This window comes from Brachyistius frenatus, unplaced genomic scaffold (genome assembly GCF_029030835.1).
Source record: "Brachyistius frenatus isolate BFR_SWC_R1_liver_20210118 unplaced genomic scaffold, ASM2903083v1 Contig_112, whole genome shotgun sequence".
Lineage (NCBI taxonomy): Eukaryota > Metazoa > Chordata > Actinopteri > Embiotocidae > Brachyistius > Brachyistius frenatus.
Genome location: NW_027210711.1, coordinates 873,050 through 943,450, shown reverse-complemented (window position 1 = coordinate 943,450; position 70,401 = coordinate 873,050). Strand labels below are relative to the sequence as shown.

At 44.1% G+C, this 70,401-nt stretch overlaps 4 protein-coding genes across 8 annotated transcripts; 2 read left to right on the top strand and 2 right to left on the bottom strand.

The window, feature by feature from the left end:
• Nucleotides 1–2,666: 2,666 nt before the first annotated feature.
• Nucleotides 2,667–13,998, top strand: ptger2a (prostaglandin E receptor 2a (subtype EP2)). Of its 3 annotated transcripts, none has more exons than XM_069712741.1 (3): nucleotides 2,667–2,772; nucleotides 4,532–5,392; nucleotides 12,634–13,998. In XM_069712741.1, exons 2-3 carry the CDS (start codon nucleotides 4,547–4,549, stop codon nucleotides 12,913–12,915), a joined length of 1,128 nt encoding a protein of 375 aa, XP_069568842.1. In that variant the 5' UTR covers nucleotides 2,667–2,772; nucleotides 4,532–4,546; the 3' UTR covers nucleotides 12,916–13,998. The 3 variants fall into 3 exon arrangements, with proteins under 3 accessions (XP_069568842.1, XP_069568843.1, XP_069568841.1); XM_069712742.1 differs by having other exon boundaries at nucleotides 4,529–5,392; XM_069712740.1 differs by having other exon boundaries at nucleotides 4,472–5,392.
• Nucleotides 13,999–39,013: 25,015 nt separating this feature from the next.
• On the bottom strand, nucleotides 39,014–47,639 carry txndc16 (thioredoxin domain containing 16). Of its 3 annotated transcripts, XM_069712737.1 has the most exons (19): nucleotides 47,459–47,639; nucleotides 47,088–47,170; nucleotides 46,882–46,955; nucleotides 46,710–46,784; nucleotides 46,458–46,579; nucleotides 46,180–46,270; nucleotides 45,527–45,695; nucleotides 44,829–44,998; nucleotides 44,632–44,692; nucleotides 44,381–44,522; nucleotides 44,120–44,266; nucleotides 43,920–43,979; nucleotides 43,007–43,205; nucleotides 41,883–42,019; nucleotides 41,448–41,532; nucleotides 41,160–41,301; nucleotides 39,994–40,181; nucleotides 39,642–39,832; nucleotides 39,014–39,399 (listed from the first exon to the last, which is right to left on the bottom strand). In XM_069712737.1, the coding sequence occupies exons 1-19, from the start codon at nucleotides 47,610–47,612 to the stop codon at nucleotides 39,197–39,199; spliced, it is 2,493 nt and encodes an 830-aa protein (XP_069568838.1). In that variant the 5' UTR covers nucleotides 47,613–47,639; the 3' UTR covers nucleotides 39,014–39,196. The 3 variants fall into 3 exon arrangements, with proteins under 3 accessions (XP_069568838.1, XP_069568839.1, XP_069568840.1); XM_069712738.1 differs by lacking the exons at nucleotides 46,882–46,955; nucleotides 47,459–47,639 and adding an exon at nucleotides 47,347–47,428 and having other exon boundaries at nucleotides 47,012–47,170; XM_069712739.1 differs by lacking the exons at nucleotides 46,882–46,955; nucleotides 47,088–47,170 and having other exon boundaries at nucleotides 47,459–47,527.
• A 683-nt stretch (nucleotides 47,640–48,322) lies between these two features.
• Nucleotides 48,323–58,335, top strand: gpr137c (G protein-coupled receptor 137c). Its single transcript, XM_069712863.1, has 8 exons — nucleotides 48,323–49,195; nucleotides 53,892–53,941; nucleotides 54,220–54,327; nucleotides 54,461–54,599; nucleotides 55,324–55,473; nucleotides 56,360–56,485; nucleotides 56,605–56,729; nucleotides 56,832–58,335. Exons 1-8 carry the CDS (start codon nucleotides 48,821–48,823, stop codon nucleotides 57,112–57,114), a joined length of 1,356 nt encoding a protein of 451 aa, XP_069568964.1. The 5' UTR covers nucleotides 48,323–48,820; the 3' UTR covers nucleotides 57,115–58,335.
• Nucleotides 58,336–60,610: 2,275 nt separating this feature from the next.
• Nucleotides 60,611–67,579, bottom strand: acp2 (acid phosphatase 2, lysosomal). The gene is made up of 13 exons (XM_069712865.1): nucleotides 67,469–67,579; nucleotides 65,902–65,997; nucleotides 65,413–65,499; nucleotides 65,200–65,260; nucleotides 64,999–65,090; nucleotides 64,804–64,902; nucleotides 64,442–64,531; nucleotides 63,654–63,737; nucleotides 63,488–63,536; nucleotides 62,813–62,901; nucleotides 62,469–62,575; nucleotides 62,061–62,236; nucleotides 60,611–61,959 (listed from the first exon to the last, which is right to left on the bottom strand). Exons 1-13 carry the CDS (start codon nucleotides 67,556–67,558, stop codon nucleotides 61,814–61,816), a joined length of 1,266 nt encoding a protein of 421 aa, XP_069568966.1. The 5' UTR covers nucleotides 67,559–67,579; the 3' UTR covers nucleotides 60,611–61,813.
• Nucleotides 67,580–70,401: the final 2,822 nt, after the last annotated feature.

Here is a 70,401-nt window from a genome sequence, read left to right as displayed (position 1 = left end):
TTTCATGGCTTCTAACGGCTCCCGACAGAAATTGAGAAAAAAAACAAAAAACACGTCCTGGAGAACAACCTCATATACAACAGAAATACGATCTAGATGTAAATACACAACAAACTTTTGTTGTCACCTCCATCTAATCTGCTGACAGGGCCTTCAGCTGTGACATCCCACACCCACCATAATCAATGAAGTCATCAATAATTCAGACGGGGACCATTAGGAGGCTGCATCTCACGCACACACACATCCAGTCCCACAACTGTCAACAGAACACTGTGTGTGTGTGTGTGTGTGAAAGGGAGAGAGACTAACAATACATACAGCACACGTTAGCAGTTCAACTCATTCCAAACAACCCTGGACAAAGGCAGTTTACCAGCACAGCAGAACCACTGAACTGAGGTATGGACCAGGAGGCTTTTAATAAACCCGCTGGGCAAACTGCACCTGCAAAGAAGGCCAGAAGGTTGCGGTCGTTAGCGACCTCTAGTGGCCGCAGCAATTGTGACAGGAGCAAAGGAGGAAGTCAGGTCACCAGAGTCTAAGGAGTGGCAAAACCTGACTGCACCACAGGCCTGTCAATCAAACAGACCCGCCCCGGTCCCCCACACACACCCAAATTGCAGCTTTTAAAATCGTATTTTCTAATTAACGACAGATTATTTTCAGATGGAACGCCAGAAAACTAACAAGAAGGAACGACTTTAGCAAACGACACAGAAATAACTGGTGGAAAAAATGTATTGGCCTGGAATTTCCTGAGACCAGTTGAGTGGGAGTCTATGGAGGCTTTTTGAACCTCTAGTGGCCCTCGGTGGTACTGCAGCTTAAGGCGCTTCCCCGTCGGCCTCATTTTCTACGACCACTTTCATATACGGTCTACGGTCCCAACATTAGTTCATTATTGTTACCATGACAACGAAGGGTAACTACAGCTGGTACTGTCCCACAATGCCGTCGATAAAAACCTCCTTAAACTACCTGCGTTTATTACGATAACCGTCCATTCGACAGTCTGATAAAAGTCAAACAGAATTAAGACCATCGAGGCAATCGATCAATAAAACTGCTTCTAAATAAAGGGCACAGACGGACGGTGAGGATCTCCCCGCTCTGTCCATCACCTGGCTCGCTATCAGCTCCAGAGGGGATCAGTAATCTCAAAATCGATACCGGGCTCTCAGGCTTTTGTGTTTGATAAAAGTGAAACTCGAGAGACCGACCTCCCAAAAGAACAGACGGAGAGAGGGAGAGGAGGAAATACAAAGTTAGAAACAGGTAGAGGCACGAAGGCGTGATTCCTGCGAGTGCTGTCGACACAATAAATAACGCTCAGAGGTCAGAGAATGGAAACTGATGCCGTATACTTGATTGAGCTGGAGATATTTATGCAACATTAAAGTGTCTTAAACAGAAGTGAAGAGGCTCTAAAGGAGAGGGCGGACGAAGCGATACCATAATGGCAATATGTCACGATTAAGGAGTCGTTAATAGGCCTGAATAAAAGCACCAAAGTGCTCTCGTCATTTCAAGGCTTTCAGCACACATCACGGGCCTATTTTAGGATCATTATTGGTATTCTAGTCTTAAAAAGGGTGAAAAGGCGTCATTGGAATAACATTTGAATGCATTATGGAGCTTTTAAATCAATTTAGCTAAATATAGACTGATGACTTCATCTCAGATGAAGAAAGAAGTAAAAACCAAACTAATTTTTGAATCACTTATTAGTGGCCATAGTGGCGCCGCTGATTCACCCCGATGGGAAATCACAGCCTCAACCTTCATGAGCTTGTGGCCGGAAACCCAACAACAACAACATGTAATCTCCACATGTAAGACACGTGAAGGCGGCCAAACACACATCTTTCATGCTGCGGTCAAAAACACATGCTTTGGATGTTTCGGTGTCACGTACGTGGCAGATGAAAGCAGGGCACGCGGACACCCACAGACACAGAGGGCTGCGTAACGTTCCCAAAATATGATGTGATATTATGTCTTTTCTTTCAACCCCTTTTTATTTTTGAAGACTCGGTGTCTCGGTGTCAATGTGCATTTATCTCACTTGCTATTCGAGAAATATTCCTTCAGGGACTTTAAAAGCATTTTACTATCCAAGACACACACACTGAAAGTAACAGGTCCGATATTCATGTCCGTTGGGTGTGAGAACGTCACACAAAAGACATTATGCAATGACGGCAGAATTTTTCTTTGAGACTTTAACTGCATAACATTTCATTATTTAAAAACATATTTTGAAGTGCAGAAAGATTTTGCTCCTACAAAATAAAAGGACTTACTTAAAAAAAAAAAAAATTGAAAAAAAAAAATTAATTGGAATAATTAAAAGGTATAAATTATGAATATATCATTCGCTATATTTGACACCAGGAAGCTGTTTTCAGCGGGGAGGTATTTTCTATTATTGCGAGGCGAGGCTTGCAGCTGACTCGCTCCAGCTTGTGGACAAATGCGGTGGGTGTACCCGTGACGTCACCGCATCGTTCCCTGTACCCGGGGCCCATTCATGCCGCCTCATCAGAGTGGCGCGCGGCTCGCTCACAGCACCTTCAGCCTTAAACCGGAGCGGCTCCACCAAGTGACTCAAACTATATAAAAAAAAAAAAAAAAAAAAAATTAATTAATTAATTTAAAAAAAAAATATTTAAAAACCCGGGAGATATTTCTAAAGTGGTGGGACTCGACCCTGGACTCTGAAAGGCGGAAACAAACGTCCACACTGCGGGGAGCGTGCCACGGGAGGAGGTGAGAGCTTTTATCATGTGTTTGCGTTTCATCGCTGTGAGGTGCAGGCGGATGTTGAGTCCGCGCTGCGCTCCCGTTCTCGATGCAAAACTCCATTTAGAAAATACGCCGGTGTTGGATTTCCTTGCGTACTTGGAAAAAAAAAAAAAAAAAAAAAAAAACAACTCCCCCACAAAACAGTAAAAACTGTCCGAGCTGGACTGGAGCAATTTTATAAGTTTCATTCGGCGCACATTGTATGCATTCATTTCCCCAATCGATTTCAAACTCAGAAACTTCACTCTGCAGATTGCGTTGTCGGCAACCTGGTGCGGTTGCGCTCCCGACAGCGCACATTATGTAAACAAACGAACGCAAAATGTATTTGAAGTTATTTTGCATATGCCTTATACAATTCAAGACAACCGAGATTTGTCAATATGAAAAAGTAATTTGCCCTAATTTTACGAAAAGATATAAATAAAACGTGTCAATAAATCAAATTGACATGTCTGTAAAGTTTTACGGATTTATCCGACGTTTCAAAGTGGCAGACAGATTTCCAAAAACTTCCCCCGACCGGCCACAGCACCTGGACGCATCTGTCACAGCAGTAAACCACGTTTTTGGAGCAGAAAACTAACGTATTCCGTCTGGAGACCTCTACTGCGGCGGGCATCGGTTACGGTGAACGTCTAAGTGAAAGCGAAGGCACGAGTCGTGCAAGCGGAACGGATGTGTAATGATACGCACGCCTGGCTTTAGTGGAAAGAAATATTTCCTCTGCGTAATCCAACATCTGCTCAGACGGGCAGATGAATGGTGTGAAACGAGAGGAACTTGTCAAACAGCAACAACAACAACAACAACAAAAAAAAGTGTGTGTGTGTGTGTGTTTGCTTGTGATATGTGTGAGAACTTGGGCAGCTGTTTTGTAAAACCTGCGGCCGGTCAGCTGATATCTGTGAAGAGGAACAACGTTTGGGATTTCACAAATCCAACACTTGCAACAGAGCAGGCGCTGCAGCGTTGTTGTTGTTGTTGTTTTTTTTTTTAAAGAATATGCTGAATGTTCCCTTTTGTTTGGTTCCCTTCTCCTCTATGTGGGTGCAGTGAGGAAGAGGTCAGCGGGCGCGTCTCCTCAGTGGCGTTGACGTCGAGTCAAAACAGTCCGAAAGTCAGAGAGGTCCGTCGCCACTGCGTCTCCCGGAGCCGACGAGTGGAAGCTAAACAAATTAAAAAAAAGCCGTTTCGGAAATGTTGAAGTGTTGCGCTTGAACGCATCATTCTGTAAAGTTTAGTAAAGAGTAAGCTCAGTAGTGAAACTCCTCGTGTCTGTGGAGGATCCCTGATGTCAAAATGGACATTAGAGTCAACAAAGCAGCTGGAAGAAGGATTGCTTCAACTTCTTATGTTATTTTGAAAAACATCTTGTTTGGCAATTTTTTTTTTTTGCGAGGTGTAAAGTATTTGTTTATTTTAGAATCACTGCTATTGTTATCTGACCTGTTTTGTGGTTGTGATAATATCATATCTTCATGTTTTTGCATGTTTGATCTTTGCCTGTGGACATTTTGAAGCACGTGGAGTCTGTTGCCGTCACATAAAGCGTGCTAAATAAATGACCCGACGACGCGGCAACATGGTGCATTTTCTGTTAACGGGTCGACTGTTGAACCGACTAACCCTCCCGTGTCTTTTCCTCCTCTGGGTTTACCAGGATGGCTGCGGACAACAGCTTCAGGACACGTTTCTGACACTTTTTCTTTTGGTAAAGCAGCGGCGACGTTTTCCGATGAATTCGAGCAACTTCTCCGCGGCGGACCAGGACGATGACACGTGCCACATCAAGCACCACATCGACCCCAAAGAGAGCCCGCTGATCAGCGCCATCATGTTCGCCGCGGGCATCTTCGGCAACGTCGCCGCCCTGCTGATCCTGGAGGTCCGGCGGCGCAGGAACGCCAGGGCGGGCGGCGCGTGGCAGCGGGCGCTGTTCCACGTGCTCATCACGTCGCTGGTGGTCACGGACCTGGCCGGCACCTGCCTGGTCAGCCCGCTGGTGCAGCTGTCGTACGCCCTCAACATGACGATGGTCGGCATGGCGCCCAGATCCCACAGCGTGTGCTCGTACTTCGGAGTCAGCATGACCTTCTTCAGCCTGGCCACCATGTCGCTGCTCTTCACCACGGCGCTGGAGCGGTGCTTCGCCATCGGGTACCCGTACCTGTACAGCCGGCACGTCACCAGGAAGTGCGCCTACGTCACCATCCCGCTGGTGTTCCTGCTGTGCACGTTGTTCTGCCTGCTCCCGTTCGCCGGCTTCGGTAAATACGTGCAGTACTGCCCCGGCACGTGGTGCTTCATCGACATGAACCCGAGGCAGCCGGAGGACCGGGCCTACGCCAACCTGTACGCCACGGTGATGCTGGTGCTGGTGCTGGCCATCGTGGCGTGCAACGGTTTCGTGGTGTACCAGCTGTTCCGGATGTACCAGCGGCGGAAGAGGAACGGCTCGGTGATGGCGGGCGCGAGGTCCAAAAGCGACCGCAGGGCCATGTCGATGGCCGAGGAGGTGGAGCACCTGATCCTGCTGGTCTTCATGACCATCATCTTCATCATCTGCACGCTGCCGCTCGTGGTAAGACGACGCGAACCAACGCACGTTCGGCGTTTCAGCCTCGTTCTGCAGTCGACGTGACTCCACGAGGACGTGCACGCGCAAACTTGGCTGTCAGAAGTAAATCATGGATGAGTTAGAGGCGCAGAGTTCAGGTTCTTCCTCGGTTCGGTGCAAAATGCGCATTTCAGCTGAGATCAGGAAAATTAATCCAGATATGCGTGACACTTTATTTTAGTTGTAGCTTAAAAAAAACAACCTAAATCGACATTTTTGAGAAGACGCTGCTGCAAAGTCGAGCACTTTTTATCGCAACAAAGTAGCTCAAACGAGTTGCTGGTTAATTTTCGGCTGACTAATCCAAAAAAAAAAAAAAAAAATCAATTTACAACGATCTCCAACATCGGCCTTCGAATCGGCTTGGATCCAGAACCTCGTGCACGGCAGATAGTTTGTGCCCGGTGTTCGGAAACATCTTTACAAAACCTAACCGTTAAGGGCCTTCGTATGTCAAAAAGTATTTTGCAACGAGTATAAACACTTGATAAGTCATGCAAATCACTTTCGGTTTATCTGATTTGGAGTCTCCGCTGCAAGTCGAGGACTGAAAGATAAAACTGCTGCGCCGCTTCGAGCCGACTCAACTCTTTATTAGAAGCGTGTCAGATTGTCTTCTCAGATGCAGTTTATTGTCTGAAATGTGACGCGTATCGTATCGGTGATATTTTGTGGAGAGGTAGCGATTCGTAGATCCTACAATAGACCAGTGATGTCAGGTTCGCAGGCAGGAAACAAGTGCATCAGGGCCACTACGTCTCTACGCTTATGCTGCAGCCACAAGTATGAGGACTTCATGTTTAAATATAGATTTAATGACGTGCTAGAAGGTGTACAAGAGCCCTTCAAAGCTCTTGACTTTTTAAACACTAAATTATTTCCAAATGCAGATATACAGATTATTTGACCTTAATGAGTAATAAAAGCTCGTTTCAGAGGAGTTTTTCCAGCCCACTGTAATTATTGGAAAATAATCATTTCCCCCAAAGTGGGCTGTAATGTCTTTCATAAGTACATCCCATACTGTTCTCATTCTGACTGACGGTCTGATCACCGCGGTCATCATTTAATTGAGAGGAGCTGCAGTATGTTGGCTGCGTAAGCTCAGGAAAGAGAGGAAAGGTGTCGAATAAGAAATGAAGATTCAAACACTATTTTCCTTTTCAATTTTCCACATTTCAACATGTCTGGTTTAAGACTGAGGAGCAAATTAAAAGTAAAAGGTGCGACGATACCATCAAATAGAGACAGTATTTTACGAACGGCAGGTTACGCACTACACCGACTAACTACCAGTGACCGTCGGAGAATCCAGGATTTGGTCAGTAATGTCATCAGGAAGCGATTATGGTCGAGTCTGTAATGAGAAGATGGGGGCCGTCTGGCTCCGAAAACTGTAATTATTGAATTTCACGTGTGGCGACGGCAAAAAATGAAACATCTCGTGACCGATGAATACTTTGAAGGACTCAATGATCACTTACCACCGGCTGTTAGACCCACAAATGATAAACTGCGGCGACATTTAACACAACACTGGCCCCGTCGCATCGGAGGAGACGCTGAAGAGAGTTAGATGAGACATAAATACGATAAATATCAACCGCACGACGGGCACGAAGCTTCAGTCAGTAAACTCTGACATATTTCTAAAGTTGTCTGGCGCCGAAAACCCGTTTGGAAAAGAAAGTTGATTCGAGGGAGAAGGTATAGATTCACCCACGTGTGACTCATGGCCATTTACGCCGCCTCAGCCCGACTCTCTCTCTGTGACCACACCGCTCCTGAAAATTTCACTTTGGGCTTCGGGACGGGAAATCGATACGTTTCCCAGCAGTTAAATGTTGTTGTGCACTTTGCAGCAGACGGCAGCAGTTCCGTCTCGGTAATGAGGAGTCAAGGTCTTCGTCCGCGCGGCGACCGCCATACTCTGCATCTGAGCGGCTCAGGATGTGCCGACTAATTCTAGGAGCGTCAACAAACAGACCACACGAACACAGAAACGGATTCCTTTCAAATTTAGTCACTTCACATGAGGGTATTTTTTTTTTGGACACATTAAACATTTGTAGAGGAGCTTGTTTTATTGCTTTAATGCTGATGAATGTAGCGCTAAAGCAGTGAAAGTGGAAGTTTTACATTTACTGGACTGCAGCTGGTTCTTGTCACAGATTCCTCCATCTGATGCGGGCTGTGTGGGCTTCAAATGTGTAGCGACTCGTTTCCAGTGTTTGCCCCGCTGTACGTCGTCGGTAGAGTTTGTGGCTCACGCCCCGAGGAAATTGAAGGATTCTTTTAATTAACGATATGCAAATTATTACTGTCATAGCCGTGTAAAACTTTGCAAAAATGTGGAAAAGCCATAGCAGATGATCAGGAAGTGCCGGAAGTGACCCTATTTGGACGAGATGGGGATCTGACTCCATCTGATCGGAAACCCGCCGATACTACGCCCACGTCCGCCGATAGCTGTAACCTGACTGCACCGCAGGCCTGTCAATCAAACAGACACCCCCCCCCCCCCCAAAAAAAAAACACGGCTTTATGAAGCTTATTTTTTTTTAAATTAATGACGGGATTATTTTCAGATGGACCTCCAGAACACTAATAAGAAGGAACGACACCGAGATAACTGGTGGATAAAACCTATTGACTTTGTATTTCATGAGACGAGTTGAATGGGAGTCTACGGAGGCTTTTTGAAGCCGACCTCTAGTGGCCCTCAGTGGTATTGCAGCTTAAGGCGCTTCTACATCGGCATCATCTTTCAGCCTGCGTCCACTTTTATATGCAGTCTGTGGCTGCAGCTAAATCTTACCATGATTGTGTAAAAAAAAAAAAAAAAAAAAAAACTTGAATCACAAGACAAAAAACTTTGAACTGCCACTTGGCTCTTATTCTTATTATCAAATCCACAGGTGTTCACAGACCACTGCCAGGAGCGAGTTAGTCTGATGGGTCATATAACTGCGCTGTTCGCTGTGTAGCAGGTGAAGGAAGCTGGGATCAGCTTTCCCCCGCGGCCTCATTAGGAGGCTGAATAAAACAGATGACTCGGTACAGTGAGGTCAGACGGAGAGAGGGAAGTCACTGCGAGGTCAAACTGAAGGCCTGAAGATGTTTTGATTTCGCCGTTTGGAAGCGCTGAAAAGGTCTCAGCAACTTTTCTACCCGCTGGTCGTTGCAAGTCATCGTACGCGGGTAGTTTTATTCACTCGGCTGTCTAATTGCATCTTCCGGCTGTTATTCCGTCTTATCCTCCTCCAATCGCACGTCCAGACCCTTTTGCCTCGTCGACATTGCTTTCATCCGTACGTCATAAATCCTCTCGTATAATGCGAGTCATTTGTCATGTGCACTTTGGAGATGGCTTACTTTGCGGCTGTCAAGAGTCACCGCTCCGCTCCTGCCCTCGTGTTTCCACCGAGCGGCCGCGGCAACCTCGTTTCCATTTCGTTGGCCTGCAGGAAGATGGAGAAAACCGTTTACCGTATTTCACTGCGCACACACACGCTAAATGAATCTGCTGAGAGGGATCAGGTCTCTTATTATCAGGCTACATCCAGATTTAAGTCCAATTTGCTTTCCCGTTCCTTTTTTTAAGGATCTCCATCTATTAAAAATAAATAAATAGATAAAATCCAGATTTGACTTGTTCCTCCGTTCGACAAAAGTTTTCAATCACAGCTGATTTCTGCATCAACTCCACACACATGGCATCACACTTTGTATATATTATTTATTTTTTTTTTTTAAACGTATTGTACATTTTTATTTTTTTTAAGTAAATCACATTGAGCTGGCCGATGTCGTCTGGACTGATGGCAGCTTGTTCCGCATCAGTCCAGAGTTCAGCTGATGTTCTGTGCTTCTCTATTTCTGTCTTCAAGGATCCAGCTGATGTGTTTTGGAGTTTAATTATCCAACTCTCAGCCAGCAGAATCGACAGAAATCTGCTTCTCATGAAAGGCAACTTCATAAAGCTGCATACAGTACGAAAAGGGCCCGAGGGGTTAGCGTGACACGCAACATCAGCCAAAGAGGGCGGGGGCTTGATTAAGGCTTTTAAAAAGGTGTTTCGATATTTTGCTTTGAGGCTTGCGAGCTTTCCCCGAGTCGACACGTTCAAACATTCAACTACTTGTGCATTATTTATGAAGAGCTTTATATAAACACAAGCTAGCAATGTGATACCACAGTTTGAGGTCAGGGCATCACACACGAGACACACACACACACACACACACACACACACACAGGATGGGATTGTGTTACATTTCTCGTCCGATATGAAACAGATGATGTGCTTTCAGTGCGATGCGCCTCCGGTTATCTCAGAGAAGCACTGACATTTAAGGAAGCTGTGAAAAAGTGCGGCGGTGGAATTTACAATGCAGTTTCAGGGCCGGTCTTCCTGCGTGTGAATAAAAAGGTCTCCGGATGTGAACCCGGAGGTGAAAATATCATCGCCTCTGACTCCGGTATTCGATCGGCACGCAGTTCACGTAATCGAACAAAACTCTTGTGCCAGAAAATGAAAGTGAAACAGACGACGCCTCACAGACTTTTCGCATTAACACTTTTATTACACTTCCTGTCGGTGTGCGGAGAGGGGAGTCGGATTTTACGGCTCGGTCTGCCTCCACACACACAGCGTCAGGACTGAATCACAGTGACGACCCTGTGTTCTTCTGTACGGGAGGATATCGGGATTACTCTATTCTGTGTTGCAGAATTCCTTTAGCGTTTGGGAAAATCTGGAAAAGTCAACAGTGTTTTTACGCCTCACAGCTCCTTCAGCAAAGACGCTTCTACGGCAACGGCCCCGCGGCTGCACTGCGCAACAGGAAATGACGCGCTAATTGTTGCAGCAAACCGTTGCCGTCTCAGCAAATTGGCTGCTTAATAATCAGTTCGGAAGAAAAGTGTAGAAGTGGAAGAGAAAGTTCTGTTTGTGAGAAATTCCAAGAAAAAGTGAAAAAAAAAAAGGGTGTTTGGCAGGCAGGAAGTGAATAAGAGATATTCTGCCATCTGTTGAGGTCACTTCTCCTTCACATTTCACTCTTTAAAAGTATATATTGTTCCTCTGTGACCCCCAGAGAGAACGGCAGCAGACATTTCTAAACCTGCGAACTAGTCACGGCTTCCATGGATTGTACTCACGCTGGTTCCCAACCTTGGGACCATCGGCTGAAGGGGAACTCGCTGCTTTCTTGTCGCAGCCGGTGTTTGAGTCTCAGAGGAGGAACTGATCGGAGAAATCTGCGGCTCATTCTTGACCTGAGGGGCGCTACTAAAAAAAAAAAAAAAAAAAAGAAACGAAAAAAGAGCTGCAACCAAACGGTCAAAGACTTTGTTATTAAGCAGTTATTGATCAGATCAGGGTTAGCAAGAACACACGTCGCTACCGTGTGTGTGTGTGTGTGTGTGTGTGTGTGTGTGTGTTGGTTAATGAGGTGGAAAGTTCTCCCCCTTCCCGCTCTTGTATTTTTGTGGATGAAGGCTAAAAGTTGAAGGAAAGGGCAGCCGAAGCCATTTACAACCAGCATTCCTCCGTCTGCTTCGCTCCACCTGTGGACTCGCACTCCCACAATGCATTTCACACCAACCGGCGGTAGTGTATTTGGAGGCCAGGCTCGAAGCGGACAGAAATAAATGGCATTAATACCGAAAACAATCCTTCCCTGCGCTCCGAATCGAGTAGCATTTCTTTTTACCGTCAGTACGTACCGCAGCTACCTGTAAAAAGCACGTACTGCTTGCGTGTAGTATGTGCACAATCGGGGCATACTGCGCTTTGAACTTTGACCCCCTTGGTCATACTACATTAAAAGGAAGCTCAATTGAACACATAAAAAATTTCAGGGTAGCTGCAGTACGGACTAAAAGTAAAAAAAAATTAAAAAAAATGTTCTGGCCTATTACGTAGCGTGTTCGTATTGGATACTGGACCGCAAGCGCTTGTTTTACGAGACGGATTCCTTCATTAAATGCGCGTCTTTGTGTGTAAAGTCTCTCAGCTGGATATCAGCATGGGAACTTCTATCTGGCTCTAACCTCAGCATTCAACATCTGCCTCTCAGCTTCCCCTAAAAAAAAAAAAAACACAGAATACACACACACACACGCACACACACACACACACGCACGCATCTTCGGCGATGGGTTTGCCTCCGTCGTCCGTCTGAAAGGCAAACAGAGCGACGCCGAGACTAATTCAGATCTCATTTGTGATTGAGGAGATTTACTGCGTGCTCTGTAAACATCCTGTGTGTGTGTGTGTGTGTGTGTGTGTGTGTGTGTGTGTGAGGGGTGCTGCTATCTGCCTCGGAGGGGATCAAATCAGGGGGGGGGGAGCTTCTCTTTTCGGACTTTTTACGACATTAATTATGACGCTGCGTTGAGAAAAGACTTCCACTAATACACAAAGTAAACACTCTTCCGACTGTCAGAATGGGATTGAGTGACGACTGTAGACAGCTGCGGCCATTTTATTTGATTTTTTTTTTCTTTTTTTTTTCAGCACGTTGATTATAATCTGCGAGGTCACACCGTGAAATAAAGCTGAATAATGAGGAAATAACTATTTGATTGCTATCAGCTATTTAATTACTTTGAGCGTGACCGAGTTTCATCGTTTCATAATCAGTGTATAGATATGTGTGCACGCTGCATTGAAGGTTGTTTCCAGCAGCTGTAGACCTCAGGGTAGCTTGGAAACTATTGGAGCAGCCTTTAACCAATTAGAACTGACCATATGTCACCAGGCTGTAAACAACAGAAAGCCTCCTCCTCCTGTTTACTCTCTTTAATACTTTTAGTATGTCTGGAGGACAAGCAGAGAGAAACTGTGGCTGAATCCAAACGTACATGATGTTGAACAGGACTATGAAGCCAGTTATCCTCCGTTACAAGTGGGGAGCGATTCTCCGTTTATCACATGCATCTTTCACGCCATCTTGTCAGCTGACTGCCTTCATGTACGGGCTGCATTACTGTTCTGCTGAGCCGGCAGGATGTGAAAAAACATCGGCTTCCTCAGGATAGTGACATTTAACTTTAACCAATCGAAGCATGCGTGATGAGTCCGACCTCCCATAAGCAGATGGCTTTCTCCATCTTATGGACGTATAACCGGGCTGTTGGCTGGGGTGTGGCCGAGTGTCTTGACCGTGTCCTCGCTCTCTCTCTCTCTCTCCTCTCAGATTCGGGTGTACATCAACTCCATCGCGAGCCGCGGCGAGTCCCACGGCACGGACCTGATCGCCCTGCGCTTCATCTCCGTCAACTCCATCCTCGACCCGTGGGTCTTCATCCTCCTCTCCCCCAGCGTGCTGCACTTCTGCTGGGCCTCCGTGGCCCGGGCCCCCCTGGGGATGTCGCGGGGCTCCGTGTGCAAGTCGTCGCTGGCGAAGGACAACGTTCACCTGGAACTGTCGCGCACGGCGCCGTACACCGAGCATTGTCACGTGGCGGAAAACGCGTGACCGCATCTCATGATGTATGTTGATCGGACGCGGGATTGGAAAGCGTTGTTCTCCCGCGTCAGGCGGCGGAGGTTCGGTGTGGGTCCGCGGCGTCTCTCCAACGCGGGCGGGCCCCCCCCCTCTCCCCCCGCCACCGAACTGATTCCCAACATCCGGCCGCTTCTTGTCCACCGTGTGGCGTTTCAGCTGAGTGTGCGCGTGTCGAATGCACACCGACGTGTCGTCGCCTCCTTCGCACGCTTTTGTATTTCACGCCTGCGGCCCGGGTGAACAAAGGCTGCTGATGGGAACCGTGGCGATGAAGTGGAAGGCAAACTGCGAATGTTTGCTCGGATGTGAAGCGCGACGCGACACGCCGGAGACGTTCGTCTGTCGGCGAGTAAAGGGACCGGGGCTGACCTGCCAAATTCAAGACAAACAACAACAACAACAACAACAACAACAACAGATCACCTGGGCTCACGATGCTCGCGTAGGAAGTTGTTTTGGTTGGAAATTCACGTCACCGATGACTCTGAAAAGAGGATGGAGATCATTTAGTCATTTAGAAACACGCGTTTCTACGTGTGTTAATTACTCATTTGGAGCCCTCCTTGTCATCGACCCCAGACTTTAACCTCTTGGGTTTGCTTTGGTAACCTCTAATCCTGCCGTCCTACCACATTGCTGCCAGAGAGGTCAAAGGTCAAGAAGCCTGGTTGGGGGGCGGGGGTGGATTGGTTTACAGAAGATGTCCAGATTTCACTCAGGGAGTTGATGGGAGATAATACACACTAAAAAAAAAAAAAAAAAAAAAAAAAGGTTTTACTGACGGGCATGATTTCATGTGGATGTGCATGTTACACTACTGCTTCTTAATATTAAGTAACAGCGGATCAGTGTTGTCAGATTTCAGGTTATCATCGTAATGCTTGTGATGCGCTGCATTGATATGAAATGATTCGAGGAACTTTTTAAAAGGGTACCTCCTCCAACGACAAAATAACGTTGAGATCGCGTCATCCGTGTGTTAATTATGAAAACAAAAGCACGGTGTCACTTTTGAAATGAATATACAGTACACTGCGGCTCGAATTAATGCGGCTAATTGATGCGAATTAATGCGGCTTATTTCATCGAGTGTTACAGTAATTGTGTCACATGGGGGAAGTAATGCTACTTGCGGCTAAGAACACCACAGCCTATCTTTAACTCTCTACGAAGGAGTTGTGAACTGTTTAGAAATACATTTTAAATGATTTGATGGCATATATGTTGTCGATATAAATGGGGAAAAAAAAGTAGCGTAGTTTGTTTTAGAAATCAGTTTTCTTTGTAAGACCGAACTCTTGCCACACGTTTCCCCCGAGTATCGTTATTTTATGACACTTGGCAGATATCTTGTCCTTCCACACGGCCTCAAAGTTATTCGGAAAAAAGCTATAATATGACTGACTTTAGAGAGTAAAGCGCCATTTCAACTGCACTAGTTTTACAAGCGACTTGAAATGTTACTTTTATTAAATATCTTTAGGGGCAAAAGATGTTGGTTTTTTTTAAACTGATGGTGAAATGTTTCCAGTTGGGTTACCGTGGAAACGCAGGCACGCTTTCAGGTGTTGCGATGGTCGGCCGCTCGCCGACCCAACACGTCATAACATAACCGCGGAGTCGCTTCCAACGAAATCGCCGAAGTTAAAGGACTACTTAGTGACCCGGAGAGAAGAAAAAAAAAAAAAGCAGGTCGCTTTTTCTCCACTATGTTTTGTCAATTACACAACAACGGTTACCGTGACAGCGTCTCTTCATTTAAAATGAAGCAGGCCCAAGAAAAATAAGCTACTACGAGTGTTCTGCGCGACTATGAAGAAAAACACTCGAACCGGGGCGACGGCGTGACCCCGGTTTGGTGTGCAGAGGGGGGAGAAAAAAAAAACCTGTTCTCACGAGTGCGTGAGCACCACGTGACTTCAAAGCCTGAGAAAGGGAAATGCATCAACGGTATTATTTATGGTGCGGTGAGAGAAGAGCGGTTTATTACCTCTGCTGCTCTATTGTTGGTTCTCACGAATCAGCATCTAAAAAATTAGGGGTTCGCGACAGCGACTTGCCGCTTCCTGTCGAGTGCGAGTTCAGCTTCTGTGTGTGTGTGTGTGTGTGTGTGTGCGCGCGCGCGCTGCGGGCTTTTTCCTGTTGTGGTTTTGAGAAGCGTGCACGTATGTGTGCATGTGCGCAACAGACAGCAGATGTAATGTAAATGTAATGATGTCAAACCTGAATGCTACCTACCTGGATGTTACCTGTACTCTGTAATTACGTACTTTACATAGAAAACTGAATGCACTGAGCACACGGGTGTGTGCGTGCGCGTGCGTGTTTTATGGCTTGTGTAAATAAACATCTCATTCGCCAAATATTCTGTCGAATCTGCTTTGTAGCCCCTCCCCCCCCCCCCACCACACACAGCTTGAATAATGTTCCCTCTCTGTAGAATACCACCACATCAGTCTATGAATGCAAACAGGAAGTCTCGACTTTTGAGTTCTTATTTGTTTCGTTCGAGGCAACAGTTTTATGATCCTAAATGTGAGCCGCACCATTGAGACAAAAAAAACATTTTGTTTAGGTGTTTTTCTTCGGGGCCAGACAGGCTAAAAAGGGGATTTTAAATGTGCACTTAGCAGCAAAAAGTAACCAGTAGTCCACTGTCTTGGTAATCCAATCGCAATATTGCTATTAGTTGAGACAGCAGCACACTTACGAATGTAGTAAACTGCAGATACACATCGCAACTGAATGACCCGAACGGAAACACGCGGACGTTGTACACGCTGCTGCAGTCAGCGGAGCTTCCTCTCTACGGCGGATCAAATACATAAATGTGTTTTAAAAAAATAAAACCACCATATTCACCAAAACCAAGAAAAGAAAATGCGAGGAGAAGGAAAACAAACACTCTAGGTGTTGTCTATCAGATGTCAAGAGTTTTTTTTTCTTTTTTCTCTCTCCTCTCACCGTCAGTCACCGAACGTGATATAATTCAATTCATCGGGAGTTATGATCCAACGCCACCACCCATCTCTCCTCCTCCTCCTCCTCCTCCTCCTCCTCCCGCTGCTGCTCTCTCGCCATCCTGCAAATGACTCCTCTCGTCTTCCTCTCCTGCAACAACAAGCCGAGAGGCCTCTTTGGCATCGGGACCTGCTGGGAACCCGGCTGATGTGTGTGCTGAAGTGCAATCTGCTGCGTGTGGCGCAACGACAACGAGTCTGGTCTCACGGCAACAGCCGAGATGCTCCCGATTGACTTCTCCTAACAGATAAGTGCGGACGTGACGACGCTGGAGCTCCTGACCGGCATCTGTCTTCCAGTTTGAGCTCACGCGATAGAGACTTCCTGTGTCCCTGCATGCTTTTTATATGAGTCATGGATCTCCGTCATATAAACAAAAGGCAAATTCTGACACCTCTCCAACGGCTTCGTAAGAATTGTGTTTCTTGCATGGATATAGAGTGTTTTTGCTGCAGTTGCATTTCACTGCATGTCTCAAATGGAGGTGAAAAGAAAAGAGTCAGAAAGCGACCATATTTGGGCGAGCTGGGGGGAGGAGCCAGCGGTGGAGCTGACCCGATCCGATTGGAAACCCGTCGATACTAAGCCCCGCCCAGTTGTATGTTAATTATCAAATGAACAAGCGTTTGGGAGCACAGTTGTCGTAGTAACCAGGTCAGAAGTAAGACGTGAGACACCGAACGCCAGCGACAACGATATCCTCCATCTACGGCATCATTTGATGCCATTTCCCTCTACAATTACCCATAATTCTCGCTTATGATGCTCGCTTTCTGTCAATTAACGTCCCGCCAATAAATAATTAACGTCCAAGCGACAGAGCAGACATCAGGAACACATGAACCTTAATGAAGTTTACTCCACGCAATTGATTAGTTGATTAATTAATGCTGTCTGGTTAATTGGATGATCTCTTGAGTTGTGATGAGGTCAGAGGAAGGAAGGAAGTGTGTGTTGAGTGCGTGTCATTCCAGATAGTGGCAGCATGATGTTGGCGATTGCAGTTAGGTGTTGCAGCGTTCGGTGGGCGGGGCTTAGTGTCGTCGGGTTTCCAATCACATGGAGGCAGATCCACGGCGTGTTCTGCACGGCTGCAAACGCCCTCAGCCGAGACTTTGGTCCGATTTCCGGCCGGGCGTCTTACAGCACGTCACTCCTCTGCTCTTTTTCAAAACGTTTCCTGTCTGTTTCTAATAAAAGGCCCCCCAAAAAAATGATCTTTAAAAATAAAAAATAAAAAAATTGGGGCGGCTGAAGAGGCATCATTTTTTTTTTAATTTTTGTTTTACAAATGAGCAGGAAATGACGATGACTCAGATGAGATCTGACATGCAACTTTTTTTTTTCCCACATCTGAGATTGAGGAAACCCGACGCGAATCACAACGGTCTTGTGGCTTTGCAGCCAACGTTTTGTTTTTCATTTCGAGCCAAGTTACTTCATCCTTTCTTTCCATCTCATTTCTGCCAGCCAGCTTTTTAGCAGTCACAACAGGCTGCAGACATGGCCAATTTCCATCCATTTAGTGAGGAAGAATCAGTATTATTTAATGATTCAAACGCGATTACGGGAAAAACTTGAGAGCTGAGGCGGCTGAAGTGGTTTTAGCGACACGAAGATGCTTCAGTTTCAGTGTGAGCGCTGAAAAAAAAACCAACCACATTTTATTGAAAAATCAAGTGAAAAGTCATTCAGTTCGAAGAATTATTGAAAGGTTTAACAGGAAGCCCTGTGGCTGTGACTTGTTTTCTTTTTGAAGTTTCTGAAAGTCAAACTGATTTCCAGGTAAACAAGTTTCAGTCAGACTTTCGGTATGATGAACTCGTGAATGTGACACCTTACACACTCGAGCTGTTGATGAATGATAATACTTTCAGAAACACATTCGAATCATCTTGGCTTCTGAGGAAAAAAACACGGTGAGGTAAATGAAAACGTTTCACCACAGTAAGGGGGGTTGAGGGGGGAGGGGGGTGAACAAGCTAGAACAAGATGCAGATCAGCACTGTGACTGATTTCACTGTGAAGAGACGCCCACGTTTTAAACTTTTCAACTCTTGCAGGAGATAAAAAAATAAATAAAAAACCTGTTGAACTCACAAGGTTGCAGATAAACCGTCACTGCGATTGAGAAGCTAAGACCTCTGTTTTGGTGTGACAGAACTACTATCATTTGGTCCCCATTTTCAAACCTCCTTCCCAGCTGGAAGTTTTTAATGCAAAAAAAAAAAAAAAAAAAAAAAAGTGTTGATAATATTATGCAATGGTCTCAGTCATGTTTTCAGCATGAACAATGTTATTAAAATGAACGTACTCTAATAAAAAAAAAATGCCAATATAAATACCTCGTGTTGACATTTTATGAATATCTTCAGTGTTTTTAGAGAACGTAATTCTACCTTCAAGAAGAACATTCAGGGAATGACACAAACGTTGGCACATGACTACAACATGACATCATTTCTTCCAGGAGAAAAAAAAAACCATAAATGACTTATTTGGGCAAAAGACATGAAATAATAAAGAAGACCGTCTATTTATCCTCCATCAACAAAAGCTTTAAACATGCTCTCAAAGAGTTTTACAGTTCGCACTCGCAACGACGCAGCTGCTCTGCAAGGTGCATCAGGAGCAAATTAGGGTTCGGTGTCTTGCCCGAGGACACTTCAGGGATCGAACCACCGACCTTACGATCGGTGCGCAAACTGCTCTAACAACCTGAACCGCACGGGAAGCTTAAGCGGCTTCGTAAAATCGAATTTGTTGAGATACCAAGAAGGAAAAGAACCATTTTGACATGCGATTTAAACATGAGAATCCCTGTTCTTCTTCTCTACTTCCCGGTACAGCAGCCGTCCATGAAAAACACCAACAGCACGGCGTCACGTACTCGAGGGTAAAAAAAAAAAAAAAAATCCCCCATGTCATGCCTGGTGGTTCAACATCTGTTTCGCGTCTCCCTGTCTGAGCTTCTGATTGGCTGAGGAGTTAAGACTTGGTGAAAACAAAAATGACTCCTTTGTCTGATACGGAATTTCAGCTTCAGACATCAGAGGTGGTCGTGTTAAAGCTGCTGCGACGGAGCGCGCAGACCGGGAGGGGAGCTTTCTGTAAGGAGTTATCAGCGTCTGCAGCGAGGTGACGTACGAGACGCGACTGACGCCTCGCTGCAAACTGTGCCTTCACGCGCCTCAGAGTCGAAAGCGTCGCTCCGAAGGACGCCGCCCGGCGGCCTCCGACTCCGCTCTGTTCGCTGCTCCTTCTCACATTTGCCCGTCACAGACACAGATTTACATTTCTGACGTAAAAAAAAAAAAAAAAAAAAAAAAAATGAAAGGATGTGAACAATTGAAGATACCTGAAGGGCGACACGGGTTTCATGACACATCCGCCCATCCACCCACTGAAGTCCTGCCTGAAGTGACTATTGAGTAATCAGATGGGGGAAGATCGAAGGCTGACTTCTATCGTGAAACCGCTTCCTGCGCAAACCACAACTCTCCTCCGTGCTCGCCCCAGATCTCGCCCCAGATCTCGCCCCAGATCTCGCAGATAACAAAACGAGAGGCAGAGAGAGAGTCGAAGCGAGCGGGGGGCGCGATGAGGCAGCGAGGGAGCACTCGGCGGCCGCAGAGGGATTTCCCCCTGCGGCCGGACTACAGAGAACAAAAACCAGAGGGGAGGATTGCCCAACTCGTAAATGTCCACCGTTATGCACATAAGAGATGACAAACAGTCCCTGCAGCACGCGGGCGTTTCCTCCCCCGCTACAGTCACGCAATGTGAACGTTTGGGTCGGAGAAATATGAAATCGGAGGGCTCCGTGGTCAAAACGTTCACAGCTGGAGCTGCGTGGGCACACGTGAGGTAACGACGCCTGGTGTCACTTGTTGGAAACGAGGCTGCAGTCCGGCCGGCTTCTCAGCCGGTCCGACTGAACAAAAAAAAACAAAAAAAAACACACACAGCAGCAGCAGGAATATTTCAACAGGCTTCCAGAGATAAAGGTGAAAAGGAAATCCAGACTAAAAATGCTCTTCCTCAATCAACCCTCGGAGCCCAATACACAAACGCTGCGCACGCGCGTGTAAAAAAATAAATAAAAATAAATACAGGATAATAGAAAAGTGTTATGCTTTGACACGAGCTTGATTTGAGTGTTACAACTATGAAGACGAGTCCATTTTAGACTCTATTTCGATGCAGTAGGAGGATTTGAACATTAATACTAGCCAGAGGTGCGTTCTTGGGGTGTAAAAACAACAGCAGAAGTCTGTTAGCGATATGGAAACGGGACTGGGGGACGGAAGGGGGGGGGGGGGGGTTACATCTTGTAGGGCAGAGATATGAAGCAGCGAGATTATGGGAGCTAAAGTTCCCCGGAGGAGGAGTGGCACTGAGCAAAACAATCTTTAACTGGGAGAGAGTGCACGATTATTCTTGGTTGAGAGGTCACGACGAAGTTTTCTCTTTATTCCTGAAAACAAAACGTTGTTGTTTTTTTTTGTTCCTTTATCCGTCGTGCACTTTATTTCTGTATTGTAATTGTGACCTGTTTTATGTTTGTTGTTATCTACGGTACTGGAGTTATTGTTGCCGAGACATTCGGCCCGGAACATAAAAATCCCACAACCCGCGTTTAAATTATGAAAACGTGTGCACAGCGGGACAAAACAGAACTGATATCATTACTGTCAAAGAGACCCGGCAGAAGACAGCCATCTCCATTCACAATAACAGACGATAGTTTGACATGTTCCTGGCAGGTATTTATACTTATGGATACCGATAAGAAGAAGAAGCCGTCGATGTTAAATGTTGGAAGAATAACTTCTTGCACTCTAACGGCAGATAAAAAGAGCTGAAGTGACAGAAGTGTGTTTGCAGAGATGGAGCTGTACGCGCGCGCGCACACACACACACACACACACACACACACACACACACACACACACACACACACACACACACACACACACACACACACACACACTCCCTCCTCCCCCCCACTACCCCACAGGATACACAGATACCCAGGATGCATCTGTTCAGGGAGGAAAAATAGAAACGCAGGACTACTGAACTTTATAATACACGCATGTATGTATGAGTCTGGGACGCCGGCCGAGGCAACAACAAGTGTCTAAAGTTGACGCGGTGAAAGGTGTGTGTGTGTGTGTGTGTGTTTTTTGAAAGTTGACAGGGGGAGAAGTCAACAGTCTGGACGAGGAATGTCCTCTCTGCAGCTAAAGAAAATAAATAACGTCAGCTTTCATCGTTACTTCATAGACGGCGCTGAGGAGCACGTGTGTGTGCGTGCAGATCACGAGCCGAGGAGCATCTTCTCAACTAAACAGTCATTTCTAAAAAAAACAAAAACAAAAAAAAAAACTGTTTTACCAGGCGAAAGAGGAGAATTTAGAAAAAACATGAAAAACTTTCATTCGGTGCCGTTGGAAATGTCCACATCCCACGTGGCGACGACCACGCGGGGGAAAAAGTCGTAAGAAACCTCACTGCAAACAGAAAACAATGAAGACAAAGAAAAAGTGAGGAGTGTTTAGAAAAGACAGGAGTTAAAACAGCGACTTGTAAAAATCTTTCTCGACAAAATATCAACCCATTTCTTTTGAACTTTTTTTTTTACAATATTTTTGGGGCGAAGGGAAATTTCCTCCACCGTACAAAAGACCTGAAACTACCAGAAAGAATCGCAAAAACGGATGTTTTCTGACTGACAGGCGTCTTGTGAGAAGCGCCGCGGCGACGAGCCCGTAAATGTGGAAATAAATACCGACCGAGGAACCTCACGACTGCCTGGCAGTCGTATCTATGGAGACACAAATGAGTTTCACGGTCATTGTTGTGTCTGAATTCCCCTGCAAAAAAAAACAACAACAACAAAAAAAAAACATTTATCTCTGCAGGTCTGAGCTCGTTCAGTTTCACTGTAAAGATGTTGCAACACTCCTCCTCGGTCTTTCTTTCCGAGCTGCACTCATCCACATCGCCATGGCGACAATGTTCAGATCTCGTTAATTGTATGAAGCACCCACACAAACAAAATGTAGTCAACGCTCATCAGACAAGTCATTTGACTTGTAATTCATGCATCAATAAACAACATTGTAACTTTAGATGCTTTATTAGCTTCTTATCAGTAAGTTCAAAAAGCAATAAAGCTTTTTATATTTAATCATTACATATAGTTTTCCCATTTTCGTGACCGCATTTACAGTCTGTTGAGGCCAGCTACAAAAGTGAAATCATAAAACTACAGCAGACGAAGCAGATCATGTTTATTATCTATTTAATATACTGTAGCGTCGCTGTATAAACCAGTCGGTGGTTGAAGTTAGCAGCCAACGTGACATAGAAGGTTTTAGTTTAGATTCTTATAGATTATAAGAGGCGTGTTTCTGGTAGAAAAAAAATTAAATAAGCTCAAGAAAGATGAAGAAAATATGACATTTTTAAACGTATTAGGTTTTCTAATTTGATCAATTGTTGACAAACTAGAGGAAGGACCTGTTCTTCTTTTTATGGCCCATTTTAAATGATATAATAAACATGATCTCCTGATGTTTTCAGATACTTTGCTCTGTTACTCCACAGTTCGGTTTCCTGCCACAATACATTTGTTTTCTAAATTCCCTTTTAAACATGACATCACTTTTTTTTTGTTCGACCTACTTGGACGTTGAGATTGGACGACTCCACTAATTTGGAAATTTCTCATTTCCCGCAAATATTCGTACGATTCACAAGACACAACTTAAGACGACGATTGCGGGACATTTCCTGATGTCACGAAGCGTCACACCCTCGACGTATCGCCTTGTTAAGTGATCCTGAGTCATCGCTTTGTTGCAAAATGGACACTCTCTCTCTGTCTCTCAGGTGAGTGTCTCTGTACCTGTCTGTGTGAGTCTGTGTATGCCAGCTTCTTTCTATGAAGAAGAAAGAAATTAGACCATTGTCAGCCTTTCTGTTTCTTATAAATACCAACAGTCTCAGAGAGATTCCCTGCAGCTCCATAATAAATGTTCCCAGTCCGTCTGCTGCGGTCATGAGACGAATCTTGTGCGTGGAAGTGTGTTGATACTGTACGCGAGCCAACTGTGTGCCCTGTCAGGGCCTGTTGTAAGACAGTGATGTTTGAATAATGCTGGTGAGCAGGCAGAACCAGGAGCACGTGCCCACACACACACACACACACACACACACACAGAGGGAACAAACCGAAAAGGGAAAAAAAAAAAAAAAAATCGACCCAATCAGGAAGTGTCAAAATACTAGTTTGCAAAATTGGTTGGTTTTTTTTTTTCCCTTCAGCGGCACCAAACTAAATCAGTTCATTTAATCCTGAGAGTCAAATCTTCTTATCAGCTTCTACAGTCTGCAGATTCCATGTGTTTGTCGTCCCGAGTGGCTTTTTTTTTCCTTCTTTCTTCCCCCCCCCCCCCCGCTGATGTTTTTGTGGCTCTCGCTGATGGCTCAGTGGATGATATCGATTCTTCTTTCCAAACCAAACCACCGAATGATGAAAGCCGAGTGAAGCCACATGGGCTTCAACAAGCTGTCAGACCTACTGATTATTTTAGGTCGCACTTTCAGGATCTTACAAGTTATCTGTAATGCAGTTTTAAATTCTGTCCGTCCAGGTTTTCAGGTACTTTAAAGGCTAGTGTATTATAGACTATTTAAGCATCTTTAGGGATGTTTTATGCAGATTCAGAGACAGTCAGACTACTGGTGTTTTTTTTTTTAGTTAGAACTGACAGATAATATACAGGGAATGCATTAAGATCTGCATATGTGCAAAAGAGGCGGTGGTCTCCTTGGGGTCAGTAATGGGAACAAAATAAGTGCCAGTCTTCCCCTTATTCCCGTGTTGACAAAAATGATCTTGCCTTGGAGGGGACTTCAGAGGATGAAAAAAATGGTTCTGACTCTGTGACCGTTTCCACGTAATACTGGCCGTAACAGACCGGAGTGATGTTTTTAAGATCTCATGCATGTCGTAAATGCCTGACTGATTTGATAAAGAGCCACTGGGAATATTTCTTATCGCAGATGAGCTTCCTGACGGCAGAGTGCAGGCCGGCTCGGTATTCCCACGCTCCGCTCATCCCGGCAGGCAAAACACCATCACTGATAGCAAAGAAGGGGCAAAATTATTAAATAATTCTAAGTCTTGACAATTTTTTCATCACGTCCTATTATGACTAAATACAAAAATAGTCACCCGCCATCAGAGCTGTATTTCTACTATACATAACTTTAAGCTATTAATTCTATGCCAGAGAAATGCTTCCATAAAGTTTTTCTTCTTGTTTTGTCTCTTTGTTGTTGTACCCATCAATTATAAGATGCTTTAAATCCTATATCCTCCACTGAATTGTTGTTTTTACTCGATTCAACGCAGAAATCTTTGGAAACCTAATTTCGGGAAGAAACCTTTTCCTCGATTCTGCAGTCGATCTCGTCGTCGTTCATATACTGAAGTGCACTTTGTCATATTGCCGTCATGGGACGCTGCTATAGAACAGAAAGCACGCCGGCGGTGGCTTCCTGCGGATCAATAATGTAAAGATCGATGGGCCCTGTGAGGGTCCGGTCTGAGGGGAATTTCCAACGTAATGCCACTTCGATTAGAATTTGCCAGCTTCATTAAATTTCACCCTTGAAGCACAAAAAAAAAAAAAAAAACACAAAACAGCGCCACATAATTTCGGATTCGGTCAAACCGTTCAGGTTTTAGGCGCATGAATAACGTGGAGATGATCTCACTCAAACGGGCAATAAAGTACCAATCAAAACATCACAGGTCAGGAGCTCAAATTGCGAACTGGCATTCAGGGCAACGTGATCAATGTAAGGACGTGGGTTTATGTGTTTGTTTTGTCTAATCTTTCCGACAGTGTCATTTCTTTGTCTTCTAATGCCTGCAGGTCTCTGAGTTGTATGATGACGTGCTGAACTTCTGTGTTGGCTTTGAAAATGTCAGTAAAATCAAATGAAGCTTACAGGAAATGAGAGAAACTAATCCGTGAAAATCTGGCTCAAAAGGTTTGGATGTCTGACCATAAATAACAATAATAATAATAATAATAATAATAATAGTAATTTTAAAAAAAAAAAAGATCCCTGAGCTGTTGAAACGAACATTACAGTGCAGAAATATCATAGTTACAACAAGTCAGCCTGTGCTAATAAATAAGTGTTTCAGTTGGCTTTGAGCAAAAGAAAAGCTGCTTCTTTGTGTGTGTGTGTGTGCGGTGGACTGTTTAAATAACTACAGTAGGTGGTCCTGCATTGACAGCAAGATAAAAAAATAAATAAATAAAAAACGCTGCTACAAATAAAAGATCAAACCTGGAGGAGGTCAAACTGAAGTTAATGAAAATATTATTTATACCCCACTCCAAACTAATCATAGATATTAACATGGTGCTATTTATCACTGTTTGTCCACTCCCTCCCTGCTTCCTCCATCTCCCTTTCTCCTCTGCTTTTCCTCTGATATCTTTCCACGTCAAACTTCCTCTCGCTTTCGCCCATAAATATTGATAGATCTCTCCTTATCTCACCCGTTTCTATTTTAATTTGTTTTGCCGCGTCTACACACCCTCGCTAACCTCTCTGCTCCCTATTGGCCGACAACAGAATATCAGAGCTTCTGCAAACAGCTCACAGCTGGGGTTAGGGTTAGCTCCAAACAATTTGTAACTGATCAAGTCTTGGTACGTTTGAAAAATGTGGATATTTTCCGTGTTAAAACAGACTAATTCATTCCTCAGCTATCCGGTGAAGTCTAGTATGTCACAGAAAGAAATTCCTCAAAATCCCCTTTCCTGTATGGCCGATAGAAAGTTGTAGAAAAAGACAAAAGTATTGCAGGAATTCCTTTGTTTGTGACACTGGTTTCACATGCAGGCAGCCTGACGCTGCTCCAGCGATGTGTTTACTCGGAGCGATGATGGATAACAGAGGCCAGTTCAGTAACTGTGTTGGGCTTCAAATACTGCCACGACAACTCATGACTTCTTTAGTAAACAGAAGTGAACAGAAGTATTCGGAGCCTTCAGCCCTGCAGAGCATTGATCCTCGCTCGGGTGGAGGAACAGAAGCTCTCAAACCATCTGTTCATTATCATTTCAACCCTTTATTCATTTCTTTTTGGCATGTGAAAGCATAATTTGCTAGCTGTGGGTCAAATCACTCCTGCCGTTGATACAATGCATTTCTGTGCTATTTTTTTGCTTCCCGTGCTAAAAAGTCTTTTCAAACTAACTTCGGTGAATCAGAAAGTTTAGGCAACAATGAACTTGCGGGGCAGATAAATGGGCTTTTAAAAAAAAAAAAAAAAAATTACTCTATATGATGAGGAAAATCTCTCTTCTTCCTTTCTCCAAGATGAAAGACTAATTTTCAGAGTCTGAACAGCAGTAAACAAAACATCAGCAGAGAAACACTCCGCTGAGCCCGATACAAACGACGCTGTTACTCCAACGATGTCGTGTATGGTTTTCTCACTTATCACAATATGCGTGTGTGTGTGTGTGTGTGTGTGTGTGTGCTACAGAGGTTGTACACACCTAAAAAAGCAGCTATTCATCACACCAAGTAAAAAGAGAAAACCCCATTATTCATACAGTACATCAGTGTGTGTTTGGAGATCAGCATGCAGCAGCACACTCAAGTGATTTATCTGCACCTGTTTACACTGACCACTCCACCCCATCATGTGTGTGTGTGTGTGTGTGTGTGTGTGTGTGTGTGTGTGTGTGTGTGTGTGTGTGTGTGTGTGTGTGTGTGTGTGTGTGTGTGTGTGTTGGTTGCAGCCTTTCTGAAGGACACAGCGACACAAAATGCGACAGCACATCTACTCGCACCTCCTCGATCAAAAACACACACACACACACACACACACACACACACACACACACACACGCACACACGCACATTCAACATCTACGCGGTGGCCTCATCTGTGTTTGTGGATTCTCTATGGAACGGATCCAGACCCAGACATTAACGCTACTGATTTAATAACTAACTTAAATGAATTATAGTTCAGTTTTGCTGGCCCACACGTGCGTTTCTTTACAAGTGGTGTCCAGCCAATGCCCTGCAGGCTCTTATTGTTTTGATTACAAGTCAGTCAAGAGAAGAGGAAATAAATTATATTTGTACAAAGATTTTTCAGAAGCCCTCAGAGTTGCTCAGACAAATTAATTCTATTAGATTGTATACTGCATTAATTTGAGATTTTTTTTATATTTTTTTATTTTTTTTTACTAATACTCTGATGGATGACAAATAAAAAAAATCTTCACTATGCTATCGTTTATAGCAGCAATAAAGGATTCTGCCACACACTACTGTTGGTACATCGCTGCCCACACCAGTACATGCTGAAACACAACACTATTAATTGGCCCTGAGTCTCTGTGTGTGTGTGTGTGTGTGTGTGTGTGTGTGTGTGTGTGTGTGTGTGTGTGTGTGTGTGTGTGTGTGTGTGTGTGTGTGTGTGTGTGTGAGCTCAAGCAGGAATGTAAAAAACAAAAGAGAGATTTTTGTCATTAACCACACCGGTTACCACATACGCCCCGTTTTGACAAGAGAAGAGAGCTGTCAGGGCTCATCGAGGGTGACACGCACGCACACGCACGCACACACACACACACACACACACACACACACACACACATTCTCTCTCTAATCGAGAACATAAGCGCTGCAGGACATTCCTGAGGAGCAGAGACGGAGGAGGATGTTTACCGGGTCGTACACGCGGAGACCGAGAGGAGCACACGGAGAGGAGGATGTTTTATCTGCAGTAGCTTCATATGCAGTCGGGAAACTCTCCAATTAAAGCCGAGTTTGAACCTAAACACACCCGAACACACCCAGCAATGGCCCCCATTTTCTCCCCAACAGTCCTCCAACAATATTAAAAAAAAAAAAAAAAAAAAGGCAGTTTTTGCATTGCCTCCTTATTGATCCAGCAAAGAGCTTTTAATGGCAGCAGATGTCATTAACTGCTGCCTACAGAAGTGTGTAAGTGTGTGTGTGTGTGTGTGTGTGTGTGTGTGTGTGTGTGTGTGTGTGTGTGTGTGTGTGTGTGTGTGTGTGTGTGTGTGTGTGTGTGTGTGTGTGTGTGTCTGTTACTGTAATGGGGGACTGCAATCCTAGACGATGATATTTAGAAACAACAGTCATTAATGAATCACAGACAACCACTCAGATACTTCCCCTGCTGGGTTTCATGTTTCCGTCTCGGGTGTCTGAAATCTCTGAAGCAACAAATGTCCCTTCGACGGGGGATGAAGTCGACGACGTCCACTCACCGACGCTCAAACTGAATTTGATGAAACCTTTTTATCCTGACGTTTAATTTTTTTTTTATTATTATTGCACACAACATTTTGTTTTTGTTTCTTTTTGTCTCTACTAAAAGTTACTTTGGATGAGGATCAGAGATTTTGATGAAGGCCAGATCAGAGACTGATAAGGTTCAGATTCTTGAGCACCACAGTTACCGGACCGTCGGAGCCAGATGCATGAATCTCTACGTAAATTCAAAGTTCTGTCTATCTATTTTTTTTTTGCCAGATTTAGACAGCTGTGTACGCGTTACGAAGTTCTCCATACCTGGCTGATATACACAGCTCGGGCTACTTACAGCAGCAGACATAGGTGCAGACATCTTTAACCGACATAAATAAATGTCAGAGAGATGATTCATAATTTTGGGTTTCACCAGGTTGATGAGAAATAAAAAAAGGATCTAAATTAGGTTGAAATGTGCCTTTAGATTTGAAATCAGTCGACACTGTTTGTCTACATTGTTTAGCTAATGAGCAAAATATCCTTGGTTAAGACTCATTCTTCCACGTCTACCTCGTCATATCAGCATATTCTGGTCTGTAGTGACGGCAGCACATAATCAGCTGTCGGAGGATGGAGCGACCGGTGCCATGGCGACCACTGCTAGAGAAAAGTGGGCGATTTTTTATTTCTACCTCAAAACTAAAACTTCAAAACCTGCTTTTTAACTCCGTTCACTGTACGATCTATTGACTCCAGTGTTTCTTGTCAAGCAGAAAGGATCTCGCCAACTTGTTTGGAAATGTTATAAGCCTCGCGTTCATGTTAAAACAGAGCAGCCTGGGAGTTTGGGAGCAGTCAGCTGACCTCTGGCAGAGCTCGCTGCTTCTTGTTTTGAACAGGACACCCTGTTTCTACTCTCTGAGGACTGGCAAAAATGCCGACCTCTGCTTTTCTTCATTCTGGGTTTCCTCCTCCTCCTCTTCCTCCCTTCTTTCCAATTAGTTTCCAATAAAAACATGTGCTTTTTAATCCTTGCCAAATTTAGAAAAGAGAGATCTCAATCTGTCGTGCTCTGTGATTGCAGCCGAGGGAGTGACATCAGTCCTAAAAAAACTAGAAAAACACAGGGCGAACAAAAACTCCAAAACGATAAGATCCCATCGCTGTTTGGGATGCTCTGTTGGTTTCCAAGTCTATTTCTGTCTCGTCGTTCGTTTTACGGGAAGCTCGGAGGAGAAGGAGCAACAGGATGGACTTTTAGACTCCTGCGGGACGGACGCTGCAGGTTGCAAACGTCCCGCAGGAGTCTGGAGCAGCATGGACAGCTCAGCAGAGTCTGTTGAACACCTCTGAGGCCGAGCGGGGGAAATATGTCCGCGTTTGGACAATTTAAGAGGTTTACTTCTCCACTTTTGAAACTTCAGCGCTGAGATTTACAGAAGCTGAAGTCAGCTTTCCTTCCCCACTTCTTCAAAACGTGATGTTCAGGCTTTCATTACGGGGGCCGCTTCGGTTTCAAACAAACCAGACCTTTTAATGAAGTGGTCGTTTTTAAGAAAGAACAATGGAGGAGATGTGAGATGAAAGGGGGAACCGAAAGGACCTCCAATAAAAGCCTGTCCCGCGTTATACAAGGTTTCAAACCGAGTTTCTCATACTCTATTTAAAGGAAAGAGGATGTGAGCTAAGTCAAACCCTGTTTTCTAGAAAATCTGCTTACATAACACATTATATAATTTGCAAAAGGAAATACCGGCAATGATGTATTTGGCAGAGGGGAGGAGTGGTAAACAAATTTCAGTTATGTTGGTAAAATGGTAAAAGGAGACGAGTGAATAAATATAAAAGACAATACGTGTTTACATTATTAACATCGCAGTAAGACCACTATCTCAGCCTCAACCCAACCGCACATAGGTCTCCATGGTGCTGCGTTCATTGGAAAGAAGTTGCTGCAGTACTGGCACGAATGAGCCGCAACCGATTCCAGAAATGACCGACGTTCTCGTGCCCCTAAAAATCAAACAGTGGCTGTAGGTGCACCAAAGCGCAACGAGGTTCGCCTGCAGCCCCGCAGAACGCGCTTGTGCTCACGGTGGGGAGCTCTTCCTTCAGTGCGTCGTCATAGCAACCGGATGACAACTTTCCTGCTGCCCTGTGGTTTTTAATCCTGGAAAGTTACACAGAATCCCCCAAAATAGCCAGAGACAGACTGTCCCAGGTGAAATGTAAAATGCACACGCTCACACTCACACACACACACACTCACACGGCCTTTGTTAGCCGGTCCATTTGGGTTTAAAAGGATTGCGGATTAGCAGCCAATAAGTGAATCACTGTGGGAAATGTTCTCAGTGAGAAAAATGAAAAGACTCATACTGACCAAAACTATTTCATATCGTAATATGACACATCAACAGTGAGGGATGGGAAGTGCAACACGATTCAATTAATGCAAACATGATCGATTATCAGTCAGTTCTGAGATACATATTGAGTTTAATGCAAATATAGAATTTTTCAGCCAGATATTTTAGATTTTTAGCTTACAACATATAACAAATATTAACTTCGACAGGGACATGAATTTTTCCAGCCTACACGTAACTGATCACTTAATCGACTCAAGATTTTCATCCGTTTGATCTCCTGATCATAAACAGCAGCTCCCACATTCCCCTGAAGTTGGACTTGGGACTACATTATCAAATTCCAGGCACGATTGCACTGACAGGGCTGATGAGAAACTAAAGAAAACACGGCACACGGATCCGAGAGAAGAAAAACTAAAACCATTTGACTGCAGGTGAATTAACAGAGTGGCTGTCTGCCTGGTTTTCTCTCACACACACACACACACACACACACACACACACACACACACACACACTGGAGCTTTTGTTCGCCGTTCCAATAGGTGCTAAAAGACGATGGAGGTGGGAGAACATTTTCTTTGTATCGTGGTCGACAACAAGAAACACCGATGACATCCATCTGTCTCAAACTAAAACTACACAGGAAGAAGGTACACAAAGCTCAAAGCTTACTCCTGCACAAGTCATTTCCTCTTAGCAGTATCACTCTGGACCTACCCAAGTCACAAAATATCGCTGAAAACATAAACAAAAGTCCAACAACAATCATAATTGTAACACATTTACACTGAAATAACTTGATATTATTACAATAGTAATTGTGTAAACGTGTTAGTACGTCTACCTTTACCATACATTTAAAATCAGTCCAACGCTTAGGGAGATCTGTATTAACATTTTGTTTTGTCAGCCCTTTGAAATCAAATGTGATTTCTTGTGAAAAACCAGGAGCAGGAGACATTTTTCTGCTACTAAATTCCGTAGAGGAAAGTGGGGATATTTGTTTGGCAGTAAGACACTGAAAGTTATGAAGCGTTCGCCGCTCTGCCAAGCACCACACAAAACTATCCGAGGGTTAAACTAATGAACAAAGCGCGATCTGGCGTGTTCTGGTTCTAGAGAAGAAATACGCATCAAATCCTGTAAAAAAAAAAAAAAAAGAGACTTACTTTTCAAAAGTATTCTCTCCTTCTCACCACACACCCACAGAAAAACACCAAATTTCCTGACATCCTCTTCTCTACGGCCGCCTAGTGTAATTCTCTTCCCAGAATTGTGTAACGAAAAACCCAATAAAAGCCTCTTTAGATGGCTCTCTGCTGGATGTCTCCGTCTCTCACACACACACACACACAGACGGTATATCTGCCACAGTCAAAACAAGCCGCGAAAACCACAACATACACTAGCTATGAAGATGTACACACTCTTGTCTTTCATGTACACTCAAGTCTTGAACCAGCAAATCGCTGTCTGAACGTTTGTCCACTTGATCTTGACGATATAGCCTCAGCGGTAAAACATCCATTAGTGTGTGTGTGTGTATATGCTTTACTCAATCACTGTTGCACTCTGTGTATAATCGCCTGCCTTTCTGAGTGCATTTCTGAGTTTGGGTACGAGTCTTCTGGACCAAAGACAGACAGACGGAGACGAATTACTTTTACGCGGCCGTCGGAGACAAACAACAAATTAAAAATCCGGTTTTTTTGGGGGGGGGTAAATCACACCTGTATATTGTCCCTAATAATATTGTTGGCTCCCCCTGTTTACTGTTTAAACGTATAACACATCACCCGCTTCTAACTCTGATCAATAATTTAAGTTGGAGCACTTTTTAAACATTTAAATAAAAACCGATAAATCCAATTGTTGCACGTTCACGCAGGTGTCTGATACGCTGTTAGGCTGGACTCACCAGACTTTTAATGCACGTATAAAAATGGGCGGTAATAAAGTAAATTACCAAAATAAATGAGGGCAAAATGAATCCGTTAACCTGCCTCAGTTTCAGAGGCCCGGTGTTGCTCATGTCGGCTCACTGGGACACTTTAATGTTGTTTTAACACCAGTGCTTTATGAGAAGGGGAAATGTCTGCAGTGGACAGCAGGCCCGTATGAAGATGTAAATTACACCACTTTAACAGGTCTGGTCAAACCTACAGAGAGCTGACGGGGATTTGAATCAAGAGCAGGGGTCTAACGAGACAGTCCGTCGTCAAACTGTACGGTGCAGATGCAGCCAGGTGTTGTGCAGCGTGAGTCTGTGACATCACAGTCCTCAGCAGTCGTGACCAGTTTTCAGTGACTTCATTTCCCAGAGACATGACATTCAAAAGTAATCAAGACTGTAAAGACTCATCAGGGTGCCCTTTACGGCTCACTCTCCTTTTCCCCGATGGCACAGAGACAGGAAGCGGGACCCGGCCGTTCCCGTGGCGACGCAGTGTGTTACCAAAGGTAGCTGGACAATTCTCAGCAGCGACATCCGGAGCTGATTAATAAAACATATCGATATAGATGCAGCCCTCACGTTCACACTCATACATTTGTCATGACTGGACACGGACTTCCTGAGTAATGACCTCAGAGATGACCCACCGATGACCTCAGAGATGACCCACCGATGTTGTTTGTTTTTTTCCCCTCAAGAGAGAAAATAAAATGGAAAAGTGATGTCAAACACATCAACTCAAAGTCATTTTAAAATGAAATTAATGAGCTCGTTTTTCCACTTTTCCACACTTCCTGCTTATTATTCTTATAGACTGCATTCCTATTTCTATCTTGCTGTGCGCCAGTTCATTAGAAAATGTACGACAGAACTAAAAGATAAAAAAGGAGAAAGACCAATAAAGACCGTTAGCTCAACACTCTTCTTTGTTGCAGGCTCGTAAGGAAGTCAGCATTGCGACAGATTTCAAAACTACAACGCAGAAACCGTTTAATTGCCACACCCTGAATCATATTGTTCCCAGGAATCTCTGGACAAATTGGGCACCAGAGTTCAACCCATCCGAACAGCTGTGATACACAAATACATCCTGGCATGCTCCGAGGCCCCCCCGAGGGTGCCAAATCTAGCAGAGGTTTTTATGTTTATTGCAAACAAATCCAACACGGATCAGAGGAGAGGAGGAGAAAGGTCCTGTCCTGAAAAATAGAAAATCTCAAAGCGACTGGATGAAAGGAGAATCATTATTGTGTTACGTAGAGAGCAGCTAAACAGACTGTTAGATTGTAAGACACTAGCATTGGGGGTTAAAACTCCTCAAAAGGGGTCAAGAGGTGAACGCGAGAGGTCACAAAAAGAAAAACACACTCCTGCCACACAAATTTAGAGTCTTAGTTTGTGTAATATTTGTTTTCCACTGGTGGGATATCATAGTTTAACATGTCTAGGCTACTACAAACCGTTTACTTTGACGGGGATTACTAAAAAAAAACATTTAGCTTTCCCGCATGACGTGCGAGTGCACCGCTTCGTTCGCCGCACGGGAAGTAATCGCTTGTTCCGATTCTTTTTCAGACGTGCGTAGCGTTTCTCGGAAAGGTGCCCGTAAGGTTCGTTTATGTTCCAGTCAAAGTCTGACGGACATTGCAGTGCCATGCGGGTACAAACACACACACACACACACACACACACACACACACACACACACACGCTGCTCTCAGAGGCAATGTTTAAAAGTGCAGTTACTAGTCTGTGCTGACAATGCCATATAAAAGCCAGCGCAACAGGCCTTTTACGAGTTAAGGGCACAGACACGAGCAATCTGTCAAGACATCGATCACAAAACAGGCAGAGAAACTCACAGTGTTCAGCTGCACAGCTCGGACTTGATGTCGCCGCATGCGTGCTCGCGGCCCGCAGCCCACACGCACCAAGTTCATGAAACGGTACGAGCAAGGGTTCAGATTGTTGTGGGCGCACTCAAATCAAATCGGAAACAGTCGCTGTTCAGAAATGTACAGTTTCAGACCAATCAGAGGAGGACTGAACAATTGATGATGTGTGCAAATTACTGCAAAAACAACACAAAAGTCCTGCGTTCAAACTTTTTTACTTCAGATTGTAGGATTCGGGGGCATCTATCATCAGAAATGGAATGAAGTATCCAAGCCTAACTCTAATCTACGACCCACAAAGTGGCTAGAGCAGGTTGCCCACTCATCAAAAGGCTGGAGGTTCAATCCTGAAGCGAGCACCTCACGCGGCGTCTCCGGGCGTGAGAATGGGGAAACGGTGTGAAGCGCTCGGAGGTAAAAGCACTACGCAAGATGAACTAACGGCGGCTCAAATTATCTGCTCATAACCACCAGCGTTGACTTCAAATTTTTCAAGTGAATCCTCGTAAGTCGCGTATGGAAACGGACCAAAAAAGTAACACCTCAAAATGTCTTGCAGTGAGGAGTGTAGCCTTAACTATAAAAGCCACGGTATAAGTAGAATGATCCACTCTGACCCGTGTAATTATGAAAATACTCAACGCCACAGAGTTGGAGTTATACTTCGGTGCTCGTCCTCAGCTTGGATGTCTCTGTAGCCCTCGATGGCGACGATGACTGACTAATAACACTGACTGGGTTACATGCGCAACCACGAGTAAACCCTGAGATTACTAAATCAAGATGGTGATACAAAAGTTCCTGACAAATGAGACCTCCGTGGCCTGCGCTGTGTTTCTGCCTCCCCATCATGAGATCTTTGCATTCTTGCACACCAGCATCTGTGTGCTATTATTCCAGCAAGCCTCTGTGATTGCGTACGTCGTCCTTGTTTTGAAGCCAGATTCCTCTTTCTAATGTTTCTGTGTCGTGTTTTGATCCGGTATAGAAGCCGTGCGGATCGTCGAAATAATTTTTTTTTTTAGTCAGTTACATACTTCATCGACGTACAATCGTCTCCCCGCTGACTCCTGTTTTTCCAAGCTGTATCAAGTTGGACCAATAGTCTCCACTTTCCTCAGTGCCTTGTTCCGATACCAGCGTGATCCAGATAAGCGTGATTAATCGGAAAGTAAGCAGATGGTCAGAATGTACGGCGGATTAAACAATGAAAGGATGGAAAACTGCAGCCGCGATCGGACGCGGGTCCAATTTACCGGACAGATTTAAATCCTGCGAAGAAAACTGAACCCCGTCGGTGACCTGCGCGTGGGACAAGTCAATGTTTTGGTTTTTTTCTCGCTTTCGACAGACGTTACGCAACTTTTGGGCTTCAATTTCGACATCTTCCAAAACCATTCAGCACAACCGTGACCCGGCCATCTCCGCGGACGTTTTTTTACAGCTTCGACTGACGATCGCTCGGCACCTTGGAAATGGAGCTGCTAAGTGGCAACATCTACCCACGTGTTTTGTGTCCCTTGCTTTCTCCTCAACGGATATACCGGATGAGCCCGAAAGCCGTCAGCGGGGAGTTCCCGGATCGATTCCCGGACGTTACTGCGCGTCAGTCCTCTGCGCTCTCTGCTAACATTCCTCCGCCTGTCTGCACGTCACTATCTGAATAAAGGCACCCCGAGATTAAAAAAAAAAAAAAAATCAATAAAAAAAAAAAAAATCATCTTAAAAAAAACAACGTCGCAGCCGAGATGAATTCATTCTGCGTTATGAGTAAGGCCCGTGCTTTCTGCTGCAGTGACAAGTCAAAATGTCTGCAGTGAAAAAGACCTTTTATACGGGTGTAATTTGTCATCATTATTCAAACTGTACGCAGATACACAGATGCTTCCCCCCCCCCACCTCCAATTCATTTGGCTCGCTGTCTTAAAATATCTCCATGATCGCATCCAAACATCATCCCACGTGTTTGATTCTCTTTCTTTGCTCCTCTGGCAGGAGTCAGTTTAGCAAACCGTTAAAAAGCAGCAACGGTCGTCATTTTACTTTTTAAAGCCAGCGCTGGCACTGTCATACATCATATTGCTGACACGAAATCATATAATCCTTTGAGATCATAACTCTGGGGGGAAAAAAACAAAAAACAAACTTTAAATCAAATAAGACTTTGTCAGGCAGGAGTACTGACGCAGCACCTCCGAATTTAATCCTGTTGTAATCACCGGCCCCGATGGAAAAACCCAAACAGATACATGAAATCCATCTGCAGACGGTTTCTAAACACACAGCGATTTGCTGGGCCGGGGGATTTTTTTTAATTTTGTTTTTGGTGTGTTTTTACTCTGCTCACTGCGACTTTGACAGACTTGAAACTCATCGCTGAATTCATAAAAAGGAGAAATCCACTCGAAGGCTGGAATAAGTTCCCATAAGAGGAATACTTGTCTGCCAGTAAAAAAAAACCGCCCATAAAATAAGACAGTCTCTTTTATTGTACAAAGTTTTCACCGTTAAAGGAATACTACGCATATTTATAATTTGTTATCTTTTACCATATCAAAGTAAACCACATGGGACAGACTGGAGACAATTACACTGACTAAGGAACTAACTTTGTGGCGTAACACAACAGTCACATAATTTAAATGGTCAACTTTTAGAAAGATTTTTTAGTTTGAATCAAAAATGAAATAATGCCCATATCATAGTCATAAGGCTCGCGGATGTCGCTTTACGTATTGTATTGGTGTGAAGAGCATAGACAAGTATCACAAAATGTACAATTCACATTAGTACCGACTAAATAAAAGGGCTCAAAGTTTGTCAATAAATATCGAGGCACGTACCAAAAACACGTGTGACTTTTACCTGCTTCCCACGCAGGAAAAAAGGCCAACGATGGGTTTTTTTTTGTTGTTGTTGTTGGTTGTTTATGTCAGTTACTCAACAAACAAAACATGCGTGAGTGAGTTGTCCCAATAAACCCACTGAGACCAAAGAAAATAAAACCGGGAAAGCATTCAACATTATTCAAAGCCAAGAGTCTATGTGGGCAAAATAATACAAATTAATAATAAAAAAAGAAGTAAAGTACAGTAAAGTCTTCTTCATATCAATATTAATTCAACAAGAAGCTAAACAAAATAATAAATCCTCTCCGGGGGGGGAGGGGACCTCCTGAGTGGGATTACCGAACTATTAGCAAGCAAAGACAGACAAGACGGTGTTTTACTCACGGCGTTTGAAGTCCAGGTCAACTCTTTCTGTCTTTCTTTTAGAAGGACAATTCGTGTCGACGGTCTCTTTGTTTGCAGGCAGTCCTCGTTTCCTCTCCGCGACTGTTAAGCGCCGGGTTTTAGCCTTTTAAAAGAAATACAACGGGGTAAAGCCACCTAAAACTACCAACACACACACACACACAAACTTTAGCTACCTTTTTCCAATTCATACCAACTTTTTTTTGTTTTACGTCCAAACGGCAACGGAGAACTTTCACGTCGAAATTTTAGGTCCTTAAAATGTCCATTTCCGTCCTTTTTTTCTTTTTTCTTTTTTTTTTTTTAACTGCATCTTCAACTGTCAATTAGTGCACCTGGGGCCTTACTGTAAGACTTGCAGTACCGCCTTTGGCCACACACGCTCAATAACATCGGCTGGCGCTGCAACCAAGAGGGGCGCTGTTTCATACATTTTGCCCCAAAAAAACAAATGGGTTATGGCCAGGGTAAAAAAAAACCAAAAAAAAACAAATGCATCTCAAGACAAAAAGTAATGATTGAATTAAATGAAAGCAATATCTATTTTAGACAGTTGAGGGACCCCTTGCAGCTTTGCCTTACACTTTCATTTACCTCAAAAATGGGATTATGCTTTAATAGCCCGATATATAATTTCAAAAATGTGTTGTATTATTCCGTCATATATTTTATATAATCAAACATCCTCTGCATTATGCCCCAGGAGGTTAATCGCAATGTCTTTTTAAATTTGGATTAAATCCCAGTAAGAACAAGGTCAAAGCCAGTAACTAGACAAAGTTTGATCATAAAGATTAATGTAAAAAAAATTACAGATAAAACCACAGCAGTAATTAAACACCAGATTCCGAAGAACCCACCCCACCTCCTTTGTTCTGCAATTCACTTGCCGGGAAAAATAACCCCGCAGTTCCATGACATTACGGGCCAGGAGATGGAGTGATACGAAATATAACAAAAATTTCCAAAGCACTTCATCAAACATCGCTGCAATTTCCACTCTTGGTGTGATTTCCTCAGCTGCTGGGGCAGATGCGGCAACATGTGTTTTCAAGTTGCTTTACAAATGAAAAATGAAAAATAGAATAGGAATGTCAGTTCAGTATATGAAACCACAGAGTTCCCTGAAAATTGACCACACAAACCAAATCCCAAGGAAAACATAGCAGTAAGAAACCAGGAAATTAAACTTAGTGTGACTATAAACAATAAATCAGAAGACACAAAATATAATCAGTATAAATATGGCTTTAAAAATCGCAGTTCCTCTTGTCATTCAATATAATGTGTCTTGCTAAATCTTTACAATAAAATGCTGGTCCACTTACATATTCAATAACTATAATAAAACTGTACAGTAATAATATATTAACAGTTTAATCAGCCGCGTCGTTTCCGTCCCATCTCGTTCTGTCACAGTTCAGAGTGGCTGTAAGGATTCTTGTCGTCCGTCGTCTGTCCCGCCACCACATGTTCTTCCACGTTGACCTCTTCCTCATCCACCTCTTCCCCGTGAGGAGTTTGCTGCTGGCTGGAGTCGGGTTCCTGCGTGTCCATGATTTTCAGGAAGTCGTAGAAGTCGACGGCGGGAGGCCAGTTGTCCTCACCCAGCATCCCTACACGGACACGCCCACACAGAGATCTTTATTACAGCATTTAGCCTTTCTGTCCACTAAAACATCAAATGTTTTTTTCCCCCCACTGTCTCATCACAAAATAACTCTATAACTACATAATCATCTGTATTGTAAAGTGTACAATATAACCTGTAGGAACATTTCTCTGTCTAAATATATGCTTAGACACTTCAAAATCCTCCACTGATTTAGTCCAATTAGATTTGCTTCCTACTCCTTACCTGCTGGAGACTCCGCCCCCTCCTCGACCCTCTGCAGCCACCGCAGGACAGACGGGGCCACGATGGGGGTGTTGGGTGGGTACTGAAAGATCTCATCCCCAGAGGGTAAATGAGTGAGCACCAGTGCAGGAAGAGGGGGCATGGAGCCCAGGTACGAGCCCAGCACGGACATCCCAGCTGGAGTGCGGCCGCTGAAACACAAACCAGCAAAATAAATCTACTGATTCATCAATTACTGCATAAAAAGAGAGAGTGGAGAGTGGATTTTTTTTTTTTTTTTTTTTTTAAGCAATAAATCAACAACAAAACCGAGGACAGAAGGAGGGTAGATGATATTGATTGACGGACGTACAGGTGGATCCAGCAGGCCAGGTATCGCTCCATCCTCCCCCCGCCCAGCTCCACCACTCCCCTCATCTCCCCCACCAGCGCCCGGTTCTGCCGCCGCCCGATCTCGTCCTCCTCCTCTCCGACGAAGAGGAGGAGGAGGGCTCTGCCCGGCGAGAGGAAGGACGGCAGGCTGTCCACCGTCAGCTCGGGCTGCAGGTGAAGACGAAAGAAAACTCATCCAAATATATCAAATCACATTTATGGAGAATCAAAGGCGGCTAAAACAACGGAGATTTAAATAGTGATGAAATACAAACAGACTCAGAGGAGTTTTACTAAATCAGCACAAAGCTCAAATTATCTGGGATTTCCACACCAGTGCTGCAATACTGCAGCTGCTACGTCGAGCTGTGTCAGCATAAAACGTGTCAAACACAGCAATTCATGAACTGAAGGAGGCAAAATAATGTGCAGTGTTAAGAATGAAAAACCCTTGAAGAGACTGAACCTTTTGTTTCACTTCTTTTTTAAGTAGGAAAGACTTCAACTTTATTCGACTGATTGCACCGCAGGAATAAAGGAGACGGGGTTAATGTCTCCTTCCAACTGGTTTTATTGGGCCTTGATTTACTAGGATGAATTAGAAAATTGAGGACAACAGCACTACCAGAAGGGAGAATCGGTCCCTGATTGATCCATTATGATACAGTGACTTGAAATCAGATTCCTGAACCAGGCTGTTGCACTCCAACTATTTACATTCACAGTGCCAGGAAAGAGTCTGCACCCATCTTCATCTGTGCACACCAGCGTCATAAAGTCTCAGTGGGAGGGCTGGCCTTGAGCGCCATCTGTATTAAGGACTATAGTTTCCATTCCTCGCGTTGTTTACTCGAGCGAAAGTGTCCTGAGACGTGCCTCATCACTCCGGACCTCCGACGTATCGAGAGAAACACGTGGAGCTTGTTATACGTGACGTACGGTGAGCGGTTTCGTCTCGGCCGCCGAGAAGAGTTCCGCCAATCATTCACGGCCGTTTCATTTCGTGACATTTAAATGAAGCTACGACCACGCGGGCTTCAGTTTGAACTCTTAATCACACGACTGCAAACAAAAAGCTTCATCGTCGTCATCATCCGACTTTAGGATGAAGAAAAGACGCCTGCGGAAAACAACAGTTTTATTTACCATCGGGTGGAGCAGGGCAGCGTTAACGCGCGCGAGCAGCTCTTCGGCGGACGAGGACACGGGCAGCGCGGCGGGACGGGTGCGCGTCCCCCAAGACGGAAACACCAGCGCGGCGGGAAGGTCCGCAGAGTGGTCGGCAGCCCTGCGCGGCAAACGTGCACGTAAAACACACACAAAAGCACTGGGAGAATTCAAGCGTGTTAAACTCTGATAGAGGAGCTGAAGTGACGCAGTCGAAGGGGATTTTCAGGAACGACCTTGAAACGGTAAAGAATGGAGCGCTGGTACCATTTCTCTGCCAGCCCGTCTGTCAGCAGTCCAGTCAGCACCGCTCCTCTCAGGGACTTCGCTGCTTCAGTAAACACCAGGAAACCTGGCAAGACAGGGGGACGTCGCCACGACGTCATAACCTCATGTTAATGACAGTGGGCAGCGGGGATTTGTAGGGAAAGTAGGTCATGAAAGGACGTGAAGGGACACATCTACGACATCTTGAAAAATGTTCAAACTTCCAAGGATGACACTGTCAATATATTGACTTTATATTCTTTAATATATTCTGATCTTATCCCTCTGTGCCACAGTGCTTCATTTTGGTCTGTCGAATTTAATATGTATGACAATCACAAAAATCCGCTTGAACATTAAACACATAAACACATAAAAGTAAATAAAGTCCTTGTTTTGATTTCAGCTGTCGTGACATCACACCGAGCCTCCTACCTGCGTGCGTGCGCGTCTGAAACAGTCCCACGACTCTGTCCGGCTCGTAGCCCGCCAGCTCGGGGTGAGGCACGTCTTCAAGGAACGACGTCACTTCCTCTTGGGTGGACAGGAGCACGGGAGAAGCTGAGCGGCTCCTGGTTAAAGAAGAAAATGCACAAAATAAAAACCCCGCATTTTAGCAGATGGACACCAGACAGACCGTATCTATCAACACTTTTTTTTTTTTTTTTTAAAGTCCTGCGGTTTTTCAGAGGAACATGACATCTGTTGGAGCAGCAGCAGCATTCCCCTCCAAATATTCATGTTGTTATGCGCGTTTTACTCGCTGCCACGCTCTTACATGAGTTATTTTCCTATTTGAGATTATTTGTAGCAGCTTGTTTAAGGATACGGGTGATGGACAACGACATCTGATTCATCCCAAGTGTTTTCTATTATTTTATTGCCGTCATGCTGATAAAGTCTTGTTTTGTTTTCACTTTGTTGGATCTGTAGTATAAAACACTGCAGCAGCCTGTTGTTTATCAGGAAGAGTTTTATGTCCCTTCTGCAGCAGTAGAGACGTCCAACACAAAGACGTCCAACACAAACATCCTGCAGGAGTTTATTTGTCTTTCCTTGACTTTCTTTTGTTGATTTTAGTAATACATTTTTGAACTCTGACTTTGGTTGTAGTTTGCTTCTGTGTTGATGACGATCAAATGGTTTGTTCCTTCTAAGGATGCACTCTTTGTCATTGACTGAAAGAACTGGAACACTCTACTGTGTGTAATTAAAATGATACTCAAGTAGGTTATTTAAAACACTTTTCTCCAACCGTAGTAGGAAAAACACTGGATCCTACACTTCCCATGATGCAACTTGACCGTCAATAGTTACACCCTGCTTGTCTGAGAAACGCCTTCGTTTGTGACTCTTGGAACTTTTACTTTGGAGATTCCAGAGTCGGGCAGATGTGACCTTGATGACATCGCTATGATGTCATCAGAGTTACGACATCTCCCTCAAGAGTACCTCAGAATACATGACACTGTTTCCATAGGCCGAGTCATCGTCCTCATGATGAACTCAACTCCGCCTCGTTTCTAAATTATAATGTTTCAAAGATATTTTCGTCTCACATCACGATGAAGCGGTGGAGCGCCTCGCTGGCCAGCATCCCTCCGTAGTGCTGGGCCGGCTCTTGGGGGCGGAGCAGCAGGACACTGGGGAAGGCCGTGATTGGCTGGAACGGGACGGCTCTGCCGGGCCGAGCGGCACAGAGGTCGGTCCACTCTCCGCAGTCGACCCCGCTCATCTGGACGTCGGCAAGCTCGAAGTCTGAGGAGATTTACTCATCAGTCAATTTACTCTATGTTTAAATTTAAAAAAAAAAATAAAAAAATAACACATGCAGCAATGATGTTTCAAAATGTCACACAAATGAGCAAATACAAAATCCCCATAAACAATATTCTTGCTCTACAGTACTGTAAAGTCTTGGGCTTGAGATGACATGTTATGAGAATGTGGGTCTGAATAAAAGGTACAGTCCCTCCATATGTCACACAGTCCCAGATTCACATCATTATTTGCATATTTTTTTTTTTTTGCAATTTTTCTCTCCTGTATGACAAGATTTGAGTCTTATGTGAATATCCCTCCTACAAATTAGAATAATTGAAAGGTTGGTTTCTACAATTTCCACTCGTCATATGTTTAATGGGGCCAGTTTGCCATGGCAACACAACTGCTTTCGTTTTCCAAATAATTTTCTTGCGGTAAAGCACTTTGACCTGCATTTCCTGTATGATAGGCGCTACACAAATAAAAGGTATTATTATTTTTAATTCTCTAAATTGAAGTGAAACAGATTTCTAATAAGAGCAACTAAATCCATTAACATGAATATTTTGTGTTGTCATGTTCAACACTGTATCTCCCCCGTGGAACAGTCACCCTCTCATTTTATATATATATATATATATAGAGGGCTATATATATATATATATATATGTATTTATTTATGCATATTTGGCCAGTGTTGTTGTTTACCTGCAAGTCTCTCTGCAACTTCAATGAAGGAGCTGAGAAAAGCCATTGAAACAGCATCCCCTGGTGGTGAAAAGAAGAAACTGCAGTTAATTCCACCTCTTCAACAGGAAAATGAATGAAATGAAAAATCATGACAAACAGCACATTTCCACTACAGACCGAAACACTGGACGCCACCCAGTGGCGAATCTGCGTCTTACATTTGAGGTAGAAGAGCGCCACTGTCAGGCTGCTTTGTGCCAGTGCGGCGTGGAAGTTGTCCGAGGTTAGCTGGGTAATTGAGTCCGTGTCCGGCAGGTTGCCTCGGTTTTCAAACACCGATGCTGCAATTTCATCGTCCAGGTTGCCTAGAGACGGATACACAAACATAAATACACACAGGTTCACTTTTATCCTTCCTCCCTCCTCTTTGGTTAATGTGTGATTCTTCTCTTTTCAGCCTGTTTGTTCTTCTTGCTCACCAAAATGAGAATCCTTCTCCTCTCCCTCGTCTTCTTCTTCTCCTTGCTCTTCTTCCTCCTCCTCCGCCTCTTTCTCTAAATTGGTGAAGAGCTCCAACACCTCATCGAGGCTGTGTAGGGTCAAATATTTCACCTCGGAGCTCTGGGAGTGCGCACACAAACAAACAAACAAACAAACAAACACACACACACACAGGTAAGAACAAGTAGTAATCTTATATTGTGTGTTGATATATATGAGACCGTCATACCTTCTCAGGCAGCCTGTAAGCAGCATTATATTCATCAGGGGTTTTCACTGCAGCACTCTGCCTGGTAACACACACACACACACACACACACACACACACACACACACACACACACACACACACACACACACAAAAGGTTTCAGACTGAAGTGTGTGTTAATATGATAAAGACCCGTGAACCTGCAGCTCTCACCCACCTGTGCACCAGCAGCAGCAGCGCGAGGCCCCGCAGCCTCCAGGCCAGAGCGGTGGCCGTGTCCAGGTCCAGGTGCTCGGTGGCAGGCCGGGAGAAGAGGAAGACCTGCGGGGTCTGCTGGTAGGGGAACTGGGGGGGCGGGACCGCCGAGGGGTCGTCGTGCACTTCAGACTGTGAGAGGGGCGAGACGCTTTTAAGAAACTTCTTAAAAAAGTAAAAGGATCCTCTTAAAGTAAACAGGAAACAGAGGGCTGTGATTTGTGCTCATTACAGTTACATTTGACCATCAACTGCGAGATCAATGCAGGCCAGTTTATGGAGACACAACAGCAGGAGCCTTAAACCTCTTTCTGTGTTACTGACCTGTTTAGGAGGCTTTTTTTTTTTTCTCTCCACATCCCTCTGCTGATGTTTAGTGTGTAAAATCTGACCCTGAATATCTTTGGTTGTTTTGGACCGTCGGTCACATAACACAAGCACTTTGATGACATAATATAACCCAAATGAATTAATCCATGAATCCAATAAATAAAGGGCAGATAAATGAAGCACACACTGCAGGTCTGACATACTAGTTTTTCTGCAAAGATAGATTGATTATTTTCTGATTGTTTTTCTCTTGCTCCACTAGACGGCTTTTCATTTCATCTTTGATCAGAACTTCGGATGCAAACATCTACGGTGGCTCTGTTTGTTTACCACGAGCGGAGCCTCCATGAGCTGCAGGAAGGCGTGCAGGCTCAGGGTGGACAGGGCCTTCCTCATGCGGGTCAGAGGGCAGCGCTCGGAGGTCATCGGGGTCGCGGGGCCGCCGGGAACTCGACAGTGGAGGAACCACACTCGAGACGAGGGAGACGACTCGTTCACGCTGAAAGAAGACGCGGAGAGAGAAAAAAACAAACAAACGTGAATTTAACTTTTTAACGCGTGAATCATTTCACTGACTTCAGACTTGTGTGTTTATTTATAGAGTTTAAATTCATCTTTTTTTTTTCCCCCACTGATTCACTGATTCAGTCCTCAGTCTGAACATCTGCATCCTCACTTCTGTTCCAGTAATGTGACCACGTTTTTATTTAGATGCACAGAGAGGCTGCTTTAAGGAATTGAAATTGTTTAATGGCCTCCACTTTTTCAGAGAGGGGTATTTGTCGAAGTTTTAACAGTCCGAAGTGGATGTGAGTGTGTTTAAAACATTTTTAAAAATTACTAAACTATCCGCTCAATGTAAAGAAATAGAAGTTTGATATTATGCCTAAGGCGTCTACAGTGTTTGATCTGGTGTGTGTCTGCAGAAAAAGGGGAGGGTGGAGGAGAGGAAGGGGGGAAAAAAAAAAAAAAAAAGCTCTTACCCTAAATGCTTCAGCACTGGGCCTCCTGTTATGAGGATGAACTGATATTTGGATCCATAAACATACGCCGTCTCCATCGTCGATCTGTGCTCTTAATAAAACAACCAGCAGAAACAATACAATTCGTGGCATGAGTCAATCTTCCAAAGTATGAGCAAACAATGGAGTAAGTCAGCGAGGTGCGGTCGCCACATCGCTGGCACTTTGCCTCCTTCTCCTCTCCCTTCTCTCAGTGTTTTTTTGTTGTTGTTGTTTTTTTGCCTCCCTCGTCTTTGCACCTTGTGTCCCCAGACTGCTGACGTAAGCCAGCACGATGTCCTTCTTCCCTCTGGCGGCCTTCTCCATGGCCAGGAGGTCAGCGTCCGTGTGGACGTACTTCACCTCATCACGCAGGATGGCACTGGAAGAACGAGAGAGAGAGAGAGAGAGAGAGAGAGAGAAAAAAAAAAGGTTTCAACTAAATGTCATGCAAACAATTAAGACTGGTTTTCATCGATGCGTTTCCAACTGTCAACAAAAGGATTACTCACAACAGGACTTCAGAGACGATGGAGTTGACGTCGAACACGGTGTCCAAATCGAAGCTCAGGAACTCCTTCCCGCCTCTGACGACACAAAGACGCGAGCGCAGTTAAAACGAAATTTAAAAACAACGGCCGGCACAATTCACCAAACCCACCAAGCAGCCGGGTTGAGACCGACCTGAATAAAAAAGCAGTGCGCGGTAGCCTTTCCTCCGTGCAGTAGGCGTGAACCGGCTCTTTGTTACAGTTGACCTAAAACAGTGAGGACAAAACAAACAAAAGAAAAAAAAAAAGAAGAAGGATTTCACCTGCCAAACAGCAACTCGCTGGTTACCTGTGAATAAAAGCTTGAATTTGAAGAGCGTTATTGGCCACTTCAAGGACCTTGCCGACCAGGACCCCGTAATCCTGCAGAGCTTCTGCTGACTTCTCCAACTCCACCAGGAACAGAGAGATGGTCGGAGACACTGGAAGGAGAGAAAAGCTGTGATTCCTGAGCGACTAAAAGCTCCTCTTGTAGCTGTCGTCCACAAATGCTGATATTTTGAAAGTTTGGATATCCTTCCATGACTTCCCCCCCCCCCAAAAAAAAAAAATGCAGGAAACATATTTACTGTTAAACTCATCCCCCCCCCCCTTTTACCATCTGATAAGAAGACGTCTTGGCAAAAGTACTGCAATACCACCGAGGTCCTATATGTCCTAAATAGAAATACAGAAAAGACTGAGGCGTTTCTTGGGAGTGATCAGCTCACCTTGATGTTCAAAGTAGATAAACATCATCTTCCCAGAGTTCAGTTTCTCCCTGAAGTCCGCAGCGGTGTACTGGATGAGGTCGGACGTGTTGGCTTTGTCCGTGCATCCGCCCGACCGCAGCCACGGCAGGAAAACAGCAACGCACATCCACATGGTTGAAGGGCAGAGTTTAAAAAAAAATAATATATATATATATATTAATTTAAATTTAAATTGAAGAAAAAAAAGAGTCCAAACACGTCACCTTTGAGCGATGCTAGCTCGAAAATATGTCAGCGACAATGACGCTCCGTTAGCAACGCTAGCAGAGTTAGCGCAGCGCTTCCTGCTATCTTTCGCGGTAAGAGCGGAATTGGAAAAAAAACAACAAAAAACTGCAGTTGTTATTAAACCAAACTGCCTCGTACGATAAACGTAATAACTATTCTATTACACTCTACTGCTAATAAAAGCGCAATATTTGCACACGCGTTGTTTTTCTTACCATTAGTCCAGTGGGTTGTGCTTTTATTTTGAAAGCGAAGACACTTCAACGAGTTCCGGTCTCCCTAAACTTGACGCCGCTTTTTCGGCAAATTGTTGTGATACCGCGAGTCGCGACCACATGCTTCTTCGAGCCAATCAGACGAGGGGAACGGTTTCAACTTGAACAAACGTCCAATGACGAGAAGGCTAAGGGGGCGGATACGTCCGCAGCTGACATCATCGTAAGCCAATGGCGTGAGAGAGTTCGCGGAGGCCGGGCGGCGGGATTACCCAACGAAACCGTGAGCTGAAGAAGTGGGCGGGAGTTGTTTTTTGTTCACTTGGGAGATTTCGCTGGGAAACCGACTGGAATATGTGGCTCAAAGGAGTCAGCTGTTTCCCACGCAAGTAATGCCAGCGCAGAGCCAAGATGGCGGACTGTGAGTCGACAGCTTCCGTTTTAATTGAGAACAAGGGGGCGGGTCTAAAACTGCATCACAGCTGATCTGGAGGTTGTGTTTTTTTTTTTTCCCCCCTCAAGTTGTTTTTTTGCAGAGAGCAGCTTTGCAGAGAATCACAGGGCGACCTCTCTCTTGTTTTCTTTCTCTCCTTCTTGTTATTTTTTTTTTAACCTTGCGCTTTTACAAAAAAAAAACAACAACAACTAGATCCTATTTTTCTGTTCAGCCAGATATCGAATTGAAACCCAGGGCGCAGTTTTCACGATGCCACTTCTTTTCAGAATAAACTGCTTTTATCGCAATTTTCCCCTCGTATACCATTGCCTTTTTGTCACCCGCGGTGAATTTAGCCCGGGTCTGACCCAGTTTTAGCGTGTTTTTTTTTTTGCCGTCACAGCATCCCATGCGTTAAAGCTGCGAGAGCCGCCAGTGGAGATGTTTTCGGCAGGAGAGGAGGTCAATTCCCGTTTGTTTACCTCGCTGAAGGAGTCCTCCGGAGCTGCGATCTCCCCAACGCTGGAGCTCAGTCTCACCGCCGTCTACACCGTCCTCTACTCTTTCCTGTTTGTTTTCGTCTACCTGCAGCTCTGGCTGATTTTGCACTACGGACACAAGCGCTTCAGCTTCCAGAGCGTGTTTCTGTTCCTGTGCTTGCTGTGGGCTGCGCTGCGGACGACCCTCTTCTCTTTCTACTTTAAAAATGTGGTGCAGGCCAACCAGCTGCAGCCTCTGGCCTACTGGCTGCTCTACTGCTGCCCCGTCTGCCTGCAGTTCTTCACCCTCTGCCTGCTCAACCTCTACTTCACACAGGTAAAAAAAACAAAAAAAAGGCTCTCCGGCGTGCATGTGTTTCTGTGTGTGTGTGTGTGTGTGTGTGTGTGTGTGTGTGTGAGACCTGATTTCATATAAAACAAAAAAACAAAAAAACAGCTGACTCTGCAGTTTTTGCACTCATTGTGTACATTTGGTTTCGCAGCCACTGTTATTCTACTCTGTTTGTATTCTGGTGACTCCTTTATATAATTCCTGTTAATCCAAATGCATATTAGCAACGTCACCCAATGCACTGTGTGTGTGTGTGGGGGGGGGGGGGGGAGGAGAAAAAAAACAACTCCCCAAGGATCTGAACCATGACAGCAATTTTTAGCCACAATTATCCCTGAATGTGCACTAAACATGTCATTTATCGAAACTACAGCTCCCGTGAGGCTTTGACAGTCCTTCTGTGGCCTCAGATTTTATTTGAAAGACGTCACCTTTTCACTATTTGTGTACATTTTATGGACAGAACACATAAATGGTTAACTGGGAACATATTCCAGCTGCAAATGAATTCACTAAGAAAATGATTGGAAGTTTATGCTTTACATTAAATGCAAAAATACAGATTTTGATACGGGTGTGTATGGATTTAGAATGGGGCGAGGCAACTGTGTTTTATCTGGAAACAACGCTTAAAGCGATATTACCGTGTTGTAAGACTGCACCCACATACACCACCATAAAAGTACTACTTCTCATTTTTACATTTCAGTTTTTGCACAAAGTTGTTGTTCTGCTTGCTAATAATAAATGAGAGGTGCTGATTGGTGGATTTTGTTCTCGTTGGACAAAGCCAGGCTAGCTGCTGACTTCATATTTTAAAGCAGCAGTTTGTAGGCTTTAGTGGCATCGAGCACCTAAAACATTCAAATCCCAGTTCAGACTAAAGACTTGAGACAACACTGTTTTCACAAAAGTTGCATCAGTGACCTGGCTCGTCTCAGTTCGACTTAGGTCAGCTGACGGTATCAGCTTATCAAGTTGCAAGTTTGCAGTTTTAAAAGATACGGCACAGTAGTTAGTGTTTTTTTCTGCTTATTAGAGGAGACACCAACTCCTTTAAAGGACGGGACGAAATGCCAAAAGCAGGGGGGGGGGGGGGGATCTCCAGTCTCAGGTTCACGGCACGGATTTGCATAAGCTCCCTTGGTATTCTGTCTCAGCATACGTGGGTGGCATCACGACTAAAAGTGCATGAAACTATCCCTATCCTCATTCATGTTTTAAGACGCGACAAATCGAATCCAGGCTTGGAAAAAAAAAAAAAAGCCTGAAAAGTCTGCAGTTAAAACAGGAGCGCTGCTGCGGAGATGTTCCACGGTTCATTGAGTTGATTTCATCACACGAACCTTCGCTCTGATCCGACCCGAAGAGAATCTACGGTGGCCAGTGTAGAAACATAATGACGCAACACGGCGGGCTCCTTATGTAGGTGATTATACCCTCAGAAGAATTTAATGTGTCCCCCAAAAATGGCCCACACGGGTCCTTTAGTGGATAGATATAAGTGCGTTTCCCAAAATGTCAAAGTTGGTCCTTTAAGCCACTGAAAACGTGTGGCCACTAATATTGCGTGAGTATGATATTCACGTTTTTGCACGTACGTCTTATCTAATCCGCAGCCAATCAAAAGGGAGGAAATCTGGTCACCGTTTACCTCCGTGATCTGTTTCACAGTCGGCTGCTATTTAAGTTGCTTTTTTGTTTTTCAAATCAACTCGAGAGATGAGAGGAGGTCCAGCAGACCTCCATGACTGCAGCATGTGGTCACAAACTGTGTGAAAGAGAAAGACGCAGTTGGTCAGCGGCAGTTGTTTCACACTTGCCCACTCCGAGTGTCAAAGGCCTGTTTGTTTCTCTGCCAGAGGCGCCTACAAGCAAGTAAAACCACAGTATAATATGTGTCTTATTTACATGTTGGGGGAAGTGGACAGGAAGCTCGTCCGAATGGCCGAGTGGAGATTTGGTAATGAAGCCAGCGGTGTCACATGACCGCTGACTAGACATTGTTAGTCCATCAGCTGATCTGTGACCACTTAATAGACACCAACTACGGCCTCTTTAGATAGATATAACATATGAAATGCACTTTGTTCCATCACGTGCTTATTCCATATCTGCTGAAGCTGCCATTATAGGTTTAAAAATATGTGTTTCCATCTGTGTTGGGAATACCACGTGACCAGACTTTTCCAGCTTGTGGTTTCATGTTTGGCCAGTTCAGATCTGAGTAATAGATCAGATTCCTATTTATTTTCATGGTATGAGCAGCTCGGACTGAAAGCTCTCTCCCAGTGTCGAGTGGCAGCGGGACAAACTGCTCTAACAGCCTCGGTGATACCGGAAAAGTCCACTTATTGTATTTAAATATGAGCATTGAAGCTGCTATAATTAATTTTTTTGTTATATCAACAATGGCTAAACTGGCAGCCTGTATTGAAACGGGGTTGCTCAACGTGATGAACCCACGGAGAATCAGCCCCCAATGTTGCAGTTCTTCTCAGCGTCTTTCAGCTCCTTGTTTTGGTTTTCGGGCCTTCAGCTTTCTTCTTTTTTTTCCCTCCCTGCTTGAAGCAGGTTATGTCATAACCAAAATGCTTCATCACTTTTCGCAGTTGTTACACATTAACTCTTGGGTCCAAATAAAACGGCAGCTTTTGCTATTATTTCCTCCTGCCCGGAGGAATTTCAAATATGATTTAACAAACATATTTTCCCGGACATTGAATTTGCTGGAAGTGTTAAACCGTGTGAGCTGAGAGCTGCTGGGTGTCACACACCGCCGCTGCCTGCGACACATGCATGTGTGGAAACAGTGGTTTTCTGATGAGTCAGGCGCCTGTCCTGACCTGTGATTTACTTCCCCTTATCACAGTCCATCCAGCGCTCACTGCACGACGTGATAGCGATGATCATTCACATTCGACCAGCGGCATAAAACAGAAAAGTGGGACTATCTTCTGGAAGCGAACACTGTATGTTGCGAGGCACACACACACACACACACATGCAAACACACAGTACGGCACGCTATATAGTCCAGCAGTTGCGTCATTTCTAGGTTACAAATTCCCTCCGTCTGGCCTACATTCACATACACACACACACACACACACACACACACACACACACACACACGACTCAGTTGCGGTGTGTGTTTGGTTAAACTGAATGTTGCATCTACTCTATAATAGAATTTCAAGTATCTGACGAATAAGACAAAAGTAGTAAGCGTCCGTCTACCTGCCTCGTCTGTTTGTGCTTTGTAAAAGCTGAGTCAGCTTCATTTCGGTAAACATATTTCAAAAGCGAGTCATTCCAGGAAGTGGGTGAACTCGAACGGAGGTCAGCGTCCGGGGTTTTAAAGCGAATCTGTGTACAGTGTGATTTTTTACTCATAAAGTGTTGGTAAAGAGGCAGCTGGTAGTTGATTTATAGTTGTTGTTGTTGTTGTTTAGCTGTTCTTAAATGGTTATTAGATCATTTTAATGCCACGTTATGCATTATGGGACATTTTTCTTTTTTTTTTTGTAGAGCAATTTGAAAATGCCACTTTGCCCCGGGGAAATAATAACAGGCTTTCTTTCAGTGTTTTTCTATCTGCAGCTCATCTCAGTGAAGTTAGAAAAATGTAAATGTCACATTTTTATACAGAGAAAAATAAAGTATGTCTGTGCAGCCAAACATTTACAAGTATTCTATTTACATAAAGCAGTACCTGTAACTGTTGACTTCTATCAACTATCTCTTCTTTATCTGCAATTTAAATGGGCCAATATGAAAATATACTCCATTATACGAGATAGATTTGTTACCTGGTCGATGTAACTGTCTCTTTAAAGGCTCTGGTTGTGTCAGAGTACCGTTTTATTGTCCCTGAGGGGCACTTTGGCTCACAGACAGGAGTCAGAGTGTTACAAAACACAAAAACCAACAGTATATACAGGAAAAGTACAAAAGGCGTCTCCTGTCAAATGACTTGTGTATTTTAGGAATCAATAGTGTATGGAATAGAAAGAGCTTTTCCCATCCTGATAGAAGTGAATCTAACACGCAGCGAGGCTCCTGGACATCCACCGAGCTGCTGGGCTTTGACTTGATACAAGCGTATGAAGACATTTTGGCCCAAATTGGAAATATACAATATACATTATCTTAATATTAACGCCCTAAAATCGGTATCGGTCGAGCTCCATCTTCTTGTGGATGTTATCCTTTGTGTTATTTATTCTTCTTTTGGGTCTTAGTATGACGTGAACCAGCTGACACGTACAGTGTGTCAGTTAATACTGTTAACGCATTAAAGTGTTTTAAGCCTCCATTCACTCCTATTGCACCAATAACTCAGCCAGTACACTGCTGACAGTGGATTTTCATATGACTACACAGTCATTTAAAATCAAGCCAATCAGCATCTTAACTTCAGTATTGTGGTTTCTTTCTTCTGTCCTATTTTCCTGGTACTATTTGAATACATAAATCAGTGTGTTTACTTCAGTGACTCTCAGGAATCTCCCTCACCTCTGTCAAGTTCACACTCTGCTCCTAAAAGAAACCCACCGGCCCTTATTGTCTTTCTCTGCCTCGTCAAAAAAAAATAAAAAAAATCATATTAACATATAAAATTTGAGTATACCTCGGTTTATGGCTGCAAAAATATTTTTGTGCTTGTTTTTTTCTGTAGGTGATGTTCAAGGCTAAAGCCAAGTATTCACCAGAGCTTACCAAATACAAGTAAGTCTCCTCTTCTAATCCTTCTTGTTTTTTTGTTTTTTTTTAGGGAAACAGCAGTTGTTTTTAATGTAACTTGCATCTTTAATATCTTTTGGTCCCTGATTGTTTAAGACGGAAATTCAGAATATGGCGGTTAGATTTGAATAAATAATCATCATCCATCAAACACACATTTTTTTTGCAGCTTCTCAACACCATGAATTTTAATTAGTTGTTGTTTATGAAAAAAGTCATCTTTTTTCTTTTTTTTCTCCCCATCTCTCTCGTTCTCTCTCCAGGGTTCCTCTGCGTTTGTTCTTCCTGTGTCTCAGTATATTTTTCCTGGTGGTGAATTTAACTTGCGCATTGTTAGTGCAAGGAGCTCTGGAGCGCTCCGAATCACCGAAGTAAGCACAAATATAACAATAGAATATTTCCTCCTGACTTAATCATATTATGTTTAGCCCTCACAGAATACAAGTTTACACATCTGTATATTTGACTTGTCTTATAAGTCGTCCATATTGTTTCCGCCTGCAGTGACGGGGGTATCAGACATGCCGTCTTGGCCCGGGTCCTGATCAACGACAGCCTGTTTGTCCTGTGTGCGATATCTCTGGCCGTGTGCATCTTCAAGATTGCCAAGATGTCATCTGCCAATGTTTACCTTGAGTCCAAGGTAGAAACAGAAGCACGCCTTCCTAATTTTAGGCCATGTCTTATTCATACAGATCCTCCACAGCTGCTTTTTTTTTTTTTTTCTTGAGACACTGATGTTATTTTTCTTGTAGAAAAACCTGTTAATATTCCACAAAGTAAGGTATCAAATTAATTATTTTTTCGGTATTGTTCCCGAAACTAACGCTGCCTTCAGTTGGACCTCACGGCTACGCCATGGGAGGGCATAATCAGATGTATTATTAATTTACAATATATTAAAATAGAGATATATATATATATATAAATAAAGAGGGGGGGGTTGGTTCATATGGACTTTTCTTGTAAACACAATAAACACGATCCATTTGAAGGCAGCATCAGGTGTTGTAAACTCAACAGGGATACAAATCCATGTTACATCCCTTTATATGGACTTTTTCAGTATTTTTAAAGAGGTGGGCGCTTTACTTGCAGTACCACGAAAGAAAAAGAAAAAAAATGTCAAAGATAGAACTCATTGTCGTTTATTTTAAAATATGTAATCAGTGATTCTTTCTATGGTGTAAACAAAAGCAGAGGTGCTTGAATTTATGTGTCTCCGGAGTGAATTTCTGGCCTATAATCTGCCCCCCTTGGGTCATGCCGGCGGGTCACATCTGTGACCCATATCCGACATTAAATTACAAGGCAGGACCCAGCTGATGCATGAGCTTTGTAATAAGCACATTAAACTCTTCTGTCAGGGTACATCCGTGTGCCAAGCGACAGCCGTCGGAGCCATGGTGATTCTCCTCTACATGTCCAGAGCCTGTTACAACCTGGTGGTGGTGGCCCTGTCGCCGCAGGACAGACCGAGTCCCTTCAATTACGGCTGGTACAGCATCTCCGATCAGGTACCGGATCCAAACGGATTCACTCATAAATGTGTGTGTGTGTGTGTGTGTGTGTGTGTGTTTGGGGGGGGGTAAGCTTTTTTATTTCGCCAGAGATCCAGCACCGTCTGTGTGGACAATACATCTTAGGAGATTTGGGAAAGCATTGCTTAGTGGGGTAGAGGGTTTTGTTTGGCTATAAATAACCGTGTGTGTGTGTGTGTGTGTGTGTGTGTGTGTGTGTGTGTGTGTGTGTGTGTGTGTGTGTGTGTGTGTGTGTGTGTGTGTGTGTGTGTGTGTGTGTGTGTGTGTGTGTGTGTGTGTGTGTGTGTGTGTGTGTGTGTGTGTGTCGGACATCCCCTTTTAAACGTTTCCATTGTGTGTGTGTGTGTGTGTGTGTATGTGTGTTGTACATAATAAACACCAATGGACAAGTGAAATAGGCATAATCTGATATTATACAATATTCCTTTTAATCTGTCTGTAGAGCAGCTGCCAGTCCAGTATTAATGTCCCTTCATGTGTGCCTGTGGGAAGAAATACGCTTAACGCACAAAGAGAGGTGTCTGAAATATGACATGTTTATAGTTTGTGAAAAAAAAAAAAAAGAAGCAAATTATTGACATGCAAAAAAAACTTAAAATAAGACTTTAAGTACCTTTTTAGCCATTTAATAGTTTAGAATGTGTTTTAAAAACATTAAGAGTTGAGGTTTCATGGTAAAATATGAGCTGTAGTGCATTCACATCTTGTCATTTTAATATTTTGTTCCACTATTGTTGTCACAGTCATGCAATGAAGCCAAACAATGTTTTAGTTTTTTTTTTTTTTCAGTTTGTTCAGTTGTTTAGTGTCGACACGTTTACGCCGTCTGACGGAGTTGTTTTGTTTTTTTTTGGCGTTGAAGGCCGACGTACAGGGGGTCGGCGGCGAGGCCTACATCGTGTTCGGCATCATTCTCTTCTTCTGGGAGCTGCTGCCGACCAGCTTGGTGGTGGTTTTCTTCAGAGTCCAGAAACCCAACCAAAACCTGGTAAAACTCGACGAGTGCAACTCTGCCGTGTGACGTTTCTGCAAAAAATTAAAAATTAAAAAAAAAAAAACCTATCTGTGTGACTTGACGAAGCTTGAATCTCTGCGCGTCTCTCTCAGGCTCCGGGAGGCATGATCAACAGCCACAGCTTCAGCTCCAGGGCTTACTTCTTCGACAACCCGCGACGGTACGACAGCGACGACGACCTGCCGAGAAGCATCAACAGCAGGGCGGATCGGGCCAGGTGGGCAGACGCGCTCTTCTGGAACTAAAGTGCACTAGCAGCAGCTTTAAGTTCAATTCTGAGCTGTCGTTTATGATGAAATGACTGTTCTTCTTCTGTCAGCCTCCTCTCCACCACGCCCCAGCCGGGTACGTCCAGTTGGTACGGCTCCATGCAACGTAACGGCACGCTGGCGGCGGGGTTGGCGTCCGCCCCGCTGCCCCCGCCCTCCTCCACGGCCCCCCTCCTCTTCGCCTACGGAAACGTCCAGAGTCACCACCACCACCATCTGTACTCCACCCCGCAGAACAACCACCACCACCACCACCACAGTAACTACTACTCCACGCCGCAGAACTATTACGGCGGCGGGTCGCAGACGTATTTCTGCACGCCGCAGAATTGAGCTTCGTTTAAAAAGACCGAGGGAAAAAAAAGACTCGAGTACTAATTCTGTGTTTATTGTCAACGTTTTACTTAACCAACTACATCAAAAGCAGGTACTTTTAAGGGAATACTTTTGACCAAGTTGTGCATCGTGTTCGCCAAATGATTCGAGAGAAATGTGGCTTTTCGAGGACGTCGGCGTCTTTTGAGTGGCGGCGTATTGGAAGACCAAACGCGGACCGGACTTTCGTCACTTTACGACCTGAAAGCTGAGAAGCTTTTTTCCGACACGTGCTCCGGCCGCATCGTCATGTCTGAGACTGGGATCAACCACCAGTGACCAGATAATCATCGTTCTCCTCGTAAAAATCGCTCCGTTCGCGATCCGACTGGAAATCATCGTTCTGCACATTAGAGGAGCTGCGTAGCCGTCTCATCGAGCTGACGCGGCTAATCCTGAAGCTCCGACTTCCTGTCGGGGCGTTGAGACAATATATTCGCTCAGCACTTGTGTGTTTTGAAGGGGGAACGTGGGTAAAACAATCGTTTTTATTTTTGCATTTAAAAGGGGAATTTAGGCCGGAGGAGTGCTGGGATCAATCTCTAAACTAAATGACGTGCTTCAACGATTGGGCGTTTCGCGGTGTTTCTCACTCTTAGGTCTGGCTACACGTGACAGGGATTAGCTGTCGCTGATTTTCCATTGAATAGCGAGGCAGCAAGTGCACACGGGTAAACCTGTTTGACCAAGAAGAACGCACAAAGCGAACGCAACTTAAATCCGTCGAAAACTTGTGTCGTTTCCAACTGTGATTTCTGGTGCCACACGAACGGTCAGTCGTACGAACTTTGAAGGCCGAGCCGACTCGATCCGACTCGATCCGACTCCACTCGTCTGGCTACTTGTATAGTTTGGCGTGTCAAATAAGCTCAAAATATCTCACAACTGACTGTAATCAGAATAGCGGTATGTTTATTTAACTTGTTATATGGTCCGCGTGGAACGCTTACGGCCCAGAAACGCGCGTGAAATTTATATGTAGCTGCCGTGTGGGGCGTCGGTGTCCATCGCAATAGCAGAAGCCGGGGTCGACGAGCAGGTGACTTAAAGGACTGACTAACACACCGCCGCCGCCGCCGCTGAATGGAAATATTAAACAGCAGTCGAGTCCGTAGCTACGACGAAAACTACGTTTAAAAACTCAATTCAACTTCATACACTGTCAAGCTGTTGGATGTTGGGGGGCGGGGTTTCAACATATCTTAGCTTTAGCTGTATCATCACCACATTGTAATAGATTACATGAAGCAAACCTGCCATCACGTAAAAAGCACGTAACGCAACCAGGTGGCGAGCTACAGCTTGCCGTGTCCGTGTTCACGCCGCGCCTCGATTAGGCGTGGAAAAAAAGTTAAGAACCGAAACCACGCAATTAGGGTTAAGGAACGATTTCTTTTTGGAAATCCGCGACACTTTCTCGCAAACTCGGACCTCCCCCCCCCGCGCACGAGGACTCGAGCACTTGTTGACTTCCTGAAAAAGAAATGGCGCCGACGAACAAAACGTGACACGAACACGGCGTCCTCTAGCGGACTCGCGGGGGTATTACACGCTTTATCGTGACGCCGGATTGCGCCAACATTCAACATCAGTAAAAAAAAATTGAGCACTTGTAACAGGGTGAAAGGGTTTTTTCATATTTGTGACCAAAAAAAAAACACAAAAAAACTAACTCCTCATATATATCTGATCCTTTTGTGAGCTGTGAGGCAAGAATTTGCACGTGGAAGAAGTTCACCTTCGGAGAAGGTAAAAGAAAAAAAGGCTTTTTGTGGGGCCTGAATGTAGGTTTTGTCGTCTCTTAACCCTTATCCTTTGAGAAAGGAAATATCTATGTGCCATCACATTTTTGTCATATATGTACTAGTTTCATTCCTTACGAAGAATATTTTTGCACAAGAAATGATGTATGTTTTTAATTGTTTTGTGTCGACGAGCTAATCAATTTCTAATCCGTGTGTGTGTCGTGTGACATTTTGAGTCCGTGTGTGTGAGATCTTAGATTTTCAAAGTCCAGTAAACTTGTATACATTAGTTTTTGTTTTACGATGATTTTTACTGTTTTACAGATTCTGCATTTTCTGTTTTTTTTGTTTTTTTTTCTACGTTCCTTCTGTCCTGTTGTTTTTTCATAATCTCATGACAAACTGCAGCCTGTAGGCAATACTTCACTTCGACGGGACGTTTTCGTTTGTTTGTTTGTTTGTTTGTTTGTTGAGACCCAGTTCTCGGACCAAAATGAGTGCATCTGCGCTAAAAAGGAAGACAGACTTTCATCTGACATTAAACTCAACCTGTAAATGACCATGTAAAAAAAAAAAGCACCATTTGCAGACAGGTCTGAAAAGCCTTGTTCTGTTTCTTGGAACTAAATACCGGTAAAAAAAAAAAAAAAAAACATTTCAACCGCCGCTCGTGCTTTAAGATTCCCATCACTTGCAGTTTTTCCGGGACACTTAGAAACACAAATAAAGAAGTGAAGCTCTCACTGTCGGGTCCAGCTCTCCATCTGCAGCGCAGAATGCATGTTCCTGCATCACAATACAAGAACTCGGTGTCATATTTCCTTTACAGGGCCGCTATTACTTGTGTACAAAAGTTATTGGCTCTATCCGCTCCCAGAAGGCCGTTGGTAATTGTTTTCATGGACTTGTTTTTATGTTCTGGATTTGTTTTATCTGTGGCCATACTGAATGTAACCTATTGTGCAACAGATCACTAATGATGTATGCAAAAAAAGAAAAAAAAAAGAAGAAAAAAAAAAGCACTACCATGTTGAAATAAAGGCCTACTGCACTGTTTTTAAGACACAAGCGAAGCAAAATATTCATAAACTATTCATGGAAAAAGACTTCCTACTGCGAACCAGACTGATGTGCAGCACGGGGGGGGGGGGGGGGGGGGGGAACCAAACGCACAATGTTGTTATTGTGCGTGCTGGCTGGTTCCGATGTTTCCCACCGCCTGGTCATGAGGCTGAATTTACCCGTTAACAAGGTTATGAGGATCATCCCCAATTGGAGAGAAGACGAGCAGCTGGCACGGTTTGTTGCTCTTCTCCGAGACGCACCGACATATCGGTATTCAGGAGCCGCGGGAGAATACGAGTTTGAAAACACTCATTTTATTTTGAAAGGAGGGAAATCACTTTTATTTTTTTTTTCCCCCAGTTAATGGCGTATTAAAAGGATTTGTTCACGTACAAATGGCATAAAATTAGACCTCCAAGCAGAAACGGCAGGCTAAAACATCCTCTGTGTACGTGTGCGGGAAAATCGGCAAAAAGCAGATAATTGTTTAAGATGGTTAAGACTGATTTGATTGGTGCATTCCTGAGTGGGAGCTCACAGCCTTCTGCCAACATAGCAGATAACACCTCGTTTAGAGTAGCGATCCACATCCATTCAAAAAATCAGGCCCGTCTCATCACATCTACCTACAAATGACACTTGACGATTATTGATCTTTTATTTTGAAAAACACAGAAGTATCTCCAAGCGACATTCTGAGTCCGATCAATCGTTTTGTACATGAAAGAAAAGTGGCTGAAAACACAATACTGACAAATAATAATAATTGTACTAAATGTCAGTGTTATGAATTGTTTAGCTAACGTGTACATAAACTGATATGTGCGATGTTTGTGTGAAACCACGAATCCATCACAAAGAAAAGCACGTTGTGTTCTGCGTTAAAATAACAAATAGTTCCAAAGACACAAAAAAGGAGCTCTAAAAACACACAAATATTAAAGGTCCAGTATTCCCAAAGTTCCCAAATATTCACAAATTCTTAAGAAAAAAAAAAAAAAAAACACTATGTTTAATTAATTTAATCCTATAACTGAAAAGACACTCAAAAAGCTTATTTCCAGCGTGCCCAAAGGTCAAAGGTCAGGCGTAGCTAAACATCTGCCGAGCTGGTGTTTTAGTGTCTTTTTGAAGAAGTTTGAATCGCCACAATTTCTTAGTAAAAAAAAACAAATATCCTGCTGCCTGTTTGATAAATCAAATGCACCAGAAGGATTTCAAAATAAAAGCTGGACACTGTACACAATAGAAAAGCAAACATGTTACAGCCAAACGAGAGGAACCCCCCATTACTACAAATATTTAAGGCATCTTGGTTGTTAGGCCTCCGCCACACACACACACACACACACGCGCGCGCGCGCGCACACGCACACACACACACACACACACACACACACACACGAGTGCATCTGTGCACACATAAATAAATACATGTGCAAACACACGCGATTAATAATCATACAAACTAATGTAAAATGATGATCTGACCCCACGTCGACAGCCGGTGTGGAAAACATTCTGCACTCCGATTCCGGGCTAAAACCTCTTCAGTTAATTAAATTTGAATTAAATCAACATGTTGGATCTTTTTCTAACCAGGTAAAAGTCTCGACTACAAACGGCTACAAATTAGAATTCAGATTTTTCGATCACCGTGTTGTTTCTTAACCTTTTGTTGGCCGATCTAAAAATTTTTTTTTAAAAAAAAAAAAAACATCAATACGTCGTCGCATTTTTTTCTGTTTCACTTTGCATCAGCGGGCCGGAGCTCAAAGTTCATCGTCGTCGCTGCTGTCCCAAGAGTTGAGCCTCGTGCGTCTCCGGGGGAGGAGCCTGTGCTTCTGTCAGGACTCCTCGCCCACCTGCTGGCTGATCACGTGGTGGTAACCCCGGGTGCTCATCGGCTCCTTCCGCCAGCAGATGAAGCCGAGGAGGAGGACGATGAGGACGATCAGCAGGCCGCCGGACACGGACAGACCGACGATGACCTCTGAGAGCGGGGGGGGAACGCAAGAAGGCACAAACGCTTGTTTACAATCATGAGCTTTGTGTGTGTGTGTGTGTGTGTGTGTGTGTGTGTTGCAAGCTCACCTTTATTTGTTCCTTGTGTAGACAGCTGACACTCTTTCTCCCTGTCGTCGGCGATCCAGGGCTTCGTAAGTCTCACAAACTCCTCTAGGGAGCAGTTGAGGGCGCAACCTGGTAAGTGGAGAGGGTACGGCGCCACCTTGCTGTCGTTCCGGTAAAACATCGACACCGTAGCAGAGCTGGATGGACACACACACACACACACACACACACACACACACACACACACACACACACACACACACACACGGCAGTTTTAAACTTAACCATCCATAATTGTAAAATGTCTCTTTTAAAAGGTCTCTTGCATTTATAAACCCAAACACATTTGGAGAGTGTGTTACTAAAACACAGTATGCTCTGTGTGTGTGTGTGTGTGTGCGCGTGTGTGTGCGTGTGTGTTTTTTTTACCCGTCGTCTTCCCTGTACAGCTCGATCATGTGACAGGAGGCGTACGGCGGCTGGATCCCGTTGAACGTGTCCAAGCTGGCCTGGAGAGCGGCGACAGTGGTGTCATGCTGTGGAACAAACACACACAGCATTTAGGAGTTTGACACATCAAAACCTACTTCCCAAGTAGTTTATTTAAACACTTAAATCTTGTCAGGAACAGAAAAAGAAAAAAAAAAAAAAGACTGAAAATACGTGAATACAGCACTGTTCTTACATTCTGACCATTTTGTCCTCTTTTAATCCAGGTGTGCTTTTTGTAGTCTTAATGCGCATAAAATAGTTTGTATTATTAACAAGCTCACCGCTGAAAGCATCATCAGTTTGAGTGTCAGGTTGGGGTCTGGGACGGCTCTCATGGACAGATTCTTCACTATTTCACCCAGCAGGAGGCCTGAAAGACACGCCGCACACACTTCAGTGTTCAAATGTGTATATTTCTCCTCCGAGATGACAGGAGGCCCAAACTCTTTCGTCTCATTGTCTGCGTATCCCAGCAGCACGCCAGCGGTGACCTTAAAACACAGTGACACACATTCTAGAAATAATATCAGCTTTGAGACCAGTGAGGCAAACGGAAAACGACCTGTTTGAACTAAGTGGCGAGTCGCAGAATAATTGCTGCGCAAAGACATGAAGTGAGGAGGAAGAGGAAAAAAAAAAAAAAAAACACAAAGCCGTGTGGTGAGAGTTGAACGGGAGTCTGTGGAGGCTTTTTGAACCTCTAGTGGCCCTCGGTGGTATCGCAGCTTAAACCACTTCTGCATCGGCCTCGTTTTTCCGACGCTACGGCCACTTTAATATAAAGTCTGTGATAAAACACGAGCAGGTGAATGGAACAAAGCAGGTGGTTCTCGCGCATATTCAGAAGTATTTTGTTCCGTTTAATAAAGAAATTCTCCTGCCATGCTGACATGCATGCCGTGTCAAACACACACACACACACACACACACACACACACACACACACACACACATACCTCCCTGCAGCCGGCTCTTCTCCTGCTGGTTGTGGATCCCGAACATCATCTGCCGACATTAGACGTCAAACATTGTCACTGCCTTTCAACGCTATTTGGACCACTGCTGAATCAACAATAATAAATAATGCTGCAGATTTATTTTTTTTTTTTTTTTTTTTTTTACCTTAAATGCAAAGTCTTTGAGCACTCGGAGGTTTCCCATGACGGCAGGCGTCAGCCAGTCGGGAGCCGAGAAGTTGTGTTTCGACTGAACACGCGGAGAAAAAGAAGATTTACTATAGAAGGGCTGAAAGGTCGAGCTCGCGCGACTTTTTTTTTCTTCGCGTATTTGTTCTGTCTGCTGGTCGGCGCCTCCTTCACCTCTTCAACCATCTCACACACTGTCGCCGAATTATTCGGTGGCTGCGCTCATGTGGCCCAACCACGTGGTGTGTGTGTGTGTGTACAACTTCTAATACTGGGGGTAAAATCTGAATTCAAATCAGCGTAAGTGACCAAGCTGGCCTCAAAAAAAAAAAAAAAAAAAAAAAAGCATTGCCGAAATACAGACTGACGCAAACACAGCGGAAGTGAAACTGCTGGTTGTTCCTCAAACAGTTTGTTGGCTAAAACGTCCCGAGTGTTTCTCAGAGCTGACGAGGCCTGCTCGGTCACGAGGTGTGGTCAGCTACGGTGCAACTAATCCGGATATGAATACATAAAACGGTGTGTAAATTTGGTCTTGAATAGCTAGATGCTCTTATTTTGAAATGAAGGAAACTTTTTTTTTTTTCTGGCGCCTTGTACCTGAAAATATTTTTTAATTTTTGCGTTCAACAGAGTCCAAGAAATCTAACGGTTGGGTGCCAATACTCACACGGACACAAAACTTGGTCTTTACTTCCTGTTTTTACTGGTAGGTGTGTGTGTGTGTGTGTGTGTGTGTGTGTGTGTGTGTGTGTGTGTTCTCACCTCGCAGAAGAGTGTGTCATACACGCTCCAGACTGATTCCACATTGGTCCGATTCAGTCCCGTTTTATTCCTCACCAGATCGATGGTGCCCTGAAGAGAAGAAGAAGAATCTGTAGCAACGTCCCCAACGACATCGTCGTATTTCATTTTTCTATTGAGATTGTAATTTGCTCATTTTGTTTATCGCCGTTTGTTATTTTATTCATTTAACTTTTTGTTCGTGGCAGGGAAAGTAATTCTGTCACGTTTCCCAACATTTATACTCGGTCATGTTGAAAGTAAATTAAAAAAAAAAAAAAAAAGTCAAGAATCTATTCTCCTTTTGGCGCCCTGTAAGCTCCTTCGGTTCGCTGTAACTGCACCTGGTACGTCTTGGTGATATTAATATATTCCTCCGATTGCTCGGTTTCATTGATCAGCTGTTTGAAGCGAGGACAGTCGGGCAAAGGAAACGAGAGAAGCTGCAAAAAAAAGAAAAAAGAAGGGAGACGGAGAGTTGAGACGAATTCCTTTTCGGCGGGAGACATCTGATGAAAGCGTCGACGTTGGACACGAACCCTCTCTTCGCTCTGCGGCACGGTGTGGACGGGGATCGGCTGCCAAATCAGGTTGTCTGTGAACACCTGCCGACCGCGGGGCGGGTAGAGACCTGGGTGACGGCGAAGAAGAGACGCAACACAGGCTGTCAGGGGCGAGGAAGAGGAGGAAGAGGAGGACTACAGGGAGGAGGAGGAGGAGGAGGAGGAGGAGGTTCAGACCTGCGAGGTTGGCCTCGGCGCTCATCAGCGTGCGGTCGTAGTCCGTGCTGCGGACGGAGATCTGAAGGAGTAGAATTATTAAACATGTTTAGTCCAAACAGCCCCTTCTCGCAAACATTGATATGAATCATTGTCTGTCCTGTCGGTGAACCCCCCCCCCCTCCGCCCAGCACCCCTACGGCGGTCACGTGATCAGGAGGCTGCGCGTCTCACCTGGTGCCGGTCGTAGGATTCGTTGAGGAGCGCTCCGTACCGACTCCTCAGAAACCCGCCGAGGTCGTAGTGCTGCTTCATCCCTTCCTTAAAAAAAAAAACCCACAAACGTTCAACTCACGGTGACGTCGCTGAACGTGGTCTGAAGTGGGACAAAGATTCCCACCTAGCGGGTTCAAATGTCATAAAATAGAGACGTAGTTTTGAGTTTATTTGTCTTTACTACAAATGATCCACAGCTGCATGTTTTGTTAAACACAAATAGGCTATTATTTCATCACTTAAACCTGTTGGTTGCTTTATTCTTGAATGTTACCGAGGAAGAAGGCCTTCTGGGAAAATGCTTGTTTCTGCATCCGATGACTTTCCTCCCTGTCATTTTTAATACCTTCCGTTGACATCGTGACAATTTGTCTCAACTATTCAGAAGGTCTTCTGCAAAAGGACAACACGTTTTTTTTTCATATCCATAGAGAATATCCGTTATACCTGTGACAGCTGTCCGAAGCCTTGCGGCCAGTCGCTCTCTCGGTGGGGGTTGGTAGGGTAGGATCTGACCGGGGATCTGTCACCGTGACGAAACAGCTGGTGGGGGGGGGACCAACATCAAAACAAAGCCGTGAATAATATTGTGAACCACCTTAATTTCCTGGAGGGACTTTACAGGAAGTTCATGAACTAGCGCACCTCATAGAAACTGATAACAGGAAGTGGGTTGGCAGCAATAGAAGCTTTCAGTCTATCATGTGTTGCTATTAGGGCCGCACAGCAACAGCAGTTTCGCTTTACAAGCCACTAAAGAGAAGCGTGGCTTTCTGATTCACCGTTATGGAATAAGATCTCGCACGCATGACCAAAACAGCCGCAAAGAAAAAGTGCGCAAACTCTTATTTGAAGAGAGGATTATCCCTTCGGGACTCCTAATCTTATCTGCTCCGTGATCCATTCATGGATTTTTTTTTTTTTCTTTTTCCAGGAGGCAATCAATCGGGTGACAGTTTCTAAGAGAGAGTCGCAATGATCGGTTTAGGAAAGACAACGAACGATCCTCAGTCCGCAGCTGATTATATTGACATAAACATACAAGCTCCCCGTCAACTAATCAATTCATTTCAGCTTGAATTCATCATCAGACTGATCATTGCAGCTCAACTTTACATAGAAAGCAACTGAGCACATCAAATTCACCGATCTTCACTTACAACACAGTAGCTCACATGTCAGACTAATATACCAGAAGGGGAGAGGGTGGGGGGGGGCTGAGGAACAGGCAGCCTTTAAATCATCTATAAAGCTCCTGTAGAACAGTTGAAATCCTATATGTGTATTAGTAGGAAATAAGCAGGTACAAACAGTGCCATGAAAGCAATAACTTCCTTATCCCTGACTACCCTGGTGTTCCTGCAGATACTTCATCCAGGGTGCTTCTTGCATGACCCAAATCATTATCAGTTTGACCTGCACTGCCACAGAGAGGAGCAGCATTTACCCCATGCGTGTTTGAATTGCTGCCGCAGTTCACGTGATCATTTACCAGGATGAGGAAAGAACTCAGCCCATACAGGAAAGGCTGTTTTTTTTACAAGTGTCGGCAGGGCCCTTGTCAACACGGTTCCTTGTTTTGGTTCGGATGAATTGTCTTGAATGTGTAATAACACGCCTTACATTTTATTTTATTTTATTTTTTTAACATTTCCAATTCAAAGACGTTATTTTAAAGTTAAATTCTAGTCCTGCGTCCTTGAAGTGTGCCGTTTTCCTGCGTTATTAGCTGGCGGTGTGAACCAACACACAAAAATATACTTCTTTTTAAAAAAAAAATAATAATAATAATAATAATCTACTCATCCAAATTTGATTCCCAGCGTGCCGAATTTACTAAAAGACCCCAAAGACTTCTGCCAGACTTAACTCGTGTCCAGAAAAACACGCGTGTTTACAGGCGAGCAGAGAAAACGCAAAACCTCCTAAAGTTTGAGCGGAACTCCGCACCCGTCCGTCCCAAAGAGGAGCGCTGCAAACTGCTGCTCCGGCGGCAGGTTTTCACGTTACTCACCACAGTCGCATATTCCAACTGTCTTTCTGCAGCAGCGGGTCCACGCAAACAGCCCAGCGTGCAAAGAAAAAGCACCGCGGCGGACGTCATGTTTTCTTCTGTGTGACCGGACGGCTAGCAACCCGAGTTGGCTCACAAACAGATAGCCGACTGACGGTTTCCTGCCTCTCCTGTGTGACGTGCCCGGGTCACGTGGTTCCCCAGGTACGTCACACAAGGAAGGTCGAATAGAAAATCATTTATCATTATTAATTTATCATTTATTTTAATTTTGAAGTAGCCTGCTTCTCTACTGTACATTTAAACCATTGGCTATATATATAAAAAAAAAACTATATTAAAATATATGATTATTTTAAAAGAATGGAAATATTCTCGAAGTTCGTCGACATTTTAACTGATTTTTTTTTTTAAAACACGGATAACAGTAACTCAAATTTTGAGTCGGGATTTACCAATTTAAATAATAAATATAAAACAGTAAGTCAACATTATTATAATTTGTTACCATGCCACAGCTTTTCCTTTTTTTTATCCCATCTACCAAAACACGTCAGCCCATTGCGTTTCTTGCAGCTTCTCTCTTCCGCCGCTAGATGTCAGTGTTGTATAAAATATAATCAACCAAACTACACACTGCACATAAAAGAGCCCAACAAGCTACTCTGACTTGAATTTGCTGTGCAGCCTCCGTTGCCAGTTATGTTGTTATGTTAACATTATATTTGGGAGAGCACACATGTAAAGGTAAAATAGTATACTGCATTAAGATATATGAGTGTAAATTTAATGGTTATGTAGCCCAGTGTAATCTATGGAATACGAAAATATTTGTTAAAACAATTTTAAAAAGCAGAAACCGCACGTGTTAATTACAGCTAATCACTTAAGTAACAATATTAAACATTATCTGCTGCATGTATATTATTTTACTGTAAATTTAATATGAAAAAATGCAACGTGAAGACATGGCTTCGAACTCTGGAAAATAGTGATAGGCATTTTTAACTCATTCTAGACTGAATTAATCTGATTAAGAATTAAGATTATAATAATTTTAGTGCTTGCTGTTCTGACATTAATTAAAGTGTAGTTTGTGCATAATTCACTCTAAAGCTGCAGTCCTCCAGTCATTGATCCTGGTGCGCCTTGTGTTGAGCATGTTTGTGCGAGCGTGTGACCTTTCATCCATATCTGTCTTGCAGGTTACACTGGATCACACTTGTTGTAAGTGAGCAGCTATTGTGGAGGTGTTACAAGTTAAAGCTGCATGTGTGAAAGGTCTGAGCTTTTAAAAAGCCTTTCTGTGCTTCAGGGTGGTCCACACAGGAAAACTTTTCTTTCTTTCTTTCTTTTTTTTTTTTTTTTTGGAGGGGCTCAGAGCTGACCCGCTTTTGCACTTGACCCTCGGTGTGTTTTTCACAGTGAAAAGCAGCTTTGTTGGAGGAGGATCTGGAAACAAGAAGCCCTAAGCCCGGAGAAGTTTATACTCCAGCCACTGATCCCTAAGGAGAGCTGGAAGCCTGGAAAACCTTTATGAACCTTTATAGGGAGTAAATACAAGACTTATAGAAGCTGTATCAGCAGAAATATGAAGGTACAAGGGAGATAGATGAGAGATTAGGGAATAAATTGGTAACCGAATAATAATAATAATAATGATAATTCATGTCAAGGTACAGTAAAGGGCAAAATCGGTTTATTATGATGATATCACAAAGTATCGGTTAAGATTTTATCAAGATTTATTCATAAAAACCTTTAGATTAGTGTGCAAATTGATTATCGTTCTGAGTACATTATTGCTGTAGTGCAATAAGACGAGATAAGAAAAAGAAAAAAAAGATGTACCTTTATCAATGTCAAGGTAATGCGTTTTTAACCATTGCTCTTTGGATGCAGTGTTATTGGATGGATCGTTAGATTCGTGCTCAGAAGATCAATGAACTTCAACAACTCTGGAGGTCCTTTTTGGCTTTTAATCTCCTGCCGCTTTACCCCAAATTTGTCTCCAAATACTTTGGCTCGTATCGACTGAATAGCTGCACAACTCATGACCATCCCATGAGCCTCAGGTGCGCTTTGAGTTGAATTAGCCAATGTGAGCATGCTAAAACACTAAGTGCTGAAATATTCCTGCAGGCCACATGTGAACTGCCAACCAAACAGAGCAATCTTCAGCTACTCAGCAATACCCCCCACCCCCCTCTGTTATTGCCAAATTACTGTAAGTCTCTGCCAGTTAGATGTCAACAATAATCTCTTTGTTCCTTTTGTTTTTGCCCCCCCCCTCCCCGGCTGTTTATATCTGCGGTCAAGTGCCAACGTGTTACTAAACCCTGTCGGAGGTGTTTATGTGTTGTTTTATTACTCATATCTCAGATTATAGGTGGCGGCTGATGCTGAAAACACATGCTACGATCAGGATTAGAAATGAACACTGATGCAAAAAACAGAAAAATAGGCAAAGGCCAAATGTCAGGAGGGGAGGGGGGGGGATCCCCATCGGGGGTTCCCACCCGCCACCAACAATAACAATAATGAGAACAATGGTGATTAGAGGGAGGCGGGTATTAACCATAATCTGCAGTATATGTGTTTGTTTAGGGGGCAGATATGCTCATTAAGAAGGACTACAATCCCGGTGACACCTCAGAGACGGAGGTAGTAATCTGTTTGTGAAAAAAACAATCCGAGTGTGTGTTTAGGGGTGGGGGTCCACACACACACACACACACACACACACACACACACACACAGGACTAATGATGACGGAGATCACAGGCAGAATTACTGACATAATTACCAAGATTATCTGATGAACAGATGTCTGTTAGCTTCCTCCTCTCATCACCGCCTCGTCCTGTCGCTCACTGCCCCCCCTGTTTGTGTCTGATTGTGATCTGTGCAGGAAACACAGGTTGTTTTTCTTC

Bases quoted from the DNA above. Each gene is read 5' to 3' on its own strand.
- gpr137c (XM_069712863.1), top strand. From the start codon at position 48,821: ATGTTTTCGGCAGGAGAGGAGGTCAATTCCCGTTTGTTTACCTCGCTG. The intron at 55,474-56,359 runs GTACCGGATCCA...TTGGCGTTGAAG, and splicing joins GGTACAGCATCTCCGATCAG to GCCGACGTACAGGGGGTCGG. The intron at 56,486-56,604 runs GTAAAACTCGAC...CGTCTCTCTCAG, and splicing joins AGAAACCCAACCAAAACCTG to GCTCCGGGAGGCATGATCAA.
- acp2 (XM_069712865.1), bottom strand. From the start codon at position 67,558: ATGACGTCCGCCGCGGTGCTTTTTCTTTGCACGCTGGGCTGTTTGCGT. The intron at 65,998-67,468 runs GTGAGTAACGTG...CCCCCCCACCAG, and splicing joins AGTTGGAATATGCGACTGTG to CTGTTTCGTCACGGTGACAG. The intron at 63,537-63,653 runs GTAAAAAAAAAA...TAATGTCGGCAG, and splicing joins TCAAAGACTTTGCATTTAAG to ATGATGTTCGGGATCCACAA.
- ptger2a (XM_069712741.1), top strand. From the start codon at position 4,547: ATGAATTCGAGCAACTTCTCCGCGGCGGACCAGGACGATGACACGTGC. The intron at 5,393-12,633 runs GTAAGACGACGC...CTCTCCTCTCAG, and splicing joins TCTGCACGCTGCCGCTCGTG to ATTCGGGTGTACATCAACTC.
- txndc16 (XM_069712737.1), bottom strand. From the start codon at position 47,612: ATGTGGATGTGCGTTGCTGTTTTCCTGCCGTGGCTGCGGTCGGGCGGA. The intron at 46,785-46,881 runs GTCGGTCTCAAC...TTGTGTCGTCAG, and splicing joins CGCACTGCTTTTTTATTCAG to AGGCGGGAAGGAGTTCCTGA. The intron at 40,182-41,159 runs GTAAATAAAACT...CTTCACCTGCAG, and splicing joins CTGCCCTGCTCCACCCGATG to CCCGAGCTGACGGTGGACAG.